Genomic DNA, 72,089 nt, shown 5'->3' with positions numbered 1-72,089 from the left:
TTGAAAACACATTCTTCGTGGAAAATAGCGATGTTAACGTCTATATCTAGCATATTGGCTGTCCACTTTTAGTGGTCAGTCCTTTAAGTTTTGTAAGTAAAAAATATTTTAATCTTCGGATTTTTTAAAATGCTAGGCCACTGGTTTTAATTGATTAATATCAATTTCTACCCTTATTCAATTTTGCGTGCGTGTGTGTGAGTGTGTGTGTATATGCGTATATATAAATAAATATATATATGTATGTATATATAAATATAAATACGCATCTATTGTTATATATATATATATATATATATATTATATATATATAGAGAGAGAGAGAGAGAGAGAGAGAGAGACAGTTAGAGATAGATAGATAGATAGATGGATAGATAGATTGATGGATAGATAGATAGATTGATAGATATACAGATAGATAATAGATAGATAGATAGATAGATAGATAGATAGATAGATAGATAGATAGATAGATAGACAGATATATGACACAATGCGACCCCCACATAATTTCTTAATAGATAGGAGAATATGTTAGAAAGGACAAATTAGCAAGAGTTACAAATATTTTAAAATATAACCCGTTAACGTTAAAACAGATAATCAAGTTACATAAAATGGCGATTGTATTCGAAAACAATGGTAATAAAAATAAACACGAGGAATATTTTACTAATAAAACTTTTTAGTATAATTTTTCCTACCGATACATTTAATGTCTCTTTCATTCTTGTTTATATATTTACGTTCTTTCAAAGCATTTCCGCAATTTGCATTTGCTGTTGTGTACAATGTTGCAATCACACATGAATGGATGGATTCTGACACAGTTTCTGTTGTATATAGCATGTTTACATTTAGCAGTTATAAACAAGTTACACATTTTCTTATTCATGTGTTGTCTGAATTAATGCAATTTTGCACTCTCTGTCCATCGAACATTTCCCCTCTGTTCGTCAGCATAATCGTTACATTACCTACATTAACATTAAGTGCAACATGCCAGTGCCTCTATAACCTTAACAATATTAAAATAAACAGGTAAGGTGTCACTATTATTAATACAAAAACAGAAATAGGCTCTAATACACACATATATCTGCGTCTTTAAGTAGTAATAAGTCCCAACCAAGAAGTCCGATCATTTTCTGCGAAATGAAGCTGAATCTAATTATTAATCACATTATATTAATTTAAGATACGTCGAATAATATGATCGTGAGCACACTATATAAAATCGAAGGAGTACTCATAGTTAGATGGCATTTGAATGTTTATCTGTACTACAGACTGCTCTTCAGCTGTACAATAATAATAGTGTGTTACAGCATTTATTACATCGTATTACCTTCACACGTGCTCACATTTACAATCGTTCTTACAGATCCTCAAGTCATCAGTTAGGCTTCATACTCAGACCCTATTTTTGGAACGTATTGCTTAGTAGCAAATCTATCAACAAACAAGCTACATCACATACCATGTGGAAACAACATTCACAAGAGCAGGTTTATTATTTCTGGTTGTTGATTTTATATTTGTATACAGTTTATAGGAGAAAAATGTCCTGATAGTTTGGTACCTGTCATTTATCAACTGATTAGTTTGACGATGAATGTAACCTGTATGGCATTATGTAAGGACACTAACATGTTAAGTAGAATGAAGTGAATCTCAGACCACAAAGCTACTTCGAATTAGGCACCATATTATACTTCACGAAAGGCGTTTGAAGGTCGTTGTATGGTGTAAGAATTTATGTTTATTATGGTTGATTAACTCTACGAACTCTAAATGAAATGCCCGTTCTACTCGTATTTCCCTGTTACAAGTTTACTACAGTTTATACAGCATATAGAATTACTGAATCAGCTTATATTTGTCGATGAATCGATTTACGTTTCGAAAACTCGATTATACACACTTATGTATCTATATACCCGTTTATAATACGCACTAGCATTGAATATACAAGAATATACCGTTTTACATGGACAATATTTAAGTGTATACATGGAAATGTTTCAGAAGTTATCGTAATACAAAATAATACACTGCAGAATGTGAATTTTCATTGCTCATGGTTATGGTAAACTGTTTTTTTCTTCACGCAGCTACTTAATAGTATTCAGTCTTCGGTCAGCAATATCTATTTATTCGTGACTGTCGAATTAGATTTCAGTAAATGTTCGTTATTCAATATTCAACATCAAAATTTGATTTAAAATAAGAAGCAATCTTGTAGAATATACTCAGGATTTCATAGGAAAAATAGTTTCATATAGATATATATATATAAACATATATATGTGTGTACATATATACATATAGGCATGTATATTTACATGTATACACACATGTATATGTACACATCCATATCTAATTATACAATGATATATAATATATATATACATATATATATTTATGTATTTATATATGTGGCTGATATATGCACATATATGTATATTTGTGCATATGTGTGTATAAAGGCATATATATATATATATATATATATATATTTGTGTGTGACTTAGTTTGTATCAGGGTGTATCTGTGTGTATGTGGTTGCTTCCGTGTAAATAAATTTCCAAATATTTCACCGCATAAATATTTCCTTCAAATCATGGATAAAAAGTTCGTTTTATTCCTTGTTGATAGTTTCTACAAATTCGTCTGGTAAAGACGTAAGTGAATTACATTATCTGGAATATTACATGTAAATTTTCAAATCTTAATAACTGAAATTTTGACTAAACATTAAGGGATATTAGCACAAGAGGAATCCAATATGCTAAGACTGAGTGCCGATATGACATTTACTTGCGAAACGGAGGGTGGCATTCTTATAATGTACTTCTATAAGAAGAAAAAGGTGAATTGTTCTTCTTAATTAGCATTTAGAATCAGCAAAACTCTCGTACACACATTGTCATTAGGAATTCACGATTTGAAGGTAATATTGATATCTCCAGAAACATCCCTGACTTAAATATGATAGTTGTACTTTAATGCACGCTTAATTTAAGCCCTATAAGTATTCCATCATATTTAGGAAAATGGCGTATCTTTTACAATAAAGATAAGGGTACAACTCCACATTTAAACGAAACACTTTCCAATGAATTTTTTTCCATCCACACTCAAACTACATGGATATATATATATATATCAGCTACAGTTCTCTGTCTCTCACCTATACATCTACTTTCTCAGTTTACATATCCCAAGTCTATTTATCATTTCACCTAGCTCCACCTATCGAAGTATATATATATAGCCCATAGTAAACCATAATTTTCCACGATCCGAGTAAAAGTAGTAGGCCAAACCCTGAAACTGCAGTTGCTCCTATTCTTGTAAAGCTATAAAAAATATGTACTCTTCAAAAATTATTGAATTAACATTGAGTTTAATGTTAAATTCTGTTTATTATCATATCACGGCCAAATCATATATCAATCCACACACACACACACACACTCACACACAACGCACACACACACACACTACGTACACACACACACACACACCACACACACACACACACACACACACACACACATATATATATATATATATATATATAAGTAAGCAAAATAAGACAAGGTAGAAAATGCTAAAATAATTTTATCTTGAAGAACATTTTAGTACCGTTTTCAATCTTTGCGACTTTTTCAACTAAGAGTAACGCAGGAAAACCAATTAAATTGTGGGAAAATTAGATGAAATGTTTTTTAAAAAATTTCCATAGTTTTCAAATGCAAGGGACATTTTCCCAAATTTTGTCAGCCTCTGTCTCTCTCTTTTACTCATGTGAGTTTGTCCTCTAAAACATCACATGCGAAATGGGATATCGGGACACATCTTTCAGTACACTTCCAGGGAATACTGCAGAAAATTACGACTGAAGAACTATACGACAAATACAACGATGACGAATCGTTAGTACGAAGTAGAAGAAACTACACACCTTCAAAAGGTAGGAACAAAATTATTGATTATTTCCGGGAATACATCACGAATTACCTATATCAACATATACTCAAACAAAAACACAAGCCAAACTTCAGCAAAAGAGAATGGGCTGAGTTGAACAAATTAAAAGATGATAAGACAATAACAATCAAAGAGGCTGATAAAGGGCGTGCAGTTGTCTTAATGGACACAGTATACTATATAACTTCAGTACTATACATATTCGAAGACACAACATATAAAAAGGTCCAAAACTACAGTCAGTAAATAACGTGAAACCTAAAATCTATGTTAAACCTACATAGATAAGGGCTCACCGACAAGGAATACGATTATGTGATCAATTTCAAAAGTAAATCCAGTCAATGCTACGGTAATCCAAAGATACACATAAGTGAGAAAATAAGTAACGCATGCGCGATAACAACAGACATAATAATCAAGGTCTCTAATCCTAATTACCTATATTAGCAGGATCTTCATGCAAAACTCACCACCTCAGTAACATTTTAGATACGCTCTTAAAACCATTCTTCAAGCATATCAAAAGCTACCTAAGGGACGACCTAGATATGCTCAATTACCTCCATAAAACAATAAACAAAAACACCCTACTAGTATCCTTCGATGTAGTCAACCTGTATTCCAACCTGCCTCACAGCCTAGGAATAGAAGCAATTCAATTCTGGTTAGAGAATTACTCCAATCTACTCCCACAATGCATCAAGAAAGAATTCGTAATAGAAGGGCTAAAATTCATCTTGGAGAATAACTACTTTGTCGTCAAAGACAACTTCTGTCGACGAAAATCGGAGACTGTGATGGGTACGAGAATTGCCCGCCCCATTGCTAATTTAGTCATGGGATATCTAGAAATCAGTCTTTGTCGTGAGATACTAGAAGAATATGGCAACTCACTCTCTCACACTACATAGAAAATAACTGGAAGAGGTATCTGGATGACTGTTTCATCATTTGGCTTGAAAGTATAAAGATACTTAAAGAATTTCACGAACTTATAAACGGACCAGACGTAAACATTCAATTTATGATGAACAATAGCCATCCTCGACATTCTCATTAAGAAATCTAACAACGAAATAGAAACAGATATATACTATAAGCGCTCTGACCCCAAGCAATATCTACCGCTCAACTCATGTCACTCCATTCACATGACAATGAATACGCCTTTCAACCTAGCAAAAATACAAGCACCGGGGACACACGACTACAGGAACTGAAGGATACACTCATCACCAGGCACTACCTACATTCACTAATTGATATAATCTTTCAATGTGCCATACAAATCAAAATCAGCGAATTCAGACATCCAACATTAAAGAAGGAATTACAACCAAAACCCTACCATAGATCTCCACTCATAGTCCTCTTAACAATGAAAATTTGAACACCATCCTACTAAACATTCCCCTGCTAAAAAGAGACCACAGAATGGATTTAATCCTCCAAACGCACCAAACCATCATAAAGAGCTAAAGACAACCCAGATATATGAAATGTCTCCTAACACAAGGCCAAACACTCTCAACAACACTGAAGCCGTCAGTGAAAAAATGCGGAAGTCCTAACTGTGGTATATGCATCAACCTAACTGAGGTATCGGAGTTCTCCTTCAAAGAAGGTCAATGTTTTAAAGTGGAAAACAACTTTACTTTAGCTTCCGAGAACATAATATATATATTATCCTGCTCTACATAAGCCAGACCAAAAATGGCACTACATAGCTGTCTGATTAAATTTCGGGAATACAAAAAGCTGGCATTCAGCGAACACATTGACATTTGCGCCAACAACAAACAACCAAGCTTCAGAATTTTTCCCCTCTATAAATTCAGGTGCGATGCAAACTATACAGCGCATCGTTATCGAGTCATATTTTATCACATATATAAACCCCTTTTGAATGCGTCCATTACAAATGACGCTATTACAAGGGCCTTAGAATAATATCCATGCAAATATTCAGAACAGTCACTACCCATGAACATTCCGAACAATTACGATCACAACTATTACAACCACAACGGGTCACTATGAGGCCACTTGACCATTTAAGAAGATTCCACCTACTGCTCTCATATCATTCCCGCATTTCTATTATTCTTTCTCTTGCTTTCCTTGTTCCTTTTCTTCTTCTTCTTCTTCTTCTTCTTCTTCTTCTTCTTCTTCTTCTTCTTCTTCTTCTTCTTCTTCTTCTTCTTCTTCTTCTTCTCCGTCGACGTCATCGTCGTCGTCGTCGTCCCCTCCTTTCTCAGCTACTACTGCTACCTAAATAATCAAAACCAAGTACTCATATTAGGACTACTACTACTTACTACTTGCTACCAAAATATCTCATGAGTAAAAGAGTCAGAGTATGGAAGAGTTTACAGACAAAAATTAGCTATGTACATTGATAAGTAGAAGAGAGAGAGAAAGAGGCAAAGAGAAAAAAGGAAAACGTCCCTTGCATTTGAAAACTATGGAAATATTTTTTAAAAACATTCCATTTAATTTTCCCACAAATCAATTGTTTTTCATAAAGTCTTAACGACTGAAAAGGGTACTAAAATGTTCTTCGTGATAAAATAATTTTATCATTTTCTACCTTGTCTTACTTTGTTTTTCAATATTCTACACACTCATACCACACACACACACACACAAGCATACACACACACACACACACATACACACACACACACACACACACACACACACACACATATATATATATATATATATATATTATATATATATATATATATATATATTACAGAGAAAGAGCGAGGCCAATAGCCTGCTGTAGAACTCAATATACGTGCGAAGTGTTAGACGAGTATCGAGCCGTAATTAGGAAATGAGACGAAAAGAAAGAGAATGGTATTTTGGACCTTTATTAGCTCACAGTTGTCTGTGCTATAACATACGCTGGACACGTAATTGAGTCCTTATTGCTTCGTCGGAGCCCTGAATATGAAATACAATTTATCTGGGAAAGAACATAACCATTTTGTGGCCGTTAAAATCCCACTTACGTGTATATATATTACAAACAAGTTAAAAATACTGGTCATTATATATAATTTCTTTATTTGAGCAAATCTGTCTTACAGCTGTTACCAGTAGTTATTATCGATACATTACGGAGATGTTTACTTACTCGGTCTATTGATAAATTGATGCAAATTCAAAAACCAAAGAAAATTAATGCTACTTTCGTCAGTGCCATTTCAGAGCTCTTCAGGAATAGTTATCTGTATTATAAATGCGGCGAGCTAGCAGAAACGTTAGCATGCTTAGCGGTATTTCATCTGCCGCTAAGTTCAGAATTCAAATTCTGACGAGGTTGACTTTGCCTTTCATCCTTTCGGGATCGATTAAATAAGTACCAGTTATGCACTGGAGTCGATGTAATCGACTTAATCCGTTTGTCTCTCCTTGCTTGTCCCTTCTTTGTTTAGTCCCTTGTGGTTAGTAAAGAAATAGAAATAGGTATTTCACCTATCTTTATATTCTGAGTTCAATTTCCGCCGAGGTTGACTTTGCCTTTCATTATTTCGGGTTCGATAAATTAAGAACCAATTGTGTACTGGGGTCAATCTAATTGGCTGCACTTCTCCCACAAAATTTCGGGATTTGTACCTAGGATAGTAGAGAACATAATACATACATGAAAAAGTAGAGTGAAAGGAACCTATTTGGTACTTACTTACAGTGCATGGCCACTCTGAAATTGACTTCAAGAAACGAAAAAATGAAATCATGAAGTATTTGACTTCAGTTCATGTTTGCTGCTTTGAATATTTAGCAGTTCGCAATGAAAATTTGTCGCGCTCGAAATATCATAAAAATGGGTAAATAAGTATCCATAAAGTGAAACAATACATTCGTAGGTAAACAAAGGTATCAACAAATAGAAGAGAGAGAAGGGAACGTAACATTTGAAGTAACTCAGAATAGGTAAAGATAAGTTTACCGAAGTTTAATATATTTTAAATATGGAGATTAAGATTGTTTGGTATTGGATATTCATCTCGTACAGTGTTTCCAGTCGATTTATTCACCGTCGCAGGTGGATAGTCTAAATAAATACACAAAATCCTTTCACTTCTAAAATGTACTCTAACCAAATAATAATACACAATTACAACATATAAATAAATGATTAATTAAAAAATATGGAAACCACTGGAAACAATTCTTTAATGCAAATATACGACCATATAGATTTTAAAAAGTATGGAAGAGTCTACTGACAAAAAAGAAAGACTATGTACATATAAAGAATTGGAGAAAAACTTGTAAGCTACCGTTTTACCAGGTTTGTTCATTTACACGGGAGCTCTGGGACATAAGTAACGTGTGTTTAATGTTTGGTGAAGATCGGTTGCGAATTGTAGAAATGTAAACGTTAGTAAATATACACACATACTGTGATTTATATATATAAAGCATATGCATATATACATACATATATGTACATACCTACATCTATATGAATATATACATGCATATATGGGTACAGGACACCCAAAAAATTGAAAAAAAATGAAAAACGAAAACATGGAAACGGACTTACTTTTCCAAACAACGATAAAACAGAGTACAAGACATACAACACAAGGAATATTCCCCTTCTTCAGTTTCCCGTGTATCGGCTACTCCGCGTTTCGAAATATATACATATATACACACACATATATATATATATATATTATATATATATATATATATATATATATATATATATATATATATATACATATATATAGATATATATATATACATTCATTCATACATACATACATGTGTAAGTGCGTGTGTATTTATTGGGCATTTTACTATTTTATTCGACTCACTAGCATTGGACAATATTAAGCTATATTATATTTTTGAGTGGTGTTTAATTTGGTGAAGTTTGGAAGAGGCACAGGTTTCAATCCAACATTTTAAACCACCATCGAAACATTAATAATTCCTTGTGATTTATAAACAAAATAATTACTGAATATAATTTTCGAAGGGTAATCAGACTATAGTATATATAATTCGTAGTCTTTATGGGTCTTTTCATTCAATCTTAGTTCCCCTAGCATGTCATTGTAAATTACTTTTTCTATAATCTATTTCATTGTAGATTGCACATTGTATTATTTTTATTATTCCGTCTGATTTGTATGTCAAACACACCCGGAAAGTACTATTGTTGGCAAATTGTAGAAATTTTTCTCTATTATTCCTACTCATTTAAGCATTTCTAGCTTTCAACATCACAAAAATTTCAAAAAACCATTTATAAAGTAACATTATTATGGAATACTAAATAGAAGTTTACGCGCCTGATGACAAACCAGTCGCTGCATTATGCATTAAATATGCTTATACTGTACATTGATATAAATTTCGATGTAGATTTCGAGTCTTCAAATGACTGTAGTATCTGACAAGTGTGCTATAATTGTTTTAAAAATGATATGCGTAATCATTCATGAAGGCATTTATCACTTACAAAGAGAACTAGCAAAGTACTTTTATTTGTAACTGAAGGTTCAGTACTGTATGTAATTGAATAATTAATAAATATGATGCTATCGTGTCAATGAAGACATATCTTTCGGATTTAATTTACTAAAGTATTCATTTCTCTCACTGTGAATCGTTGTCTCTTTCTGTTAGTCTCTTTATCTCCCTTCCCCAATCTTTCTCTGTCTGTCTGTCTGTATGCATGTATGTCTCTCTCTCTCTCTCTCTCTCTCTCTTCCTCTGCTCACGAATTCCCCCGATATTTTTCTTCTGATACTGCATACCAGTATGACAAAAAAGCTTATCGGTTATGTATTCTGATCGATACAATAAAATACATATTCACAAAATATATCGCTGTGCTTAATCGATAAGCTAGAACATGATTAATCATTGTCAGTTTGGAAGGTGGGGTTAACGCACCGGCTCTCTAGATTGGCAAAGAGATATTGGTTAAAAAATATCAAAACAATTCGCTAAAGAAAATCATTGATTGAAAGGGGGCAAATGTTAGTGTAATTTCGGAAGTGATATGCAGATGCATCTACCAATAGCCTGTTTGTTCTTTCTATCTAAACTTTTTTTTAATAGATAGATTCTAGTATATGAATTGAAAACTATATTTCAAGTAAAATTCGCATTCATTAATATGAAAACACATTTGTACCTAAATGTCAACATTTTCCTATCTTTGCGTGTATGTATGTATGATTGTCACAGCTTAATGACAAGAAAGTATTTTCAATTATATGTTATAGACCTAAAAGTGAAACTGTAAATAAAATCCCGGAATATTAAAGACGAAAAGCGAGAAAGAGAGAGAGAGACAGAAAGGGAGAGGGAGAGAAAAACAGAGAGCTTGATTTTCATTTGGTTTATCTAAAATTGTATTAATATCACATTTATAGCTGTACGTATATATCTTAGTAATATATTAAACTGACTTTAGGGGATACACAAATATTTAAACCGTAACTGTATTCCTAAATTAAATATGCTACATATATGTGACAGATGCAGACATCTCTCATGCTTACTCTACAATCGTAACGTGGATGTTCCATGAGGGATCAAGTGGACGGTGTAGTGTTTTAGTTTTTATCCTTAATCAGTTATGGAAAATATTGTATACTGTTAAAAGTTATAAAAATCTACTATGATATCAAAATACTAAAGAAGCTGAAATCTAAATTTAGCATGGAAAATAAACAATTATAATACCTTTTAATTTACGTGACTCCACCTACATTCACGTAAAAAGATAATACTCAAATCAGGCTAACTCATTTAATTATAAGCGTATTTCGACTACCATTCCATTCTTCTTTTACTATTTATTGGAAGGTTGTTTAGTAAAAATGATACTAGTTTTCATGTTTCCAACTGTCATTCATTCAGCCTGATGAGGGAGACCGGTGCATTAAATATGAGAACCAAGACCATAACGATTTCCTCAAGTGTTTTAATCCGCGCAGTACATTAACGATATAGTCACTTATTGGTAATCAATTTTGTTATTCAAAATACTTGAACAATCGCATACAGGCTACATATCTGGTTTAGGACATTTGTCGTCATTGTTAATGACTTTATTGTAATTATTAGGTTAAGTTGAGAATACTGCCTATCCACTTCTTATGTCAACTTTATGTCAACTTACTGTGAAAAACAATTGCGATTTCGTCAAGTTAATGATACTTTTGAAGTGCATGGGGCAATGTACATGACTTATTCTTTGCATAATATCAGAAATTATCTACATAGGAATACGTGATAGATGAATATTTTACAAGCAGGGATCATTTCTCTTCCATAACACAGATACTCATGGTGTGATTTTAAATAACACACTAGTCCATCATATAATATGTGCATTAGAATATTAATAATAAGTGTCAGATTGATTTCAGTTTTACAAGTTTGCAATTTGTGAATGACGTGAAGAGAGACAGGAACAAACTAGAAATAATAACAATAACTTTACAATAATTCTTTATGTGTGGATAACTCAGACTGTTAATCTACTGTTGGAAATCAATTAGTTTGTGAATCCATATGCAGATAACCGATGATATATATGAGATATACATAGCTAAAATTGGAAAGTGAGTAAATAATAGTTTAAAAAATATAATACAAGCGAAACATTTTAATGTCTTATCATTCTCGATCAGCTTTCAACAAACCATTCTTATCTATGCAGATCACTGAAAATAATGTTTCCTTCGTTCTCTCTTTTTATTTGAATCTCTGCATTCCACTTTCTCCATTAATTTCTTTGCGTATCTCGCTTTAAACAAAACGAGTAAATTACTTTTGATCGTTACTTATATTGTTCCAGTATTTACGAAATCTAAAACTTAATGGCTTTCACATTTTTGAAGTAGATATACTATCATGATAACATCATGGAGTATTTAAAAGGTTGTTTATAAAGTAACATCTAATATTACGCATAGATTTAAATTGCTCTAAATCTTGTTTAGTAAAATATATGTGTGAAAGAAAAACCGTCAGCTAATTGCTAAATATTTTATGTTATTATCCAGACCCAAGTCTAGAAAGTTTTAGGCGGCATGTGATGACTTAAATGCCTAAACGGAACAACCAGACTTCCTCACAGTTAATCCATCTGTTTTCTAGTCCGCATCTAGCTATTGCGCATCTATTACCAATAATTGCTGTGAGCACATTACGTTTTTTAAGCAATGTGTATTGGCATTCATTTGTACAAAATATTAGTTTTATTATTACGTGTGTTGATATATCCATGGTCTTGTTAGAAAATATCAGTCAAAATTCCCTGTCAAGAATGTCCATGCTAATGCCAGTTGCAACTAAAACTTTTGTTCTCTACTTACCAACGACGTCGCAATGTCTGAACATTGACAATCGATAATAGTCAATGTTCTTATTTGGAGACGATAGCAGTATATACTTACTGTGTGTATGAAAGTGCGTAAGGCGCATAACGATTAACTGTACTTTCGTTTCCGATGAGACTGTTGTGTCTATCTCGTCCGAGGAGGTAAAAATTGCACATTTTCATAGACCGCACTTGAGTCATTAATCTAATCTTGAGTAACATGTTTCGTGTAATCTTTAATATAATAATGCAATCTAAAATTTGTAAATGTATATTTTGTGTAAAGCTCGACTGGGAGATTTCTAAATTCATAACTGTCATATATTTCGTAGTCTTATGTTCTAAGTGGACAAGCTCCAAATTTGAGATTGAGAAATTAAGTTACCATATTTTTGTTGTATAAATGATATACACCAAGTTATATAAACAAACATGTATCATCTAGGGAGTTGTCATTGTTGTATATTCTATTTAATTTAGCTATTAGACTGAAGCCATGCAGAAGCACGACTCTGAAAATATTTTAGTCGAATGCTTCGACCCCACAGTATTTCTTTAAGACTGGTGCATATTCCATCTGTCATTTTGGCTGCACCACTAAGTTGCGAGGGCGTAAACACACACCGAAGATGGTTATGAAGCAATATCATATATATATCATATATATATATATATATTTATTTATTTATTTATTTATTTATACATTATCAAAAAGCGACTAAAATATCACAAAAACAGTTACTGAGAGTTTCACGTTCCCGTTCGACGGACAGCTTTGTTTAGAACATAACATTATAAACAAAATTGTCCGACGACGGGTATGTGAAACTCTGAGTAACACATTTTGTAATATTTTTGCTGCTTTTTAATAAAGTATATTACTCTACCTCTGGTATTCGAGTACTATATTTTCCACCTTGTTGCACATGTATGTGCTCACCCTGGTATATATATTTATATATATATATATATATATATATATGTGTGTGTGTGTGTATTTATATATGTGTATGTATATGTTCATATATATGTATATATGTATCATGCTTGTTGAGTGTATGTGTGTTTGTGAATACACACTACACACGTATAAATGTGTAAGTGTGTATGTACGTACAATACAAATGAAATCGAAAAACAAGAAGAAAAGTTAATAAAATACAAAGTAGTCATCGTCTTATCTAGAGCTAAGATTGCATATATCCTATAAGACATATTTAGATAAATTATGGTTATACTGGAAACAAACTGATGTATTAGATATTTAAGAAAGAAATAAAATATTGTGTTTTGTCAAAAAGTATCAAGGTTCCAGTATGACAAATGTAATAGGATAATGAGATATATAAATGGCAGAAGGAAATTTGAGAGCTGATTTGGCATGCGCTCAGATAACCTGCATTTACATTTCAAGATTTATGTAAGCATTAGATTCACTACTCCACTAATAGACCTTGGAATGGCGTGGAAGAAAGTGTCTGGTTTAGGTGGGATGGATGCGGATATGCCAGCGTTTAATCGCGGTTTTGACAAATTTATAGATTCTTAACTCTGCAATAACTCATGAACGATATCGAAATATAAACGAACAGCAATGTAAAAGAGGAAAATAAATCAAATCAAATGACTAACAAATCCCCAACAAGGATCAAGTGATGATGATGATGACCATCATTATCATGATCATCATGATCATCACAAAACTAATAATAATAATAATAATAATAATAATAATAATAATAATAATAATAATAATAATAATAGTAATAGCGATTGCTACTAATACTAATGCCGCTACCGATGCTGCTCTTGTTGCTGCTAATGGCAATAGTAATAATAATAATAATAATAATAATAATAATAATAATAATAATAATAATAATAATAATAATAATAATGTTGATGATGATAATAATAATAATAATAATAAATAATAATAATAATAATAATAATAATAATAATAATAATAATAATAATAATAAGAAGAAGAAGAAGAAGAAGAAGAAGAAGAAGAAGAAGAAAAAACACAGCAATAAAAATAATAACAATAATAATAATGATGATGATGATGATGATGATGAAAACAAAATGGATGTGCTACACCGTGTTCTCCATTCATAAATAAATCTAATCTAATAACATCGGCGGAATGGAATAAAGAATCCTGTGGAAGATTTGAAAGAGAAGGTATTTTAACGAAACTAATCATGAAAAGGAAATTTTACAACCATACAAAGTACACTGTCTCTTATGCACGATGTCTCAGTGAAACATGTGCGAAACACGCGAAATCAATAGCAGAAAGTTTACAAATTATAAAATAGAAATGGAACAAAATAGTAAGTACATAAAGTGAGCAATTACGCATACACTCGAATGTCTATACAATCATGTGTGCGTTTTAATACCCATAGGATAAATCATACATCGCAATGATTACACAACTGCGTGAAATTTACAGGACACACATACACCTGTTGAAAACACGAGTAGCAAACGAAACAAATACAGAAAACAAAACAAAATAATTTTTTTTATTTTGGGACACAGACAGAGTGAAGAAGTCGTATGTTACCCCCCCCCCCCCCGAAAAAAAAAAATTTTGCTCGGATATAAAACTATCGACAACAAAAAATAAAACAGCCATTTCTCTCTGTGCGGTCATACAAAAGAACATTCAGTAAATATTAAAACTGTACTATCTACAACTCATTTTCTTTCCTTTTGATTCTCTCTGAGTAATCAAAAATGTAAACATCCTTTTCATTGCAAAATTGCTCCTGCATTCTCCAACTGGACAGACAAACAAACATCTCAAGAAAGTTTAAAAACTTGAATATATTAACCAAATACGTAAACACAACATTTATTGCAAAAACACAATTGTATTCAGAAATTCAAAAATTCATCGACGTGAATATCAGTATATATATATACATATACTGATATTCACGTCGATGAATTTTTGAATTTCTGAATACAATTGTGTAAAAGGATAGGCAACAGTTTGCTTTGCCGCATACCGAAAGAATTACAAATAGCAGTCAGGAGGAGTAAATAAACGAAAATAATGCCTTACCGTTAATGGCGGTGCGGCATTGTTTTCGTTTATTTACTCCTCCTGTTTTGCATATGTGAATTGCAGGGTTATGTCGTATATGGAGCCCCCACTTGTAGAAAATGTAAATAAACAGTCTCTGACTGCTATTTCTAATTCTTTCAGTATGCGGCAAAGCAACCTGTTGCCTGCCCTTTTATTTATATACTATATAAACTGAACTCCACAGATTTTCCCGCCGCTAAAGGTCATATTTACATACCGAAATCTACCGGTAAATAATTGTTGGTTGTCCGAAAAACCATCGAAAATATTATTTACCCTTATATATATATATATATATATATATATATATATATATATATATATATATATATGGATAAATAGATAGATTATTGTTTTTCTCCCAGTAATTACAAATACACCGAGTTTTCAAAGCAGCGCTTTCATTGGTCACACATTTGACCTCTGCTGACCCAAAGGACGCAAAGTTTTTTGACACTAAGGTTCACCAACGCACCATCTGCAGAATCTATTTATAGACCTGTAGAATATGATCTATTCACCAAGTTGCTACCAAAATATTTCCTTCAACAAATGCATATTAATTATTATCTCAAGTACAAGACAAAGGTTGAAAATAAAGAACATTTAGTAAAATCTTTTAATAATAAATGGAAATAATAATAATAATAATAATAATAATAATAATAATAATAATAATAATAATAATAATAATAATAATAATAATGATAATAATAATAATAATATTAATAATAATAATAATAATAATAATAATAATAAAATAATAATAATAATAATAATAATAATATTAATAATAATAACAATATTAGCAGCCCGGTAGATGAAAATAGTGCTCAAATTAGGGGTTACCAACAACGTATGTATGAACATTGGAGGGAAAGGGATTGTCTCATCTCACGGAACAGCGATTATGCAATTCAAGCGAGAGCAATAAGAAAAATAGTTGGTTCACTGAAGTAGGGTTCGAAGCTAGCAAATGGTGGGTCTTGTAAAATAGCAGCAGTGATAACGATGAAAATACAGTTCTTACTAATAAGAGTAATAAAACAGTTTACTTGATGAAAGACGTATAGATAATCTAAAAAAGACGATAATACTAATGGTGACATAACAGATGAACAAAATTCATTCTACGACAATATAAAGGCAAGACTACAGGACAACAACAGTGACGTTATTTGCAATCATAAAAAGGTTGATCAATGGAAATTGAACCAAGAAACGAAAAAAACGAAATTCTGAAGTACATCAGAACCAAAATAATCACAGCAACAAATAATTTGATCAAGGTAGCAAGTTATATTGTAGAAGGAAAAACGGGTGTTGATGTCTAGAAAAAGAAACATAATAGGAGTGACAAAAGAAAAGATCCATGATGGAAAACAATACAGGCTGGGTTAGACATGCTCTCGAAGGAAATCTCTGTGTTATACCGAAAAGAGAAAGGGGAGCTTAAAAGTACAGGGTGCTGAATAGGAAGTATAATATTGAAAGAAAAGTTCAGAAAGAGAAGTAAGAAAAGTTCTGAAATTGGAACTGCAACAGCGCGTCGTTGAAAAGAAAGCAAAATGGTAACATAAAACCGAAGAATGAAGAGTTACCACCATAACAGGTGGATCTTATGGTTGTAATTGTGTTGTGTTGAATATAAGTAATACGAAAACAAGTTATTTTGTGATGTGCGAAACAATTCATTATATACGTGTCGATAATGTAAAAGTATTGTCCCAATTTACTCAGTGATTCTCAGATACTGTGTTTGGTTTGTGGCTTGCATTATTACGGTTTCATTGTGAGACTTTACTGGTACATGATCATGCATTTTCGGTATATTAGTGTCGGAATATTTTTATTTTTTACGTACTACCATTAAAACAACTACTACTACTACTACTACTACTACTACTACTACTACTACTACTACTACTACTACTACTACTACTGCTGCTGCTGCTGCTGCTGCCACTGCTGTAGTAGGCGCAGTAGTAATACTACTAGAAAGTACAGTTGAAGAGGAGGTGGGGAAGAGAGGGAGAGATGAAAAAGAAGCCAAGTAAGAAGAGATATGATTAGGAACTCGGTTTCATCTTTCATATTGGCTAAATATTCCCATGCTAGTCCATTGCTTGCACAATCATTAAATCCCTTACAGAAATTTAGTTTAAAATCTACTGATGGAATCTGGTTGCCCTCGCTGGGTTTAGTCATTCATTGTTTTGTGGAGTGTCTTCGTTACTGCATCATCGATACACTGCTTGGCTTCAGGTGAATCATCCATCCTTTCGATACGAAACATTCCGATTCCACTTTGTTTCAGACCGCATTTTCTGAGCAACTGACGACTTCGAGAGTTAGCACCTAGGAAAATTCTTGTGAGCGAAAACTGACATGTCTTTCTCTATTGAAATGAATTTTCTCAATAAATACGTTCATTCCTGATCATCTTTGGCGAGGTACATTCATAACATGATTTTCTTTATCGCCACCATAACTTCGAAAAGGAAGAAAAAACATGGCAGGGAAATAAAATTAATCAGTTGTGCTCTGTGGGTACAACTTGACATTCCATTTTTACTCTGGTGAAATTTGTGCTGCAGTCTTATTTACAGTTTTCACAAAAATGAACGGGAGTAAAAGAAAATTATTTCTGAAAAAATTCAACAAAACGTTGCCTCCACGCACACCACGTCTAAACAAAAATGATGGTGACGATAATGATGATGATGATGAAAATAATAATAATATTTAAAATAATAATAATAATGATAATAATAATAATAATATAATAATAATAATATAATAATAATAATATAATAATAATAATATAATAATAATAATAATAATAATATAATAATAATGAGAAGAAGAAGAAGAAGAAGAAGAGAAGAAGAATAAGAAGAAGAAGAAGAAGAAGAGAAAAATAAGAAGAAGAAAAAGAAGAAGAAGAAGAAGAAGAAGAAGAAGAAGAAGAAGAACAACAACAACAACAACTGCAACAACAACAAGAAAATAGGGCGTAAGCCAGTACCTAATGCATTGATTCCAAATGTAAAAATTCGTGCACGCAATGAATAAGGATGAATTCTCCTGTCGAGTTTCCGTAGTAATAATAATTCTTTATAATACATAAACATTCATCATTTCGATTTGGAAATAAATGCCAAAGATACACAAGACGTATGTATTGATAAACAATTGTTGGTATAGAACATTACATACAATTCTCTAACATTGAACATGGGAAACTATTATTGTAACTGTTGTGTTTTAAATAAATTAATTTCAGTCTCTTGAATTAAATCATGAAGAATAACTGCCGTGGGAAACCTATTCGCCTTTTGCATCAGAGACTTATCGTGTATATTATGTGAAGTTTTAATTATATTCGCATTCAGTAAATCAAGAGCCATCCTTACTTGATGCAAGATGTTGCAACTACTTGCTTTTGTTTTCAGGTCGCTTAACTGTGTGTTTCCAAATTAAATATATGCTGTCGAATATTTCTATTGTTATCTCCACTGCACGAAGCTTATTTTGAATCTGAATCTGGGAGATGTTGTTGCTTTTGTTAAATGGTTCATTAAAAATATTTCTGAGAATACTCAGAACTGAGATTTTTTGTCTCTTACTTCATTTCGCTCTATAAAATAAGCATCGATTTTGCTGCAAAATATTTTTGTTAAATATTTCTGCTTTACATCTGTAGAGAAAATTATTTCTTCATATTTTATATTCATTTGTGGTGTTTAAACACCTGCATGTTTTGGTTGTATGAATCATAAATCTAAAACAAAAATTGAATAACAACAACTTTCCGTTTCCTTTATAATCACTTATAGGAAACATCCTGATATTGATGCGGAAATTCATCAGCAATGAATTATTACTTCATGGATTTTAAGTTTATTAGAATCAAATCGTGAAAATTGAAATTCAAAAAAATAGTCAGAGGTAAATATGAACACCACACAAACAAGAGAAATATTTTTTTAGATATTATTAGTATTCTTCTTCTTCTTCTTATTATTATTATTATTTCTGTTGCTTTTCCTCCTCTTTATCTTCTACTTCTTCTTGTTCTTCTTGTTCTTCTTGTTCTTTTTCTTCTTCTTCTTCCTCTACCACCTCTACTTCCTCTTCTCCCACTACTCATTTTTATTTTCATATACACTCCAAAGTTTAGACTGTTGGAAAAGAAAATATCTTAACATCAGGCTACAGCAAGTAGCCTTAGGTGGTAAGAACCCACCTAAGTGCTTACCTGTCCCAAAACACACTCTTTCCGGCTGCTTTTACTGAACTGCTTTTTATACATACTTCCTCAATCGATCTGTTCAGACGATTATCTGTAGTTCCCAATGCATCTTTAACAACGGGAATACATTTTAATCGCACCTTCCATTGGATCTGTAATTCAATATATTTGCACTGGTACTATTATTATTATTATTATTATTATTATTATTATTATTATTATTATTATTATTATTATTATTATTATTATTATTATTATTATATTATTATTATTATTATTATTATTATTATTATTATTATTATTATCATTATTATTATTGTTATAATTATTATTATTATTAATTTTAATACTATTATTATTATTTTTAATAACAATAATAATAATAATAATAATAATAATAATAATAATAATAATAATAATAATAATAATAATAATAATCTGCAACATTGTTAGTCACTTTCCGCGAGGCACCTAGCGCCCTGGGGCGAGTGAAGGATAATAGATGTTACAATATGACTGAAAGCTTGGGGAGGGAAAGTAGTGACATATCTTCATGTAATACAACACATACATTTAAATGGATAAGCTTTTACTAAGGATGTAGGTAGAACTAGTCAGCACAACCTTTTGAATTTTTCTGAAACCTGTTTCTCATTGGATATAATCTAGATGTTTCTGACATCCCTTTTTTCATCATACCTAGGGCACCTACAACAACAGGAACATTTCTTGCTGTAAGATGCCACATATTTTGTATTTCAATTTCCAGGTCCTTATATTTACTTAGTTTGTCAAATACCTTGACAGAGGTATTTTTATCACTGGGAGCACTTACGTCTATCATTTTACAACTATGCTCTTCCCTGTCGTTACTTATTTTATCTGGTCGAGTAGCCTGGATTTTTATATCAGTGTTAACTGGGAAATACCAGAGGATAGCAACTAGACCAGGAAGATAAGAGTGCTGGTTTTGTAGTGTTATATATTTTCCATTGCAAAGACTGTCCTACACTATGATGGCGATTTTATTTTAGTTTGGTGTCAGCATACGATATCCCGAGATGAGATGGTCGACCGTTTCGTCAAATGTTTAGCAGAATCTGCATTTAGGTCAGAACCATATTGAAGAATGTTAGCCAGGTAGTTCTCTGTGCGCCATCTTTTGTCTTTGCTACCAATATGAAACCTTCAGTCTTTGTTTATAGTCCTGACCTTTTCAGCCACTGATAGGTTGTTTCATCAACAGCATAAGTTAAGTACCATTTGCGCACTGGGCTCGATCTAATCCATTGGCCCTCTCCCCAAAAATTCGGTCCTTGTGCTTAGAGTTGAAAAGAATATACTTTTAATATCGTTAAATGGAATCTTACAGAAGTCAAACTCCTGAACATGAAGACAACAATATTACTAACTTCTAAGAACATGCACCACCAAAAAGCAGATGTCGATACTTCGAAGTATACTGTCCATTCTCCATCGCTCCTCTCTTTGCTTCTGCCCATTCGTTTTTGCAGTCTGATTGATCCATATATCTTTTGTGGCAGTGGTTTCAGGTTCTTCACCTGTTTTAGTGTCAATATCAAGTTCCTTTGCGAGTTTCAAGTTTCCTTGATAATCGAATGTGACTTTTTGCTTCTTTCGTATTTGCACATAATTCGCAGCGTCATGTCCTCTATTCTAAGATAAGTATCTGTTCATTCCTCTTTGGAGGTCTTGTAGCACAATTCTATCTGCATCAATCCGCTTCCAACAGTAATTCTAGGTAGGTACAGTCGTTTTACATCTGCTTTTGGGTAGTGCATGTTCTTAGAAGTTAGTATTTTGTTTGTATTCCTGTCCAGGCTTTGGAGTTCTGTAAGATTCCAGTTAATGATGTTTAAAATATATTCGTTTCTACTCTAGGTACAAGGCCCGAACTTTTTGGGGAGGGGGACACTCGATTAGACCGACTCCAGTACGCAACTAGTATTTAATTTAACGAACCCTGAAAGAAGAAAGGCAAGGGTCGACCTCGGCTTTAGCAAATTAGTCACCCAGGTTAAACATAACCAAGGAGATATGCCCGGAAACATAGTTACCCCCACCCCCACCCCCAAAAAAGAGAGAGATGATTTGCGATTTATCAGCCTACGATATGATAAATATATCCATTCCAAGAACAATGGATAAACAGACCTGACTCTTATTGTCACTGTCAATGCCTTAATGACAAGCCAAAACTCATACCTAATCGGTCATCACCCGGGACAAGGACCGCGTTACTCAGTGGCATACAAGACTAGGATCGGAAAATCTACTGCTGGAATAAACTCTCTAAAAATCGGTCTAGTAGGCAATGAACGGTGACTGGGTAAGCCATGGCTATTGATGCGCAGACATGCTCTGAGTCTGCAGCACTGTGTTTCCCCGACGACGGTGCGCAGGTGTCGACACCGTTTGTCAGAATCTCTTTCCCACAGCTCGTCTCCTTGACTGAGTTGCAATCTTGGATCATGCGTTGACCGAGGCTGATATTGCATAGAGGGTTAGTGGTGAAAGGGTAAGTGCTTCGGAGGGCTTTCGGGCCGGAGCCTACGGATATTTTCCAGAAATCCATGGCCTGGCAGGAAGTGCCGTCTGTTGGACCTGCCCGAGATGTGCCCAGTTCTGCACGCACTCTTCCAGTGCCCGAGAATATACGATACATGTGTTGATGTCGAATACCTGCTGTCACGTATAAGGACGTGACCGCTTGACGGCTGATTCCATCATGAAGATTGCCCACTGCCTTCCTTTGGCCGGCAAGGACATACAATTTCCATCTGTCTCGTGGCTGTAGCGAAAGAGGTCGTGTGATCGTCTAGTTTGAAAGGGCTGAAAACGGACACTTTGCTCTTTGGCCTACCCCTCATCAACTTTTTCAGATACCATCTGAAAAGGAGAGGGAAGTGCAGACTTCAAGCAAATTTGCTGAAACGTGGGTGAATTTGGCGAAGATGGACCGTGTCAAAGTGCCTAATTTCAACATGCACATTTGTATTTCCAAGGCTGAGAGAAGGAGAAATATGTGGAGAGAGCTCTTGCCTTAGTGGTCGGAGCGCTTGTGAATTTTTCGTGGGGTCCCAATGTGTAGCCCTGAGATGCTTCCCTCTTTTAGGCATGTTCTTCATTATATTTTTCATTGTTATCATCTTTTTACACGGCAATTTATGTAACCCCACGTCATCCTTCATGTTTTGTAAAGTTCAAACTTACTTTTTGTAGGCTTTTTTGGCTAATAAAGGTAACGCGATTGTTATTATTATTATTATTATTATTGTTGTTGTTGTTGTTATTGTTGTTATTGCCGTCAGTCTGCAATATCATACAAGTTGATTCTCCGTAACTCGCAGGAAAATTTAATTTGGTAAGTGTATAGCTTGCATTGCCTGGATTATATGGTAAAATTGTGTGTAATTGCACACCCTTCTGGGGGTTTAATAATTGTTTTCTTTTGAATAGTTTGCGTTTTTGTGAAGACAATATCTTATTTATTTTCCACTTTTAGAACATGTCGGATTCTGGGAAAATGATAATAATCGACAAAGAGCAGCATTCTGTTGACTCAATTGTAACTCCGAATACAAACACAGCCGAAGCTGCAATTCATTTCTCGACAAAGAGAAATATATTTTCCTCTTGTTGCTGCGCTGACAGCAACAAGCACAACAATACTAGCAGCAACGATAATGAGAACGACGACTAAGCATCAGCAACAAAGAGTACAGGAGTAGCAGCGGCAGACGCACTGCCACCACTACAAACAACGGAAACAACGAAAACAACAAATGTAACACGAACAAGAAAATTGAAAACAACAACTGTGATAACTGTGTGGAAAGCAACAACAACGACGACGACAATGACAATAACAACAACAGCAGCAGCAATAATAACATAAATAACCTCTAGGAATTAACTCTTTTCTAAAGCCGTTAGCAATTTTGTTTCAGTGGATGACTTGAAAAATAAGGCACTGCAATAGAAGAGTGGCATTATGAAACCATGTGTTATGTGCCTTTGTGACGAGAGAGAGAGAAAAAAACAAAAGATAAACAATAGTTTTAAAATGTTTGTCTCGTAGGAGAGGAAAATTAAATTTCCTACACACACAGAGACCAAAAAGTGTCTTGAATATGCATGGTCTTCAGTGCTACACATACAGAAAGGTTAGCAGCATGGGATGGTAGTGGCTATATGCAGCAGTGAGCAAGAAGCCAGAAAAATCTCTACCATAACTTTCCCTCCCAGGCTTTTTTATGTATTCCCCATTACATGGGTAAAAGTTTGACTCGAATTCTGGTCAAGAAGTTCAGGCTCACCGTGATCTGGCGAGAGTTTTAGCCATTCCCGTTTCTTTCTGTTTCGGGGAATGCGAACAGATGCCAGTTTCTATAGAAGGCAAATACTGAAGTGTTTTGTGTGTTGGATTACGAACCACCTCAAAGCCCCACAGTAGAGAATGCACAAAGTTCCCCACCGTTACTACAAACTTCTCATGGTGGTTACACAACTATTACATCACATCTGCTTCCTTCCTCAGACTCATGATTCGCAAAAGCAACGTCCTCGTTGACATTGCACCAAAAGGCCTTTGTCGGAAAGAAGAGAAAAACTGAATATGAATCAGAGACCGCGGAAATTGAAAGCCTTAATACATGACCGTAAAAAACAAAATCCCTTACAGCACCAATTTAAAAACAAATCAACACAAATATCCAGACCACCCATTTTTACTAGTACATTTAAAACCACAAAAAGATAATAACAAAAAGGAACACCCGTAAAACAAGATGACCAACATTTTCACTCTCCTGCATCAATTTCACTGTTGTTCAGAAGAACGACATCGAATAGGATCAGGAAGTAATTAATAACAAAACCATAGCAACACGTGGAGAGGTTTTAGCGGAACTCCTACCGAAAACTCTATCGAAAAGGATATTAATCCAAACAGGTGCAGATAGGTATCTTGATTTGAAACAGAAATTCCCCCATGACATAGGAGAATTTAGTAAATAAAAAAAAAATTCTTCCTTAAATTTAGATGAAACAGCAAATAGTGACACAAGAAATTATGGTTTTGCACTTTGAATTCTATGTAGTCACGCCAGATTTGTTTCGAAGAAGTTCGCCGCAGCTGGCAACAAAACAGAAAAATTCCTAGTGCTATTAGTCGGTGTGTGGTGACACTGTTGAAAAAGGAGGCCGGCAATGGAGACGCACAATCCACCGCAATATCCACATTATGCGATACATCAAACAGAAGGATGGGACTAAAGCTGGCTTCGGTGGTGCACAGATAACTTTGATTGAATCGAAAGCATGGTTTCAGACCCGTTTTCAGAAGCTAGATCGTTGCAATGCACAGCTGCGCATGCTCTGTGGCCAAAGTAAATGGCATCGCATGCCCGCTGCGTCAGAGCTTCCGCTGTCAACATATCTGTACGTGCTGGCTCTCGAGCCACTGTTGCTGAAGTTGGAACAATTGTGGGGTATCCTTTTCGCAATGGGACTCGAAAAGGCAGTGTCCGCGTACGCGGACCACGTAGCTCTCATGGTGTCGGATGTCGACGAAGTGGAGACGGTTGACTTCATTCTAGTGAAATATAAATCAGTCGCATTGGAATATAAATCAATACCAAGTAGTCAACTGGCTTGCGACTAGGCATGAGGACAGATACATTCCTCTTTGGTAGAGTTCTCATTGACACTTTCAAGTTTCACTTGAAAAAGAAAATGAGGGTGGAGACAGAGGTGCTGTCCTCGAGTGAATTTATGAAACATTGGGCGAAAGTTGCGAAAGTGACTAGAGTGGATGGTACCACTCTCAGTTGAGACCTGCGAGTCGGAGGAAGGGATTTGGAAAGGGCATTTGTCTTTGGTATTGAGGGTTGTCTTGGACGGTAGGATTTCTCAATGAAACTCAGAAGTCCACCCGTATCAGGACACCACCATTACTAACACTTAGTTATTATTGCTGTATACTGTGTATACTTCATTTCTTTTAATGTATACTGTGTATATTTCTTCTTCTTCTTCTTCTTCTTCTTCTTCTTCTTCTTCTTCTTCTTCTTCTTCTTCTTCTTCTTCTTCTTCTTCTTCTTCTTCTTCTTCTTCTTCTTCCTTTCATCTTCTCATTATATGTAAGTCCCCACACTTTATGTCTGTCTTTGTATGGTACCATCCTTTGGCCCAATGGCAAATAAAAGAAATAAACATTGTTATTATTATCATCATTTTTATTATTATTATTATTATTATTATTATTATTATTATTATTATCAATATTCAGTAGTTTTATTTTTATAGTGTGCTTTCACTTCACTACCGAGCGCAGCTCTGTGTGCCTTGGGTATGTGCTGTGATTTGAGGCGGTTGGATGGAACCTACACTCGCCTCCTTATGAGAGCTCAAAATCTCTCGTGGAGGCGCCATCCAACTAAAATGCAAATATATGGGAAATTACCACCTGTGTCATCTCTTGTGAAGGGTAGGAGAGTCCAGTTTGCTGGACATTGTTGTAGAGCTGAAAAAGAAGTAATTTCTACTCTTCTCCTCTGGAAGCCATCTACTCGCAACACCAGAGGGCGCACACTCTCCTGCCCTGATGTAATCTCCAGGGATACAGGCATCCAGCAACAGGACCTCCGTAATGCTATGATGGACCGTGAAGTCTGGTGCAACATGGTAAATTCCATTGTCTCGACCACGGTCGAACAATGATGATGATGATGTGATTTGTTGTGATGCTCTGATGGTTATTGTATGGAAAGGGTTCTGCGTAGGATGTGTGCAGTGCCTAGTAGTGCAATTTTCTGTATGTTATATGTGTTTGTAAGTCCTGGTGTTTTTCTTATGTATTTGTCTGAATATTTATTTATCATGCCTAATGCACCTACTATGATAGGAATTGTTTCTGTTTTCAGTTTCCACATTCTAGTTACCTCTATTTCCAGGTCTTTCCTATTTTGAGAGTTTCTCCATTTCTTTTAGAGACACGTTGTCATCTGCCGGTATTGATACATCAATTAGAAAGCATTTTTTTCTTCATGATCTCTGACAACTATATCTGGTCTGTTAGCCTTAATTTCTCTATCTGTATGTATCGACATATCCCAGAGTATGGTTGCCTTCTCGTTTTCTGTGACCTTTTCTGGTGTGTGCCTATACCATCTTTTTTCTGTTGTTATTCCATAATGTTGGCATAGCTTCCAATGTATGTAGGTTCCAACTCTATCATGTCTGTGAATATATTCCTTCTTAGCCAGGACTGGGCAGCTAGAGATAATATGATTTATTGTTTCTTGTCCATCTCCACATATTCTGCAGTTACTTGTAATATTTCTTTTCATTACATGTTTTTGGTAATTTCTGGTGGGGAGGCTTTGGTCTTGTGCTGCAATTAAAAATCCCTCTGTTTCTGCTTTGAGTCCTGAGCTTCTCAACCATTGCTGGGATTTTTCTTTGTCTATTTCTTTTGCGTTTAGTTTAGTGCAATATTTACCATGAAGGGGCTTTTCTTGCCATCGTTTTATCATGGTTCGTTGCTGTTCTATTTTTAGTTTGGATTTCATTTGTTTTATAGCTTTTGTTGTTTCGTCATCTTCTTCTTCTTCTTCGTGTTTATTAGGTGGTATGATTTCTTGTTTATATTTGTCAGCTTCCTTAACTACTGAGAATAGTTTTTTGTTTTGCTCGTGTTTTGCTGCTATCTGGATCAGTTTTCCTTCCTTCTGAAGAAGGTATTTTTGCAGTCCTATGGTGGTTATTTTATAGTAGTTTTCCAGCTGTATAAGGCCTCTACCACCTTCTATACGTTGTATATATAGTCTTTCTGTGTCAGATTTTGGGTGATGCATCCTAGATCCTGTCAGTATTTGTCTTGTTTTCCTATCTATTTTGGACAGTTCATTTCGTGTCCAGTTAAGGATATTGTAGCTGTAACTTATAACTGGGACAGCTAAAGTGTTGATACCTATTATCTTGTTTTTAGCATTGAGCTCTGTTTTTAGTATTGATCTAACTCGTCTATAATATTCTTTTTTTATTTTCTCTTTCATTTGTGTGTGTTGTGTCTTATCTAGTTCATGGATTCCTAAGTATTTGTAAGTTTGGCTTTGGTCTAATTCTTCTATTTCATTGGTTTTTATCTAGCGTGATGTTGTTACTCTTAACTAGTTTTCCTCTTTTCATGGTTACTTTGGCACACTTTTCTAATCCAAATTTCATATCTATTTCTTTGGTAAATCCATGAACTGTCTTTAGTAGTGTTTCAAGCTGTTTGTCATTTGCAGCGTATAGTTTTAGGTCATCCATATATAAAAGGTGGCTGATCGTTTTGCCGTAACATTTATATCCGCATCCAATTCTATTTAGCATATCAGATAGAGGTGACAGTGCCAAGCAGAAAAGGAGTGGAGAGAGCGTGTCTCCCTGGTATATTCCTCTTCTAATGGAGATGTCTTTGGTTTTCATGAGTCCCTCTTTTGTTTGGAGGTGTAGGACTGTTTGCCATTTATTCATAGAGTGCTCTATGAATTTTATGATTGTTGGTGCTACTTTGTCAATGGCTAGTGTTTCGAGGATCCATGTGTGGGGGATGCTATCAAACGCCTTTTTGTAGTCAATCCAGGCCAACATAGTAGGGAGGCAGGTTATTGGTCTATAGTTTTCTGGTTTTGCTGTTTCATTTGATTTGGGAATTAAGATGGTTTTCCTCTTCGTGAGCCATTCAGGCATTGTCTCTGGCTCTGCTAGTATGCTGTTAAAGTTTTCAGCCAGCTTTTTGTGCATTCCTGTTAGATATTTCAACCAGAAGTTGGGGATCTTGTCATGCCCAGGTGCCTTCCAGTTGCTTATTTTTTGCAGTGCCTGGGTGACCTCTTCAGGTGTTATGGGGGTCCAAAATTGTTCCGATGCCGAGTTTGTTATTTTGATACTCCTTTTTTTTGGCTGTTCGTTCGCCGACCATATTTCTCTCCAGAATTCTTCCAATTCTTCTGCCGTTGGTGCTGCAGTGACTTCTATTTTATTTTTTCCCAGTTCTTGGTAGAACTTTTTGGGGTCGGAGTTGAACTTTTTGTTCTATTCAAAGAAGCGTTGGCGTTTCTCGTACCGGCGGATCCTTTGAGCTTTGGCAAGGATATCTTGCTTCAGCTTTTCTTTTATCTCCGGCAAATCTTTTTCTGTGATGTTATATTTCCGGAGCATTTTTGTTCTCTTTTTGTTGCTTAGTAGCATTGCTTGTTTGCTGATTTCATTAAGAATCGACAGGTCTTTTCTAATTTTTTTAAATTTTGTTTTGGATGTTATTTATCCACAGGGTTTGTTTGGGTGGTGGTACTCCTGTTTGGGCGGGTTCGGGTGAGTATCCAGCTTCTTTTGTGGCTGCAGTAGCTGCTGCGTATATCAAGTCATTCAGTTCAGTGATATCACTTTTTTTCTTTCAGTGGCTAGTTCAGTGACGGCTAATTTTATGCTGTTTATAATTGGTGTTTTTATTTCGTTTATTTTTATTTTTGGAAGGTATGGTCGGTGGTCCATTTTGGGCTCTGTGGTTTTCAGTTCTTTGATTATTTTATTTTTTATATTATCATAATCATTAGGCTCCCCTTCTTTGTTTACATCGTGTTTGTTGGGAATGTTGCGTTTGTCTCCGTGTTTTACAGTTTCAGTGTTTATATTATTGGGCATTGTTGTGTGGCTTCTATCTACATTTTCCTGGTGTATTTTTTCTTTTAAATGTTCTATTTCTATTTCTGATATTTTTTTGGCTTTGAGAATGTATCTTCGTACGTTAGCTAATTTATTAGGGTTCATTGCTGTATCCAAGTCTATATCTATTATTTTCCTTCCATATTTTATATGTATGTGTTGTTGTATTTTCATTTTTGGGTAGAGCATTGCTGTGAAGTATGCGTGTAAGATAGAAATATATTCCTCACGTGTCCATTTACGTCTTTTGGGTTTTATTTGCGGGACATGAGGTACAACGTCCGGCCCATTATTTTGACGGTCGTCATTTTCGTAGGGTACCGGTCCGTTTATTTCTGTTGTCACATTATTTCGCACGTGTAGTTTTTCGTACATTTTTTTGTTGTAAGTTTAATGTACGTACCGCTCGATTGTTATTCTTGGGTTGAATAGTATCGGTGGCATTTAATTTCTTCGTAGTTTCTTTGTACATGGTGTTTGAGGTCGGTGATGATCGTGATGTTCCACGGATGTTTACATGTGTTGTGTTAGATGTGGAGATAATATCGAGTCAAAATACATCATTTCGTTTCGAAAATAGTAATAAATTTCAATTAGTATTACTTACTCGGATACAGTCCAATTCTTTGTTAGTAAATCTTTGGCTCCATAGGATGTCCTTGTTTTCGATGTTTGTGGATAGATTTCGGAGCTCTGTATTTTCCTTCTTACATCTTAAACGTCCCCGGTGTTCTATCTTAAACGTCCCCCTTCTTACATCTTAAACGTCCCCCTTCTTACATCTTAAACGTCCCCCCTTCTTACATCTTAAACGGTCCCCCTTCTTACATCTTAAACGTCCCCCCTTCTTACATCATAAACGTCCCTTATTATTATTATTATTATTATTATTATTATTATTATTATTATTATTATTATTATTATTATTATCATTATTATTATTATTATTATTATTATTATCATTATCATTATTATTATTATTATCATTATTATTATTATTATGATTATGATTATGATTATCATTATCATTATTATTATCATTATAATTATTATTATCATTATTATTATTATTATTATTATTATTATTATTATTATTATTATTATTATTGTTGTTGTTGCTATTATCATTGTTGTTGCTGTAGTTGTCATCGTCGGCATCGACGTCACTGTCATCATCATCATCATCATCCTCATCATCATCATCATCATTATATCGAACGTAGCATTTTGTCGATGCCATTACTGAACCGGCTGTGCCAGTAACGTGAAATATAAAGAGGAACCTTCATTTCAAGCCTTGAGTGTTTTGCGGAGTCTCTTACACTTTCGGGTAAGGCTGTTTTCCGGATATGTTCTATTTTCATTTTTATTCCTATCATTTCCAACCAATATTGTATTTTTATACAGTACGTAGGGCACCAATAAATATTGGAGCCGCACTTACCGCTACAATCTCATTAGAACCGCAAAAATCGATGAGGCGTTCACCAAAGGGAAAATACTACTCTTCAAGCCAGTCAGCCGTGTCCTAAACAAAACCTCATCCACTAAAGCTGCTAGACATAAGAAACCTGTCTCCTTACACAACTAGGGCGATATTCATGATGGAGGCGCTAAGACATTAAATATAAAATACCAAGTTAAAAGGAAATCCGTCTATACAAACTATCTGTATGTTTGTAAATTCACATATACAGAATTTACAAACGGAGCTAAATAGTGTATATGTGAATCTGGAGTCAAGATTCAAAATCTGGCTTTAATGCCTACACACATCACAATTACAATTGACAGAATCAGTCGGCAACGCAACTGCAACTATGCAACTAATCGTAATTTGAAATATGATTATGTAAATGTAGAAACCTTTATGATTGATTATTAAATTCTCTTTTGTAACTATGATACTGTGCGTTTAGAGGAGTCTATACACTCATAGAGAAACACTAGTATGACTTGATAAAACATAAGTGGAAAAGAAATGCATTTCTAAAACAATACATGGTCTGACAGATACACATATACACACACGCACACACACATTAACACACACAAAAAATAGGTACACGCAGATAAACATATACGCTCAGAATGGTGCGTATTAAGCAGTTCAATTCAAAACTTCTGAGTGCATTGTGTGCTTATGATATCATGTATAACTTTGCAATGACCAATAAATGACCAATAAATTGCCATTATGTTGATGGAAACAGTATAGGAACCGTCAAGTGGATTGTTCTCTATTTCAGAAGGTACTATCATTGCACACATAGTGTCAAATCTCATTCTATCTCACAATGAAGCTAAAAATACCGGTATCTCTGGAATGAAAGTCTACTACCACGTTATTTCAGAAGCATGAAACCCCAAAGTGGTGGATGTAAAACTACCACGATATATAACGTGCATAACTGTATGTGCGCATGTATATATGCATGCATCTGTTATGTGTATGTTTGCGTGCATGCATATGTAAATGTGTAGATGATTAATACCTAGTAATTTGGTCCATTGAATTGAATTAGCAACAACTTAGCAAGATTTCGGTCAATTACTCAGGTTTCCGGATATGTTAAACCGCAGTTTCTATTTCACGCTGCGGCACACTTACAAAATAGCAGGTACTCTTACCACCTCCATACTGATATACGCATATACTCTGCACAGAGAAACATACTAACTCTAAAAGGCCGAATAGTAGAAACTATCAATAGGGAATTTATGTTAGGATGTGACAGTTTTACTTTTGTTTGGCAAGGTAAGAATTTATATATTGAGATTCATTCAAATTTATCTCTATCTCCCAAAATTTATGACTATATCCTTTATACTTTTCAAATTACATATTCGAATGAAATCATAAGCGCCCAAATAGTAAATATAAAATATCTCCACTAAAAAAGCATTAAATATGAATACTGTCGAATTTCTAAATACCACAGTCACAAATACGCACCTATACACACACACACGTGTGTGTGCGTGCGTGTGTATCTGTGTTTATGTGTATTTGTGCTTTATCTCATATGGCATTTGAAGAGTAAAATATGTGTAGGATCGGACAATTTTCGAGGTAGGTAATATATATTTAGAAATATCATATTCTGTATGTCTTCAATTTGCTGACACCAGCTAGATTTCTATAAACACTCCGTTCTTATTGAAATCGCTTCTTCTTTTAACTTCCAGTCTGCCAGCATTCTCTTCTTTAAACATTTCTTTATCTCTATATCCAGCTCTTTTGCTTACTATTGTGTGTTTGTTCTTTACGTCAAACACCTAAGATAAAATTTATTGCGTTTTGGCAGCTGGGAAAAATCTCTATTTATTCTAAACTGGAAGTAATGGCAAACCAATAATTTTACATTTTCGTTGGAATTGTTCTGTCGATTTATTTGAATTTTTCTTTAATAGCCACCATCATTTTGCTTTTCTTTTTTCTTTTCCATTCCTTTCCCTCGTACATTCATTTATTTCTTACTGCCTTACATCTTGTTTACTCATCTTTTCTTTCTCTAGTATTTATCGCTTTCTTTATTGTTTCTCAACTTTATTATCTCTATCAACCTCTCTCCCCCGAAGTTATATATATATATATATATATATATATATATATATATATATATATATGCATGTATGTTTGTGTTTGCGTGTGTCAGTCTGTGTCTGTGTGTGAATACATAAGTGACACACACACACACATACACACACACACACACACACACATATATATATATATATATATATATATATACAAACGTAGATGCATACAAACGTAGGTGCATATATATATATATATATATATATATATATATATATATATATTTCTTTACTACCCTCATGGGGCTAAACATAGAGGGGACAAACAAGGACAGACAAAGGGATTAAGTCGACCTCGGCGGAATTTGAACTCAGAACGCAACTGCAGACGAAATACCGCTAAGCATTTCGTCCGGCGCGCTAACGTTTCTGCTAGGTCGTATATGAATAATAACAGACGATAGATTGAAGTCAGCTCATTACAGCTGTTTCTTGCGCCTTTTTAAATAGAAAAATGAGAACATTACTCCATTACAACATCACAAAAAAAAGTGATCATCAGCTGAAATATAATTTTACAAACAGAGAAAATATGCCAAGAATACTGCAGGAACGTGATTAAAATCAATCTCGACATACTTCACGCATGTCCCCGCTTTATTCGTGGGATATTATTTTGTTTGTAAAATTAGCTTTCATCTGATGATTACGATGTTTTGCAAGGGAGTAACATTCACATTTTTCTTTCAAAATTACATAAACTGATATTTATCAATCGTCTGTTATTATTCATTTGATTATAATACACCAAAGGGGTTTGTGATATATCGGACAGCCTAGAGTATAACAATAACTTAAACTTCAACGTAAAATGTGCTCTGGACCAGCCCCTAGTCGCTAAATGCACATAGGATTGGTTTTCTTTGTGTACACAACCGGAGTATCAAGTTTGATACTTACTAGCCATAGGCCAGAACCACTGGTTTATCCAACCTTACTCGGTACATATCTTGTCAAGTACCTGATTCTATCTGAATCTTTATTTTACTATATGTATGTATGGATATGTATGAGAGTATATATAATAATATTAGGGAAGATGATTCCAAACTTACAGGGAAAAACTCAATTTTGTAATACAAATTTATATATATATACTATATATATACATATATACGCCTGAAGAGATACAGACTTGTGTCCAAACGCATTTTTTGATTCGTGCGATTGTGCTTTATATTGTTTCATTCCTTCAGTGATTTTTGTAGATTTGTTAACTTTTAAGAGATCCTGCTTTAACGGGGGAATAGAGCTGTGACATTTTTAGGTGAACGACCATAACTTTGTTTATTAATTACAGAATTGATCGCCCTTTTCTCAAGAAATACTTTCAGATGACTAGATATGTGCCGAGATTTGCAAGTGAGTACCTGTCGAAATCAGGTCATACGAGATGGCAGAGCGAGATGCTGTTTAAACAAATGAATTGAGTTTGTGTTACTGACAGGTTCGGACAAATTTATAAGTAACATAAACTGCGGACACACCAGGAAAGTAAACAATCGTCTTATATAGAAAAGCGTGGTGAGTTAGTAGAGAAAGAAATTTATGCATTTAATAGATGACCTCGAAATCACTTCGGTTGGGAGTTATCGCCTATCTCTGTCCTAGGGGTCATCTGATCAGATTGGAGTGTATATCATTTTGTTCTCTGATAACGGAACAATTGTAGTTAATCAGGATTTCCATATAGTGTTAACACTCAGTACGAGAGTTCTACAAGTTTCTTGTAAAGACTGAATGCCATTAACAGTTGCATTGTTCTTCGGGCGACAATTTTTTACGCTGCTTGTACATCAGAAACATGTACACGATGGATTAAGCGCACAGCGAAAGTAGGTAACTGTTACTTGCTGTATGCTAAATAAAAGGTACCAGGATTGATCGTCTAATTTATGCGGTGACCAATAAAGGCTGGCATAGCAACATAGTGTCACGAAATTATTCGGCATGCTAACCGGTGTTCATTGACTGCTTATTGAAACGCTTGAGTTTGGGTCGGGCGGATGCTACTACTTACAAGAACAATGCAATTATCAACTGAGGATATCAACGCCTTAATTTCAAAATATAGTGACTATTTTTTTATCATTGTCTTACCTGCGATGCAAGACGTTTTGTGAAGCTCGTTGTCATAAGCTTCTTCAAGTGAAGTTTGAAATGCAACCTGAGAATAATGAAGAATGTGTTGATTTCCTATCAATTTACTTGTAAATATTTTCTTGTCTTTGCGTTTGTGGAAGAGATTACACACAGAAGCAAATATAGACAAGCTGTTACACATATTCATAAAGCGGGTGAACTTAAAATCTATTAAATTCATATTCTAAAAATATACGAATTATTGGAAGGGAACATTTTGACCCATTGTACAGAATCCTACTGTTGCTGATGGGGTTGTCAAAACATCAAAGAAAATCACCAGCAGAGACCCACACAAACACACACGCACACACACATATACACATACACACGCTATGCATACCACACACACTCACATTCACACACAACTCACACGCACACATATATACACACACTACATCACACTGATATACACGCAAAGTTTTCGATTTGATAGAAATTTGGAAACTTCTGCTTTTGCTAAATATAATTCCTATCTGATATTGTGCGTTCATGGACATTTTAGAAGAAAGAACTCTTGTACGACAACATTTTGTGAGGAAGATACGCTTTTGTAACGTAATTCACCATGCCGATGCGTCAGATTTTTGAAATAATCAACATGAACATGAAGAACTTAAGCCGAAAATATTTAAAATATGGCTTTATGGTACTCAGATTTTGGCAAATGCTAGTAATTCCGGACTTTCGAACAACATGAATTTTACAGTAAAAACAAGGAAAATTTTGAATGAAATATGTTTCTAAGTAAAGCTCTCACACAATTCTGACAGATGAAATGTGTTTATCAAATACAACACCCAGCAACCACTGTTCTGTTTTCTTTTCTCGGAGAGCACACGAAGGCATTATACTGCGTTTCTGTGTTCTCAGTAAAAAGAAAAGAGAGGAAAACGGACACTCCTGGCCGTCGATGATGATGAAGTGAGACCAGTAGGCATTGTTTAAACTCAGAACGGAGAGAAAATCAATGTAAACCATTTAGTGCGTTATGCATCTACAAATACACTAACCCTGTTGTATGCGACATTCACAATGCTGCAGTCATTTTCTCCTTTTAATGGACATATGAAAAATAGAGACACTATAGTAGATTACTATTCTACTGCATATAACCGATATCGCTTCAGCGTTAGAAGATACCCCGCTAACTCTCACGATATAACTAATGCTTATAGGCAAATGATGTCTGTAATCTGTTATTGCGTTCCTCATACCGCTCATTATGATATTACGAAAAGTTAAAATTGCTTACGATTTGGGAAAGGAAATGGTCAGTTCAATCATCTCCTTTTCATGGATGATATAAAGGTTTATGCGAAAAAAAAAAGAAACAGCTTGAAAGACTTGTATATACTCTCCGTATACTCATATTTTCTCCGATGTTATAGGTATAGGTATGGGATATAGCAAAGAAAAGGGCGCTGTATTAAATATGAAGAGACAAAAATTTTAAAGAAACCGGCAAACTGAAAAGCCAAATGGGCAAACAATGAGCGCAATTCAGAAAGGACAGAAGTATAAGCACTTCAGAATACAGGAAGCAGACGAAATTAAAACAAATGAAGAAATGAAACAAATTACTAGTAAGGAGTACACACAGAGTGTAAGAAAATGATCGTAGCCAAAGCTGAAATCTAAAAATCTTATTGGAGCAATAAATTCAAGAACAGTGGCTGTAATCAGATATGAAGTTGGACTTATAGACTTGACCATAGACGTTATAAAGAAACATGACAGAAAAACTAAAAAGCTGCTAACAATCTATGGAGTCCACCATCCAAAATCTGATATCAACCGGCTTTACTTGAGGAAAGACAAAGGCGGAAGAGGCTTAATGGAAGTGAGAGAATGTATACAGTTGGCAAGAAGAAGCCTAGTAGAGTATTTGCAGAACAGCACACAAAATCTACTAAGGACAAACAATAAATGAAGAACAGGTGATGAAGTGCATAATAGGAGAAAAGAACAAGAATAAAATATAAAGAGAGCACGGCAAACAGATTGACTGGATACCCCTGGATAGCCTGAAGGCGTATGTGGAACAAACGCCTGGGCTGGGTTAAAAGATCGGCAATTAAAAAAAGAAACAGAGAGCCTAATTGAATCAGCCAAAGATCAAGAGATGAAAATAATCAACTTGACAAAAAATGAATACGGAGATAATATGTAAAAAACTATAGGGCATGTGGAAATTGGAACGAGAAAGAGGCATCAATTGTACAGAATGTCCCACGTTGGCACAGGAGGAAGAAAAGAAATGGAAGCCCGGCCAGGTTGTACATGGAAACTGCGCCAGAAATTGGGATTTGATGCTGGAAACACGTGGTAAAATCACCGAGTCGACAGACTACTGGAGTCAGAGCAATGTAAGCTTTTGTAGGGCTTACTTATACAAAGGGAGAAGTTATAAAATAATAGTCTTCATTTAACAGTTATAGATAAAGAAAAGCGACATCATGCCCGATTGATTCTAGGATCGTAAAGAAAGAAGACGGAAAACATCAGAACTGTAAAGGTCGTGCCTCTAATAATTGGTGCATTAGGAACAGTAAGCAAAGACATAGACAGATGGCGCAAGGAATTTGGAATATTACACTCTGTAGAGCCCCTACAGAAATTCGGTTGCTTTGGGCAGCAAGGATTATCAGGATCGTTCTAAACACTAGAAATACAGGAGAAAGTTTGTGGACACCAAAAGGTGTTTAAAGGTAAGGAAAGTAACCCACTTACCAGGTTTAAACCGAACCTGAATCTACACAAAATAATAAAGATGATGATGATGACGGTGAAGACGACGACGACGAGGCGATAGTGATGAGGATGATTATGATATTAATAATAATAATAATAATAATAATAATAATAATAATAATAATTGCCGGAGCAAAAACAAAAACCTGAGTATGGCATGGATAGACTACAGGAAAGCGTATGACAGTGTCCCACATAAATGGATACTCAAGGCCCTTGAGATTTACAAGATCTCTCCTGTCGTCTCAAAATTCTTAGAGAATAGCATGACCATGTGGAACACACGTCTCTTTATAAGCCATAGTAATGGGATGAGCCAGTCCAACAGCATCAACATCAAACGAGGCATCTTTCAAGGTGACTCCCTCTCTCCATTACTTTTTTGCATGGCACTGATCCCACTCTCAAACGAATTGGATAGTACCAGATATGGTACAAAGTTTTCAGTAAGTTAATAAACCACCTTTTCTATATGGACGACCTGAAGCTGTTTGCCAGGAATGACCAAGAGCTAGAAGGGCTGCTAACAACTGTTAAAGAGTTTAGCAATGATATCGGAATGGATTTTGGCCTTGATAAGTGTGCTAAAGCAACTTTTGTAAGAGGCAAGCTCAGGCAAACAGCTTCTGTTAAATTAGATATTGACACTACCATCAAGGAACTTGACCCACAAGAAAGTTACAAATACCTAGGAATCAACGAAGGAGATGGTATACATCATGCTACTATGAAGGAAAAAATAAGAAAGGAATACTATAGGAGAATAAGGCTTGTACTGAAGACTGAACTCAACTCCAAAAATTGCATTGATGCCATTAACACCCTGGCACTTCCAGTAGTCCAGTACTGTTTTAACATCATTAACTGGAACCTTACGGAACTCCAACGCTTGGACAGGAAGACAAGAAAGTTACTGACATCCAAGAGCATGCACCACCCTAAGGCAGATGTAGACCGCTTGTACCTACCTAGAAGCAGCGGGTGGAGAGGAATGATGCAATTAGAGCTGTGCTATAAGACCTCTACTGTAGGAATGAACAGGTACCTATCTAGTACAAAGGACTGGATGCTGCGACGTGTGTGCGAACACGAAAGCAGCAAAAAGCTGCATTCTATTGTCAAGGAAGCTTATAAGTTCGAAAGGGAACTAGACATTAACCTTGAATCAGATGAAGAGCCGTAAACCACTGCTACCAAGCAAGCAAAGCGAATCAAGCAGACTGCAAAAAAGAACGGGCAGAATCAAATTGAGAGGCGGTGGAGCCAGAAGCCCCTGCATAGACAATACATTCTCCGAAGCCAAAATGCTGATGTAGACCAAGCAACAACCCATCAGTGGCTGAAGAGCTCTGGATTGAAAGCAGAGACTGAAGGTTTCATAATGGCAGCACAAGATCAAAGCTTGTTTGCCAGAAATTACCAGGCTAACGTTCTCCGAAACGGTACTGACCCTAAATGCAGATTCTGTGACACATTTGACGAAACGATAGACCATCTCGTTTCGGGATGTCCTGTGCTGACACCAAACGAATACAAAAATCGCCGCGATAGGGTAGGACAGTATATACATTGGAAGATATGTAAACACTACAAATCCGACACTCCTGCTAACTGGTATGAACACCATCCTCAGCCAGTTGTTGAAGGTAAAGATGTCACCATCCTCTGGGATTTTCCAGTCAACACTGACAGAACGATCAAGGCTAATCGACCAGACATAATTGTTAAAGACAGGGAAGAAAATACCTGCAGACTAATAGAAGTAAGCGTCCCCACTGATAAAAATGTATCTGTCAAGGAATTTGACAAACTTAGTAAATATAAGGACCTGGAAATCGAAATACAGAGGATGTGGAATCTTAAAACAAAAACTGTTCCTGTTATTGTAGGTGCCCTAGGTATGATAAAAAAGGGATGTCAGAAACACCTAGACAATATCCCTGGAGAACCATGTCTCAAGGAAATCCAAAAGATTGTGCTAACAAGTACTGCCCACATCCTTAGAAAAACCCTATCAATGTAAATGTTTGTGTTTGCATTGCATGGAGATATATCTCTACTTCCCCTCCCCAAGTTTCAGCTATATTTCAACAACTCTTAACCTTCACTTGCCCTAGGGCGCTGGGTGTGCCCCGGCAGGTGATTGCATCAAACATGCAGATTAAAAGTAAATGACAATGATAATAATAATAATAATAATAATAATAATAATAATAATAATAATAATAATAATAAGAAGAAGAAGAAGAAGAAGAAGAAGAAGAAGAAGAAGAAGAAGAAGAAGAAGAAGAAGAAGAAGAAGAAGAAGAAGAAGAAGAAGAACAAGAAGAACAAGAAGAAGAAGAACAAGAACAAGAACAAGAACAAGAACAAGAAGAACAAGAAGAACAAGAAAAACAAGAAGAGGAAAAACAACGGATCAACCAGACTGCAAAAAAGAACGGGCAGAAACAAATCGAGAAGCGGTGGAGCCAGTATCCTCTACATGAACAGCCAATACTTTGAAGTCGAAATACTGATGTAGACCAAGCAACAACCCATTAGAGGCTGAAACGTTCAGAACTGAACGCAGAGACTGAACGTTTAATATTGGCGATACGAGTTCAAAGCTTGTTTACAAAAAACTACCTGGTTAATGTTCTATAAAACTCTTCTGACCCTAAATGCAGATCTTGCGACACATTTGTTGAAAGAATAGAGCACTTCGTCTCGAGATCTCTTGTGCCGATGCCAAACGAAGACAACAATCACCAAGATAATGTTCCCACAGTATTTACGTTGGAAAATAAGTAAGCCCTACAAAATCAGCACTCTTGCTTAGTGGTGTGAACATTATTGTGAGCCAGTCATTGAAGGTAAAAATGTTACTATTCGTTGTGATTTTCCAGTCAACACCGACAGAGTGATCCGGTCTAGTTGAGAAGACATAGTCATTAAATGCCGAGGAAAAATAATAGTAGACTAATAGATGTTAATGTTCCCACTGATAAGCATATATCTGTAAAGGTACTTGAGTTAACTGTAAAGGAATTTGAGAAACTTATTAAATATAACAACCTGGAAATTGAAATGCAAAAGATTTGTTATCTCAAATGGATAGCTCTTCCTGTTATTGTGGGAGCCCTACGTGTGATAAGAAAAGGGATGTCAGAAACATCTAGATAATATCCCAGGCGAACCATGTCTCAGAGAAATCCAAAAGATTTTGCTGACAATTATTACCCACATAATTAGAAATAACCCTATCCGTTTAAATGTCTATGTTGCATTACGTAGAAATATTTTGCTACTACCCTTGCCACTTCCCCTCCCCAAGCATTCAATCATACTGTAACATGTCTTACCCTTCACTCGCCCTCATTGGGTGTGTCTCGGCGAGTGATAGTAACAAACATGCAGATTAAAAGTAAATAATAATAATAATAATAATAATAATCATAATAATAATAATAATAATAATAATAAAAATAATAATAATAATAATAATAATAATAATAATCACACTAGATAAAACCAATGAAATAAAAGAATTAGACCAAAGCCAAACTTACAAATACTTAGGAATCCATGAACTAGATAAGACACAACACACACAAATGAAAGAGAAAATAAAAAAAGAATATTATAGACGAGTTAGATCAATACTAAAAACAGAGCTCAATGCTAAAAACAAGATAATAGGTATCAACACTTTAGCTGTCCCAGTTATAAGTTACAGCTACAATATCCTTAACTGGACACGAAATGAACTGTCCAAAATAGATAGGAAAACAAGAAAAATACTAGCATGATCTAGGATGCATCACACAAAATCTGACATAGAAAGACTATATATACAACGTATAGAAGGTGGTAGAGGCCTTATACAGCTGGAAAACTACTATAAAATAACCACCATAGGACTGCAAAAATACCTTCTTCAGAAGGAATGAAAACTGATCCAGATAGCAGCAAAACACGAGCAAAACAAAAAACTGTTCTCAGTATTTAAGGAAGCTGACAAATACAAACAAAAAATCATACCACCTAATAAACACAAAGAAGAAGAAGAAGACGATGACGAAACAACAAAAGCTATAAAACAAATGAAATCCAAACTAAAAATAGAACAGCAACGAGCCATGATAAAACGATGGCAAGAAAAGCCCCTTCATGGTAAATACTGCACTAAACTAAACGCAAAAGAAATAGACAAAGAAAAATCCCAGCAATGGTTGAGAAGCTCAGGACTCAAAGCAGAAACAGAGGGATTTTTAATTGCAGCACAAGACCAAAGCCTCCCCACCAGAAATTACCAAAAACATGTAATGAAAAGAAATATTACAAGTAACTGCAGAATATGTGGAGATGGACAAGAAACAATAAATCATATTATCTCTAGCTGCCCACTCCTGGCTAAGAAGGAATATATTCACAGACATAACAGAGTTGGAACCTACTTACATTGGAAGCTATGCCAACATTATGGAATAACAACAGAAAAAAGATGGTATAGGCACACACCAGAAATGGTCACAGAAAACGAGAAAGCAACCATACTCTGGGATATGCCGATACACACAGATAGAGAAATTAAGGCCAACAGACCAGATATAGTTGTCAGAGATCATGAAGGAAAAAAATGCTTTCTAATTGATGTATCAATACCGGCAGATGACAACGTGTCTCTAAAAGAAATGGAGAAACTCTCAAAATACAAAGACCTGGAAATAGAGATAACTAGAATGTGGAACCTGAAAACAGAAACAATTCCTATCATAGTAGGTGCATTAGGCATGATAAAAAAATATTCAGACAAATACATAAGAAAAACACCAGGACTTACAAACACATATAACATACAGAAAATTGCACTACTAGGCACTGCACACATCCTACGCAGAACACTTTCCATACAATAACCATCAGAGCATCACAACAAATCACAGCATATACCCAAGGCACACAGCTGCGCTCGGTAGTGAAGTGAAAGCACGCTATAAAAATAAAACTACTGAATAATAATAATAATAAAAATAATAATAATAATAATAATAAGTCATCCACATTAAAAGAGATATATTCCAGGAAGTTTTTCTTCACTCCTTTTCTGCTGAGCTCAGGCACCTTTATCTGACATGCTAATGAGAAGAGAATGTGGATATAACTTTTACGGCAAAGCAACGGACCTCCTTTGTATATGGATGATCGAAACTGTACGCTGCAAATGAGAAACAGATGGAAATATTACTACAGGCATTACATGGGTTTCAAGAAATAAACATGAAATTTGGCATACTAATATGTGCCAAAGAAACCTTGAAAAGAGGAAAACTGATTAAGAGTAGCATCATCAAACTAGACAAGGCAAATGAAAGGAGAGAATTAGACTGTAGCCAGACATACAAATACTTCGGAATCAATGAACTAGATACTATACAACACACACAGACGAAAGATAATACTATAGATGAGTTACATTAATATCGAAAACAAAGCTCGATACGAAACGCAACATATTAGTATCAATAATCTAGCTACAATTTTCTTAACCGGACTCTAAATCAACTAACGAAAATAGACAGGAAAAGAAGAAAAATAGGATTTCCGATGCATCTCCTAAAATCTGACATAGATAGGTTATATATATAATGTATGGAAGGTGGTAGAGGCCTTATACAGCTAGAAAACTATTACAATATAAGAATCATTGGACTACAATAACACCTAATTTAAAAGCAAGGAAAGTTAATAGCTATTTAGCTACAAAACATGAACAAAACAAAACAACTGCTTCAGTCTCTGAGGAAGCTGACAAATACAAAAACGAAACCACAGTACCTAACGACTATGAAGAAAAAGAAGACAAAACGAAAGCTGTAAATCATCTAAAGTCCAAACTAAAATAGGAACAGGAACCGATCATGATAAAACGATGGCAAGAACAGCCTTTTTATGCCAAATACTGGGTTATATTAACAGAAAGAAATAGACAAAGCAAAATACTAACAATAGCCGACAAGCTCAAGTCTCACAGCAGATACTGAAGGGTTTTACATTTCAGTACAAGATCAAAGCCTCCCCACTAGAAACTACCAAAAACATGTAATGACAAAATACCAGTATCTGCAATATGTTTTGTAATAGGGGAGAAACTATAAATCACATTTTCTATTGCTGCCGAACCCTGGCAAAGAAAGAATATATTCACAGAGACGACAGCGTTGGGACGTATATAAATTGGAAACTATGCCAAGCTATGGAATAATAACAGATCAAAGTGGTATAAGCACTCCCCAGAAAAGGTCACAGAAAATGAGAAAGCAACCATACTATCGGATATGTAAATACACACAGATAGACAACATAAAGCCAAAAAAGTCGGACATAGTTGTAAGAGATCATCAAGAAAAAATGCTTTCTAATCGACGTATCAATACCAACAGCTGACAATATTTCTCGAAAACAAACGGAAAAACTTTTAAAATACAAAGATCTGGATATACAGGTAACTCGAATGTGTAGTCTAAAAACAGAAACAATTTCTAACATAGTAGGCGCATTATGTATAAAATAATACTCAGACAAATGCATAACAAAAACACCATGACTAACAAATATATATTTATATATATAACATACAGAAAATAGCACTACCCGGCACCGCACACATCCTACGCAAAATACTTTTAATACACTAAGAATAAGACCTTCACAAAAAACCACAGCACATACCCAAGACACACAGAGCGGTGTTCTGCAGTGAATGCAGATTACAAATAAGGCTACTGAATGATAATAAAATTAATAATAATAATAATAATAATAATAATAATAATAATAATAATAATAATAATAATAATAATAATAATAAAAATAATAATAATAATAATAACAATTAACTGGTACATCACACGTATTAATTAACTGGTACATCACACGTATAATTAACTGGTACATCACACGTATTGAGAAGAGCATTGTCGATGTGAGAACTGTTGCTGCTCATGTATTTTAATTTAACTTTAAAAAAAATGAACGAACTACTGAGTTTGGTTTAATGGCCTACCAATGTATACTATGAGTTTCTTTGCCCTAGGAGTCGGGAAGACACTCAGCAAGAAATGGAAGCAAATTTGAAAGAAGAAAAAAAGTAATAATAATAATAATAATAATAATAATAATAATAATAATAATATTATTATTATTATTATTATTACCCTTATCATTATTATTATTTTTATTATTATTATTATTATTATTATTATTATTATTGTTATTGTTATTATTATTATTACTATTATTATTATTATTGAGCGAGAGTGCAGTGCATGTCATCAAAGTGACACTGGGGTAAAATACACGAAGCCCAGTATACCCATCATGACTACCCGTCTGATAAGGGTACACTAGGCACATGCATAACGACCATATATGCGCGACAATGTGATCTCATATCAAGATAAACAGCGCATGACCTTGCAGGTGTGTGTGTGTGTGGGGTAGTGAGAAATTTCTTCTGGTCCAGAAACCTATCCCGTTCAAAAGTTCCTTGAAAAAGTGTTGTTTAAGGATGTTGAATGAAACCTCTGTGTTTCCAGAGGTGAATTATTCAAACCCTAAAGGATCCCTCTCAACACATGGCTATGTATCCCCACTACCTCTGCACGTGATCAGAGATGCACATCAACCACTAAGGGACATGCTCAACTAGTTAAGATCAAACAACTGACAAGCAAATCTGTGGTATTGAGCAGAATATTTGCTGTACCCCAACTTTTATACCAAGACAAAACAATGTACATGATAACACTTCCAATCAGTTAAGATCAGAAGCCACGAAAGCCCCTGCCTGTTACGGCATCAGAGCATTTATTATTATTATTATTATTATCATTATTATTCGTACCTCGCTCATGTACCATGACACCAAAAATGGGCTGATCCCTACCTAGCTCAGGTACCAGGAAACTCCAAAATAGCAGAAATTCAAAACATATTGCTCATGGGAATTGCCCAAATCCTACGTAAATAATAATGTCTATGTAATCTGAAATTTTAAAACACTCACAATTTTCTTATGTTTTTTCCCAAAAAATATTCTCTAGAACAATGCTATGTGCAAAATAAAATATTCGACAGCAACATGAACTTGTCTCTTGAGGTTTCTGGGTAAGACTTGGTGTCAACTTGGACAAATACAAAGGAAGAGACAAACATAATAATAATAATAATAATAACAATAATAATAATAATAATAATAATAATAATAATAATAATAATAATGAGAAGAAGATCAACAACAACAACAACAAGATAATGATGATGATGATGACGATACTGCTGCTGGTGATGATGATGATGTTGATGATGATGATGATGATGATGATGATGATGATGATGATGATGATGATGAAGAATATGGTATTTGACATCTTCACGACTACCAGGCAGTACTGCTTTGTTCATTTGTTTGCACTCATGTTAGAACACAAATTTGTAAAGAGTATTTTGAAAGTTTGGTTTGAAAGTCTTTACCAAATAATGGTGATAAATATCTTAGGTAGCTGAATTTAGGGTGCAACTAAAGAGAAGTTTATACGTGTGTTGCAGCACATTTCAGAAATCCTCGCCTTCACTCTTCATGTGGAAGAGAATAACAATTTTCAGTTCCAACGTCCACTCTCCTTATGGCAAACATCAAAAATCAGTAACAATCACAAAAATGCAATAACGAAACACAACTGTCAGAAGTAATATTTTTGAAGATGAAGTACTACACGTTGATGGGGAGAAGAAAATATCATCGTTGAATAGTCACGGTTCAAGCTTTACAGAATGTGACTATCGCAGCGACAACAGTAAAGGTAGCAGTAGTAGCAACACCATAGGAAACAACAACAACCGAAGTAGCGACAGCAGCAGAAACAGCTGCAGCATCGATGGAAACAACAACAGATGCATTAAAAGCAACAGTGACAATGAAGACCATAACGAGGACGACGACGACAATGAGATTGGCAATATCAGCGGGCGAAGAATCAATACAAACAAGGGGATCAGCATAAATAATGTAGATCATAAAGAAAACAATAATAGAAGAAAAACTATCAATAAACCTTCTGTTGTGATGGCATCAAAATCAACACAATTTTTCCCGCTGTCACTAAGTGATAAATAGAAAAGGTGAGAGAATCAGACGACCTTGCAAAGTGGAAGATAGCAGAGCAAAATTTCCTGTCCCAGCTGAGATCTTGACAGCAACTTTCTAAATGTGGGTGGCATGCGTCTGTGCTTCAGTTAAAACCCGACGCTTGTAATCGAAAACACGTGTCCAGGTGGAAAGAACTCTGAAAGATGGGCGCACATAGCTCATGTGTCGACGGCTACACATTTTCATAAAATAAATGTCCAATTGGAGGTGAATCCTTATATTGAAGTACTCCATAGCTCCCATACATGAAAAGGACTTCTGTCTCTACACCACCTATTCAAAGAGAAGGACATTCGGCCTAGATTGGGTACCTGGTTGTTGCTCTTGTGTGTGTCGCGAGGGAAACTAGAGGAAAATGTAGCAGAAACGGAGAATTGGTTACGGACCACACTAAACATTCTCTTCCAGAACAAACCGGAGGAAGCGGAAAATATTCCAGACGTAATCTACCTGACCAATGGATTGGCTTTTTGATTAGCTTTTAATGGCAAAATGCATCAAACATTCTGCCCTGAGCAAAAATCAGGTGAGAAGAGCTCCTCCCCTGTACTGCCGACACTTCAGTCTCAAACAAAGCAGCATGCAACAATAGCATACTGCAGTAGCATCAATAAGTGCAAAATAAAACAGCAGCAGCACCAACGCCAACAAGAGTAGCAGCTGCAATACATGAAGCAATAACAATGCATGCAATGATATCAGGAGACAGCAACAGGGACAATTTAAAACCCAACACACTGTCTTCTAATCTTCCTTCTGAACCCTCCATCAAACACACTCATTTGGACACATAAAGTTACATCTCTCTTCACCCCCACTTCAGAACTACAGATAAGGACAAAAGAAATATAGAGTAATTTGGTGCCGCATGATCACAACAATATCAACGAAATTTTACGACAAAATCACAGAGATGTGCAAAGTAACAACTCTACTACAATCAAAAGCAACAAAAACCACCACTTCAACAAAAAGAAAATACACGCAGGAGCAATACCAAAAGACAGGCACCGACAAAACACGAATACCCAAGCTTTTTCAAATAAGAAATACAAACAATAAACTGTCGGCCATCCTTGCAGAGAAAGAGAACATGGAAACTGAAAGAGAAATCCTCATGGCCAGCACTTTCAAAATGCCACCTAACTTGCAAACAGTAACACCGGACATGGATATATATAAAAAATTAAGCAAAATTTTCCTAACTATTTTGAAAATTAGAGTGTGAGAACCATCAGTAGGTTTTTAAAGGATTTGCCAAAGGTAACTCAAAACTCCATCGATAGCGAGTCAGCAACATTCGGGATCCTCCAATTGCTAACGTTTCTATTTTCATTTGTTTTCCCACCTATAGGGCGAATGAACAAAAATTAAAACTGCGTCTCACGTACCGTCGAACACGCTACGCGAGCTTTTGTTATAAGCTTAACCATTTTATGTGTTAAATGCTGTTTCAAATTTCCTAAGTACACCAAGAATCTCTTGGTTGGTGCTCCGTGGTTGTTTTTGACACGTAAGTGGCAATATATTGCCTTCATAAAACGCCCGTCTAATTAAAAAAAAAAACTGATATACGTGTGGCGTCAGGAACTGCCATCGTGGATACATCGACGGGGAGAACTTTCTCCCATCAGCCCTCCCATTGACTTAACTCTTCTTCCGTCACTCACGCTCCTAAAATAATAATAATAAAAATAACAAAAATAACCTGAAAAAGCACGAGAAGCATGGAATATCGCTGGTAAAATCAGCAGTGACAACATCCTCAACACGACCATCATCGCAGCCACTACAATAATAATAAACAGCAATCAAAGAAAAAGTGACACGATGAACAACAAAAGCAACGCAGAGAACACCAAAGAAAAAAGTCACATTATCAAGAACAACAAGAACAATAATAAAACGAGTGGCAAAAATACGACACCAACGACAGAAATAGCAACAAATGAAAAAACGTTTTTCCGACGTGGCTAGACCCCCCCCCCCAAAAAAAAAATATATATGATTCCACTAGCCGTAGATAGAGCAAAAATAGAACTGGCTCAAACCGGAAAAAAAATTACATGTGAGGGAGATAAGGCAGGGCAGTGGCACTTGTGCCACTTGAAATACTGAAAAGAGAAGCGTTTATAACAGATGTGTACCACAAAAAAACAGGTGAGCCGGACTAGTCAAGTGAAGAAAGTCCTGAAGGATATTATGGAAGATGTGGGTCACATGCAAAGAGGAAGACAGTTTTCCATCATCAAGGTTCTCTTGAAAAGTGATGACCATGCAGGTAAATATTTGGTTACATGCCGTTTTAGTGAGGAGTGTGTCCTGCATCTGACATAATTCTCAAGAATAAGTTTCAATATCAGGTGTTCTCCTAGAATGATCATCTGGTGCAAACAAAGCAGCCGGGAGAACTGGTCTGGGACAAACATGGAAAAGTATCCCCATCACAGCTACCCTACCGGCTCGAACTATAATTTGTACAAGGTAGAGAGCCTCAATGGGAAATGTGTAGGGACACACGCCCCATTGGGGCCTTCTGCCCCCAAAGATAGGGGACACGATTCCACCACAATATCTTATAAGGTACACCCAACAACAGCACATTTATCATCTTCAATAACAATAGAAACAGTCAGAACACAAGAATTACCGTCACCTAGAGCCACAATAGCAATACCAACAATTAGCTTCTGAATCAACATGATCACCAGATGCAACCAAACAAGCCGAGACAACAGCCCAGCAACTCATGCGTCACCATCACCTCTAAAAGAAACAAGAAAAACAATGAAAAGATCATCTAATGTACCTCTGAAACCAGCTGTCACTTGCCCTCTATCTAAAACACACACACATACAGAAACACACAGAATAAACACATGATCTCAAACCAACACACGCATGAGATAACATAGGAAACATATCACATAAAACAAAGACACATCAAATCAACACCAACCCAGCACCACAGTCAACACAATCCCCACTACCACCACTACCACCACCAACGCTATCACAACTCCAATTCGCTCTCAATAGAAAACTCACAAAGCTGCATTTAACTATATTGGGACCAAACTTCGTGAATGCGAGAAGAGCTAACCATGAATTGATGAGATGTATGGCACGAAACAAAGATGTAGAGAGTGGGGGTGCAATTAATGACACCAACACTTTTAATGAGACACATTACTTAATGATAATGCGAATGCCACTTAACACATAGATTAGCTTTAGGGATGCTTTCTCCTACGACGTGGGAACCCTGAATATAAATTCCACGAACAGATATTTAAAGGGGTCTTCATGGAAGCAAGGTTGCTTGTTCAGTAACCTCAGGTCACAAACTATGGATTTGATAGCCAGCAATGAGAGCACGTACTCTGTCGCCTGCACACTAGCTTACACTTTGAACGACTTTGATATCTATGCATCTTCTACTTGGCTGCAATGCGGTGGGGAGGCATTGCTGGTTAGGAAGCGCCTGGATCTCGAGGTCTGGACGATGTTCCTGGACGCTCTTAGTAATTTGAGGGTCCTGTATATGAGCAATACGAAAAGCAGTGCTTTTAAACTAATCGCTATCTTCGCTCCAGCAGCTGAATTTCTTCAGACTTTTGGAGGTTCTCCTTGGGATGCCTCGCTCTTTAGTGCTACTAGACGATTACAACGCCGTCTTTAATGCACATATTGATAGAGCGGGTAGCTGATTGAGAGGAGCGTTAAAGCCTCACAAACCTGCTGAACAATTTCCAACTAGTCGATAGGTAATGACGGTTTTCCCGATTGCGCCAATATGACAAGCATCAAATCTTCCAGATATTATTAGACAGAATACGTTGTAGGTTATTAGATATAAGTAGCATAAGTTGTAAACATTTCAATTTCTTCGTGTACATATACCACAAATTTGTGATCTGTATGGTCGACCAAGATAGAATCCGTAAGCATTGTCCCAAATACTACAAGCTAAACGCGTCTTTCCAGGTGTGTTAAGCTTTTAAAGACTTGGTTAACCAGTTAATTCAACGGTTGTTGTCGGTTTCAATCCTCAACTGCTGGCAGTACATAGCCTTGTAACGGGTTATTTGAGCAGAGGCGTTAGGGTTTAATAAAGAATTAGCGTTAGAAGAATCCGAAATAAAGGGAGAATTATTAAGGAAAGTAGAAATACATAGTAAAGGCCTAGCGACCAATATATTGGGACGAGTTTGGTTCTTGACCAATTCTTCAAAGTCATTATAACTATTATACACAGAATCTTACCTCATTTATTTATGCCTAATCTGTGCACGAATATAAACATACGTTTTGTTGGTAATTGATATAAGAGATAGTAGATCTTTTGTAATATTAGTTGCATATGACATTCATTAACTAATGTAAAAGATAACATTTTATTTCAATTTGATTTCATAGTATGATGGTAATATGCTTGTGCGTTACATATCTGCAAAATGATCATTAATTACGATTTCAACGGAAGCTTTTGTTATTGTCATGACATATTATCATTGAACTGTTGCGTATTATTTTGGTTATTTTAGAAAAAAGTGGCATTCTTACACTAATATGTTTTCTGAACGGCACATGACTCCGTTTCGGGTGAGATATATCTATTTCTTGCTCACAACATTCATCAAACTAATATAGAAGATATGGTGTTGCAGTAAAAACAATCAGTTGAACCTCTAAACCGAAGAAATGCCTGAAAATTGTGTATATCTTTCTTATTTTGACTACTTCAATATTCTTATTGAAAAAAAATCTTAATGTTTTACTTAGAATCTCATTTTTATTAAATCCTCTTTTTAGCACCTGCGTTACCATATAACTGCAGACTGGGTTGTTAATTTAGGACACTTTAACTACATTATAGAATATATCTTATTATAGAAACAGTTGAAATCACAGGCAAATTGATAACTAATGACTACCTTTGTTATATAAATTTGATTGTCTTTGTTTTTCATTTTCAAATTACTTTAAGTATTTCAAGTCTATCTTTGTCTTTCATCAGTTCACTTGCATTCCTATTTATGCAAGAGCGGTTTATTTCACTTTTGATTACTTAGCCTCGTGGGTAATAATATGTTCGAAAATTATACTCTTGCAAAATTATCATAAATAAATTATGATTTCCACGGAGACTATTGTTAATGGCGTAGTGGTTAAGAGCGCGGGCTACTAACCCCAAGATTGCGGGTTCGATTCCAAGCAGTGACTTGAACACTAACAACAATAACATCGAAAAATTACCTTACGAATGAGAACCAAGGATCGAAATTTCTCCAAGATACCTGATGAAGGCTGGAGGGTATACGAACGGTAACATTATGTTAACAACGAAGAAGATTAAGACAAATATCCGTCGAATGTAAATAAAGAATGTAGACATTATTATTGGACCGATACGTATTTTAATATTTTTTATCAATTAAGAAGAAATGGCATTCTTATACTGTTTTCTGAACTGCGCGTGAATCCGTTTCGGAGTAAATCTTTTGATTTTGCGCTTATATTTTTCGCTGAATACACGTGTACTCTCAAAGATGAAATGATGTACTAACTTATCTGTGCATATGCAAATAAAGATTTTATAGTGGTTGAGAGTCATGGAAAAAAAACATTGTTAGTTCATAATTTAAACTTTGCTGGTAAGTTATAATTTGAACGCATATAATTTTGAAAAGCTTTTGCTCAACATTACAGTACTTAAAATGAATTTGAAAGTAAATTAGAAATATATCAACTACAATGGACTATCTAATGAGAAGTTTGTGAAAATAGCTGAGCATACTTAGTATTGAAACTACTAAATGTATAACCTGATTTTTAAAGGAATGCACGTTTCATGTAATTTGCTTCCTAAGATTTTCTCCTATTTTCATAGTTAAATCTATCTGATTGATGTAAACACAGTCGTTAATAAGATTTATGCCAACAGGGCACTTTATTTGTGTTTTAAAACATACTTGAATAGTGCCTTTATACGCTATAGCTCCACAAAATTCTGTAATCAAATCAATATTTGAATATACAATAATCATAAATGAAACAAGACTCTTCCCTAAAACTGTAATGAAAATAACGTTTTCATTATTACCCATGAAACTATTGCTGGTGTCACTATAACAGTAATACTCCAATGCAGGTAACGACTTATGGTTTATAACTGATTTATTTAATGTTTTATTTTACGGGAGCGTTGATATGAAGATATTGTGAAGTAAAATACACACACTCAGTCACACACGTAGAAACATACACAAATGCACAAACAGGTATACACACATATTTCCATGAATTTCAGCCTCTGCGCATATATTATGTATTTGAGTATTTCTATGTCTATATGTTTTATCTTTATACTCTTTGTTGCTTTTTATTTCAGTGAATGGCGTCGTTTTCAGAAGTTTTAGAACAAAACGATCCGAGTTATGATCGTCTAAAACCACGTAATTATACCATAGATCTATTCTTTAGTTGACCTGTTAAGTTAGAGTTAAGTAAGCAAAGAAACAGCGATTGTTCAGTAAATATCATAAATGAATATGGTACTTAATTTAGAGGCACCATAATTTGATATGGTATTATCCATATAAACCAAATGGGGTGATTATAATCAAAATAAGCAACAAGGATATCCAAAGGTAGTGTGGTACGATCGTTTCATGATACTTCATTTTATTAAACAACGTAACTATTACATCAGCCACATATGGAATTCTTAAAATTGCATTGACAATATTCAGTTTTATACTTATTCCATTTTCCAACGTTACACAGAAGGTAGGTATATAGACAAAAAGGTGAATCTCATCAATAGAAACATGTTAGTAAATGTTCTTTACTCATGGGTAGATTTCTTATCACTGAATTTAGTTTGTTATTTAGATTTATTATTGGAGAGGTTTTTTTAATTTTATTGAGATCAGTGGAGACAACGAATTTATCTATTTATAGATAGAGGAAGAGGCAGTTTAAGTAGCCATAAATCAAACTCTTTTTTAAAGAATCCAACTCTGGTACCAGCTTAATGTATTTTAACTAAAGTTAGCAGGATGAAGCTAATGGGGTAAGGAGAATAGAAACTTCCAATACCCTTAATTATACCCTTAACAGCCATAATCCTACTTGTGATTTGAGATAAATATCCTCTAGATAGTTTTTCTTCCAAAGGATTCTAGTAAATTTTAGTATCTTATATAGGGATTGAGAGTATAGAAAAACTGATGTAATAGTTACATTGTTTAATTAAATGAAGTATCATGAAACGATTATACTGCACTACCTTTGGATATCCTTGTTGATTATTTTGCGTATATATATATATATATACTCAAAATAAGCAACAAGGATATCCAAGGTAGTGGATATATATATATATATATATATATATATATATATATATATATATATATATATATATATATATATATTTATTATATAGAAGGAGCTTCTACAGGACTAGAACTGTTTCATTCAAGAAAAATCTTCAGGAAGATTTCTCTTGAATGAAACAGTTCTAGTCCTGTAGAAGCTCCTTCTATATAATAAATTAATTTTACTCTACTATGTATTGAGTACCTTATTTACTGTGGTTAACCCCGAATCAACCCGGGACCTACATATATATATATATATATATATATATATATATTATATATATATATATATACATATATATATATATATATAATATATAATATATATATATATATATAATATATATATATATATATATATATATATATATATAAATAGATATACTGATATAGATAAATGTATTTGATATAGAGAAAATCTTGTATTAAACAATTCAATAGGGAAAGACGCTATTCACACCTTATAGAAAAAGGAAAAATATACTATAGAAAACATTATTCTAAAACTCAATAGAGTACATGAACAATAATTAGTAAATAGACTACACGCGTTACGTGGCTATATTTACAAAAAGATAATGATAATAATAACAATTAGATTAAAACTAAATCCATCTAAAATTAATTCTATTGAAAAATATAGTCATGCCTGAGGTCTACAATAATAATAACAATAATAATAATAATAATAATAATAATAATAATAATAATAATATAATAATAATAATAATAACAATAATAAAAATAAAAATAATAATAATAATAGTAATAATAATAATAATAATAATATAATAATAATAATAAAAATAATAATATTAATAAAATAATAATTATAATATTAATAATAATAATAATTATTATCATTATTATTATTAATATTATTATTATTACTCAGTAGTTTTATTTTTATAGCGTGCTTTCACTTCACTACCGAGCGCAGCTCTGTGTGCCTTGGGTATGTGCTGTGATTTGTTGTGATGCTCTGATGGTTATTGTATGGAAAGGGTTCTGCGTAGGGATGTGCAGTGCCTAGTAGTGCAATTTTCTGTATGTTATATGTGTTTGTAAGTCCTGGTGTTTTTGTTATGTATTTGTCTGAATATTTTTTTATCATGCCTAATGCACCTACTATGATAGGAATTGTTTCTGTTTTCAGGTTCCACATTCTAGTTATCTCTATTTCCAAGTCTTTGTATTTTGAGAGTTTCTCCATTTCTTTTAGAGACACGTTGATTACTATATTATTATTATTATTATCATTATTATTATTATTATTATTATTATGATAAAACAATATAAATAATATAATAAATGTACTATCTTAACTTATAAATTAACTAATATAGAAAAAATACGTGTTTTAACATTAAATAATAGAATAAAATTTAACAGTATTACTTAAAATAAAAACTTACCTTATCTCCTCGAAGAAATTCTAAATAAAATTTTAAACGTAATATGTTGCACTTAATCGCTTATAAGAAATTTATCGCGTATAAACATGACGTAAGTAAAAATTATTGAAAAAATTGATAGATAGATAGAAAAATGTATTTAAGCTGTTAAGAAGACAAAATCGAATTGTTTAATAGAGTTTTTTCTCTAAATTTTATACAAATAGTATATATTGTGAAATTTGATTTAAAATTGATAAATCGAATGTTTCCCCCTAAGTTTTGAATTATATTATATTATACATATATATATATATATATATATATATATGTATGTGTGTGTGTATGTATGTGTGTGTGTATGTATTTATATATATATGTATGACGTGGTATCATAGCATTCCTGGACTAGTTCTGTAGCGCATAACCGATGGCAGCACATTGTTAGGTGCGCAGTGAGAGCTAGCAGTGATCTCCATGAGGCAGTGTGCCAAGGGATATCACTCTGTTCACTTTGCAAGTTATAAAATTGCTGTGATCATATGTATGCTGCAGTTTGCAATTTTGCCATGAATATGTACAAATATTCAATGTAGAATTGTGTTTTAAACTTGACAAATTTGCCTCAGAGACATTGAACATGCCCTAGCAAGATTACGATGAGAGGTAATCAGTTCCGCGCAATTTTATGAGTGTCACATGCATTTCAAATCCCAAAGATAGTCCCCGAAAGACAATGAGCAATCACGAAGTTTTGCACACGTGTCAACAACCAGAATCTGGTACTGTCGGTCGGGAATTCGCCTCACCCACCACACGATTACAAGGTCAGAGAGTCAATCGAGTATTTCCCTGTGGCAATTTAAAGCGTTTAAGAGAAGACATTCGGCTTAAGAGGCTGGATCTGTGGAGCACGAAGAATTCGAATTTTTAAGACGACAATACCCTGTGTCACAGAGCTCTCTTCATTTATATGACTTCCGTGCCCATCTTATTCACCATATTTAGTAGTTGCGGACTTCAATTCCTCCCCCAAAATGAAAATGCAGACCTGGACTCGCAGTTTTAGCACCATTTAACACCAGTAAGAATGACAGGTCTTCGATTCGCTTACGTAAAAGGGATTCCACGCCAGATGCTCAAAACAGCAGAAACTCTGAGACCGGTACATTGCCACGCAAAATAGCTATTTCGAAGTAATGATGTTAAAACTTAGGTAAATAAGTTATTTATTTATGAAACATGACCAGTCTCTATGATGCACCTATCTATCTATCTATCTATCTATCTATCTATCTATCTATCTATCTATCTATCTATCTATCTATCTATATATCTATCTCTCTCTATATATATGTGTGTGGGGGAATGTGTATGTATATATGTATATATATATAGATTTATATATATCATATTAAATTAGAGATAAAACCACTATTAGGCAAATCGAACAATGAAAAACATAAGCCAATACATAAAATTAATTAATTTATATTATTTTAAATATATATCAAAAGTATTAAAATTTTAATAAAAGATAAAGAGTAAAACACTACGATTGTTTCATGGCTGTACAATTCGTAAAAATTCGAGTTATGGTTACAGTCAATCTTCAGGTTAATTGAAATATCTAAAATATAATCAGAAATATTTAAACAATATTTTTAAGATTTACATAATATAATAATTTTACTTATAATACACTCTATTATCAAACTAGAAACATAAAACTTAACAATTATGATTATATCAAAATCGAATATAATGTTAAATAGTAATTTTAATTTATAAGGTAGGAAACCCACCAATAATCTAATATCGGTATACATATATCTAATTACATAAATATCTAATTACATAAATATTTAAAAATGAATAATATATATAAATTATCAATGAAAATATATAAATGTATATAAATATTAAGATCTAAAATAATCTCTATAAATAAATATATATGCACATATAATAAAAACCTAATAAATTAAGTTTTGATATTTAAAGATGAAATAGCTAATTTCAAAATACAAATAAACAAACTTAAAAGAACTTTCGGAAATCTTACGTAAAATACTTATTGAAATAATCAATTCGTAGTAATATAGTATCGAATAAATACTATAAATACTATAAATATAATTATCAATGGGAATAACTAGCGAATATCAATTTAAAGAAATAACTAAGTTATGCTATTAAATTAGACATGGCCTGTAACCATGTTTAGTCGAAACATATCTAAGTTTATCAAGGTTTATCTAATTTAATTGTAAATTTAAAACTACAATTAATACTATTAAAACATGTATATACAAAAGCCTAACTTAATACACCTCGTATGCTTGCTATCAAATAACAAATCTATCGCTAAGTAGTATCTTACGAATATACTTAAATTTAATATCTAATAATATAGAAAATTACGATAATTATATCATTACATAAAAAACGATATTTACATAAGGAAAATATTATTACACCAAAGACTTATACATTATTAAAATTACAATTTGAAGATCTTAAATATAAATAAATTCTTAAAACAAATTAAAAGTACCTGTTTATACTCATGCTCTAGCAGCCATGCATAAATAGGTACCACTGCCTACATTTACTCTTACTACAAAAATTCATCCTTAGAACGACCACCCAAATTCTATCTAACAATCCCTACAGAATACTGAAGAGATGGAGCTGGCATGGAGTATGTCATGGCCTCTTGGCAGAAACGGCCGTAAGGAAAGTATTAAGGATTTAGAAAGTATATATATATATTATATATATAATATATATATATATATATATATATATATATATATATATGTGTGTACATATATATGTATATATATACGTATATACGTATATTTATATATATATATATATACGCATATATATGTATGTGTATATATATATATATATGTATATATATATACATATATATATATATATATATATTATATATATATATATAATATATATATATATATATATATATATATATATATATATATATATCTATATATATATATGTTTATACATATATATATTATATATATTATATATATATATAATAATATATATATATATATATATATATTATATATATATATATAACAAACTGAAGTTATAAGGTACTGCACGAGTGGAAATATATATGAAAGAAGGTTTGAAAATGCAATTTTTAAAGATGTTTATTCACCAAACCGTTTTCACTTTAAGAAAATGTTAAATACCGTTTACAAGGATAATTTTGAGAAAATATTAAAACGTTGAAGTATATTAGGATTTAATAAAAAGTCATGTTTGTTTGGAAGTATCTATCTTCCTAACTATTTGCCTATCTATCTATCTATCTATCTATCTATCTATCTATCTATCTATCTATCTATCTATCTATCTATCTATCTATCTATCTATCTATTTATCTATCTATCTATCTATCTATCTATCTATCTAACCATCTATATATATATATATATATATATATATATATATGCAGACGGTATGATCCAACTTACTGAATGAATCCGATCTTGTTTGTTCAGATATGTACTTTATATAAATATACTTTCTAAATCCTTCTACACTGCAGATTCCAGTGTAAGTGAGTGAAATTTAAATGAGCAACAAAGATGTGTATCAATTCATTACGGCTGTTTCGAGAGACTCCTTTAATTTATCAATGAAATTATCGCATCATTACTAAGAAAGTTGCTCTCATCAGGTAACCGCATAGACCTACTTTCAAGCACTACACAATGAAATGGGAAGTTTTGTGTTTTTGAAACATCGTTGGCAACTGTCTTCAAATTTGTTTTAACTGCGCCTCGTTTTGTGCTTGGCATTTACGAGCAGCTCTATACAAGCGCCCGCCTTTATGAGCAATATAGCTAAGATTGAATGATGCTTTTTTTAAATCATAAATATATATATTAACTATCCTGTCATGTACCTCATTTGTCTGACATATATACTTCTGATTGACGCGATATATCTCCAGATAATTTACATTTCTTAAAAATCAGTAATTTTCATCCTAAAATTCACGCGTTGATAATTTTGTGATTAATCGACAACTCAATTCTTGCTCATATATTCGATAAACCTGAGGAGTCGAGAATTGCATATCGTGTTATACAGGCTTATGTATGTACTACATACAGCCCACTTCAGTGAAATAGTTTTGCGACACAAATATGGCCTGTAATTAGATATTTGTAGAGGTACATGATAACCAATTATTCTGTTCATATAAAGTATTTATGCTATGCTTAAAGTTCCTTTAATCATTGGGTATGTTTTGATGCTGTTCGAGTTGCGGTGAATTTTCCTTCATCAATGCTTTCGGTACTATGATGATAGACCACATACTTTTCTACACCAGGCACAGGCCCTCAATTTCTTGGGAGGGGGCCAGTCGATTAGATCGATCCCAGTATGACCCTCAAAGGATGAACTGTAAAGTCGACCTCGACGGAATTGGAACTTAAAACGTAAAGGGGCTAAACACAGAGAGGACAAACAAGGACAGAGAAACGGATTAAGTCGATTATATCGACCCCAGTGCGTAACTGGTTCTTTTTTATCGACCCCGGAAGGATGAAAGGCAAAGTCGACCTCGGCGGAATTTGAACTCACAACGTAACGGCAGACGAAATACCGCTAGGCTTTTCGCCCGGCGCGCTAACGTTTCTGCCATCTCGCCGCCTTTCATGACAGACTACATAAGTTTCTCATATGCATCATTAACTCTTTACAACTATTGGAGTGTGCTTTCTCTTGGCATATCTCGATCAATTATGCATCCCCTTTAATCAAATTTATCTATCTACCTATCGATCTATCACTCTCTCTTCCTCCTCCTTCTTCTTCTGTCCATCTGATTGTCTGTATATATATATATATATATATATTATATATATATATATATTATATATATATATATATATATGTGTGTGTGTGTGTGTGTGTGTGTGTGTGTGTGCATTTCCGTGAGGGTTAGTCGTTAGGAAGCCAACCAACTAAGGCATAGTACCTATCCAATACACTGCTGGTAGTGTGCCCAATTGTTAATACCCAAGTGCCAAGTGCTGGTTATTGCCTGGCAATTTCGTGATCAAGTGTCATATATGGGCGGGGGGGAAAAGTTGTTTACGGCGAAAAAGTAGAGGAGATACAAAAATTACATATATCATCAGGTAGACATTCTATAATGTCTATTTAATGCAAAACAAAAGTGAGTATTATAAGAATAGTTACACATGCAAAGACTGTGTGGTACACAAGTATATATTAGTAATAGTAATAATAGTAATACATAAAAGAGTAAAAGATTAAAAGATCAGTTCCTCACGGCCGTTTCTGCCAAGAGGCCATGACATACTCTATGCCAGCTCCATCTCTTCAGTATTCTGTAGATAGAATTTGGGTGGTCGTTCTAAGGATGAATTTTTGTAGGAAGAGTAAATTTAGGCAGTGGTACCTATTTATGCATGGCTGCTAGAGCATGAGTATAGACAGGTACAGATAATAATACCCCATCGTTCTGGTCTTCAAATGGTATGTTACCCCATACTCCAACTAGTATATACTTGTGTAGCACACAGTCATTGCATGTGTATCTATTCTTATAATATTCCCTTTTGTGTTGCATTAGATATACATAATAGAATGTCTACCGGCTGATGTATGTTACGGATGCCGGGGCTGAAGTCTGGTCTGGCCGAGTATGTATATATATATATATACATATATGTGTGTGTACGTGGACGTTTGTGTATATGTGTGCATATGCGGATTCTATGAACGCAATTTTACAGCTTATTGGATTGTTTCCACATGCCTATTGGAGTTAGTTTTTTAAAATGACCCTTAATAGATATAACGTCAAAAGCAATTTATAAAAAGAGAATGAGCAGAGAGAAAGGAATTGGAAGAAAACTACAAGTGGACAAATATAGTGCGATCGGTGAATATGATTACAGCTTAAAGTCGTGGAAATAGATATATTTAGTTGAAGTGAATTGTAAGAAGATACTTAAAGGTCAAATTTTATAGACTGGTAGAAATTACTTATAGGAACTAACGGTATGTATTTGCCAATATTTGCAACGATAAATGCGTTCTTTAAACGTGTATATAAGATGATTCTCTGAGAACAGGATGAAATAAAGTTCATCGTTACAAAGCAAACAAAAAGGTTTAACCTTATCATAAGGAAAGTATCTTGATAGCATATTCCATTCCAAATCAAATTGTTTATTATGTTCTTTTAGAGACCATATTAATTTACTAAGACGAGTATTGATGCGTTTTTTGGTTAGATGCTGATTTAGAACTTACCATCGTGACATCAAAACTTTCCTACAACTTGCTATCAAATTTAATAATAGATATTCTGGCGGCTAACACGACATGAATTTCATCTCTGGTCAGACATATATACATGAATCTACGACAGTCTTATTTCAGTTTCCGTCAAGGAAATCCACTCACAAGACTTTTATTAGCCCGATGCAATAATGAAAGGCACTCGGTCAAGTTCCCACGCAGTGGGACTCAACCCGGAACCATGTTGTAGTGAAGCAAGAGTCTTACTACACAGCTGCGAATGCACATCCATCTCTTTGTCTCTCTCCCTCCCCCTCTCTCTCTCTCTCTTCCTCCTCCTCTGTCTCTGTATGTCTCTCTCTCTGTCTCTCTCACTCTCTCTCTCTCTATATATATATATATATATATATATATATATATATATATATATATATATATACACTCAGAGGGAGAGAGAGATACATGTAAACACACACTTATGAGACAAGTTTTTCTCCGTTTCCGTGTTCCAGGCCTATTCACAAGATTAAAGGACATGATGAGTCGCGATGCACGAATCTCGCCCCTTGAAATTTGCTACCCAGCCATATGCTTCTTGATTCAGTCCCGCTGCATGACTCCAGTTTATAGACTGAAAAATGACAATAAATATGTATATATATACATACATATATACATACCTACATACATACATATATATATATATATATATATATGCAGGGGTGAGACAGAATAAAGGAAACACCTTAAAATTTCAAGCAAATTATTTTAATATGGGGAGGACTGACTTTGGTAATAGGTACAACTTGAATACTGTGAGGTTTGGATTGTTTCCATTCGTCAGCCAAAACAGTCTCCAGTTCTTGTAGTGATGATTGTGGAGGATAAGTTTCCTTACATGTTTTTCTAAAATGCACCACAAACGTTCAATAATATTGAGATCTGGAGACTATGGTGGGCAGATAAGATGTTCACCTTCAGTAGAATGTTCCTCGGGCATTCAGTAACAAATTTAGCTGTGTGTATTGGTGTACTTTCATCCTGAAAGATTGCATTTGCCTCCTGAAACAGCTTCGCAGCCACAGGATGTATTTGATGAGATAAAATGCTTAAACAGTGTTGATTATTCATTCTGCTATGAAGGGGAACCATTAGGCTGGCCGATTTCCAAGTTATAGCCCCCACCAGATCAGCGCAGATCCTCCTTGTTTAAAATTTGGAAGAAGGCAGTCCGGGTCAAATGCTTCTTTTGTCTGTCTCCACATGTATAATCGGCTGGTGGATGGAAATAACGTAAAGGATGACTCATGCGAGAAAATAAAATTTTCCCACTGTTCTAGGGATTAATTTTGTGGGTTCTTACTCCACTCTAAAAGCTTTGCAACGTTTGTTTTTGAAAATAGTGGATTTCTAACTGCAGCCCTGCCATGAAATCCAACATTGTGCAGTTCCTGGCGAACAGATTTTGTGGAGACTGAGTTCTCGAGGTGGTCATTAAGCTCTGCAGTAATGTTGGGGGCTGTACGTTTGTGATCATTTCTAACAATTCGCGTAAGTGTCCGATGGTACTTATCTAAATTTTTGGCTGTCTTCCGGAGTTTTGTTTCGACGAGGAGGTTTTTCCCTATTCCCCAAAGGCTGGCTTTACTTCCGAGACAGTACGTCTTGATACACAAAACATTTCAGCTGTTTTCGTTACGCTAGTGCCTGTCATGCGAGTACCAACCTTTTGACATTTATCTGTTATTTTAATGAATTTTAATAACATTTTTCGGATCATATCTAAAAGAAAATAGCAATTTTAGTAAGACATATTAAGCTACACTAATAATAAATAACAAACGTAAAAATTAACGCGCTTTTGACGGTTTTATGGATATTTCAAAATTATGATGATATGATGCTAAGTGTTTCCATTATTTTGTCAAACATGAGTATATATATATATATATATGTACATATATATATATATATATATATATATATATATATATATATATATATATATATATATATGTTGTGTGTGTGTGTATATTATATATATATATATATATATATATATATTATATTAAATTAGAGATAAAACCACTATTAGGCAAATCATACAATGAAAAACTTAAGCCAATACATAAGATTAATTAATTTATATTATTTAAATATATATCAAAATTATTAAAAAAGATAATTAATATAACACTACGATCGTTTCATAGCTGTTCAATTCTTAAAATTTTCGAGTTACAGTCATTCTTCAGGTGGTTTAAATATTTAACTTGGCGAGGTTTAATCAATTGATTAAACCTCGCCAAGTTAAATATTTAAACCACCTGAAGAATGACTGTAACTCGAAAATTTTAAGAATTGAACAGCTATGAAACGATCGTAGTGTTATATTAATTATCTTTTTTAATAAGTTTGATATATATTTAAATAATATAAATTAATTAATCTTATGTATTGGCTTAAGTTTTTCATTGTATGATTTGCCTAATAGTGGTTTTATCTCTAATTTAATATAATATATTATTTTGCTATAAAATTGGATTCAATCCTAAATCTGATTTTTCCCTGTAAGTTTGGATTTATTTCCTAATATTTTATTATATATATATATATACAGACATACATACATACACACACACACACCACACACACACACAACACACACACACCACATATATAATATATATTATATTATATATATAATATATATATATATATATATATACAGCTGGCAGTAAGATGAAAGGATTTTCGCGAGATATTTCCAGAGGAATAATAGTAATGCTCGTAAAAATATCAAGTTTAATTTGGCTATTTTCCAACGCAATGCTTCAAATTTAGAAGACAATTAAAGCATATTCTATGTGTATACTTACGCATTTGCTGGAACACACGCACACACACGTACACACTCATGCATATTTATATATATATATACATATATCTATATATATATATATATATATATACAGAGAGAGAGAGAGAGAGAGAGATAAAGAGAGAGAGAGAGACTGTGATATTTCCCAGTAGGAGTTTAATTAATTCCAAGACCAATTTCGTTTAACGAAGTACTCGTTCAACAAATCTATTTTCCCACATTGAAATTAACTAATATATTGAACAGCCATGAAATATATAAACCAATCAAAAATAATTTATTTCTATGGGTTTTAAAACAGAAAAATATATCAGGTCATCCCATAAGTTCTGTCCGAATTTTGAAAAACGAACACAAGTGATCAAATGTTATATTAATTTAAATTTAATCATCAATGTACTTTCCCTCATTATCTATGACTTCTTTCCATCTATTTACAAGCTTTTTAATCCCATCAGCATCAAACTATTTTGGTTTCAAAGCAAAAAACTCTGAAATGTGAAATTTCTGTCCCCCAAATGACTCTGTAAACTATGAAACAAATGTCAGTCTTAAGGAGCAACGTTGGAAGAATAATGTGGATGAGAAATTTTTTCGTAACCAAGCTCTTCGATCTTCCGTGATGTGATCTTAGCAGTGTGGGGTCGCGCATTGTCCCGATGAAGCATCAATCCTTTTCAATTCACTAGAGCGGGTCTTTTTCTTCAAAGATTTGTTCAAACGCTCTAATTGCAGACAGTAGACTTGATCATTTATTGTTATATTAGGTGGTAACAATTCAAAAGAATTATTCCTTTGCAATCCAACCAGATAGAGAGAAGAATCTTCTTTCCCATGAAGTTCCCTTCTCATTTGTGGTTGAGCTTTTTCCCTTTTGCCAAACCAATGTTTACGACGTTTTACATTTCGATAGAAGATCCATCATTCGTCACCAGTCACAAGTCTATCAAAAAAGGGTGAAATGAGTTCGCCAAAATCGGGAAAAAGGCAGATGTAAACAAAGTTTAGGAACCTTTCTGAGTTGTTGAAGATGAAGATGAACAGTTGTATGGTTTGAACTTATCTTTATTGCCAATTCTTCAACTGATAATGCAGGATTTTCTCCAATTAATACCTGAAGGAGCTTATCAACAAACTCAACTGGACATCTTGTTCGATCTTCGTATTCAACGAAGTTACTTTGAAGACTAAAAATTCAATCCATCATTAGAACTGTAAGAATCTGTAAAACTTCCCAGAAGTTTATCATTTAAATATATATGAGCATGTCTAGATATGCAACTATATTCATGAGAATACCTACATAAAACAAAACATACAAATATGCCCATATATATATATGTATATATACATATATGCACACATACAAGAATATATACCCTGTTGCTGATGTTGAAATTCTAGGTTAAACAATCTAGGTAAAAAACCGGTTCTTTCTCTATTGGCAAGAAATCTTGAAATAAAAACTGAACAATACAGTACATATATACATACTTAAAGAAATTATAGTCGGATACACTGTAAATAACAAAAACTAGATGACAATGAATTTTATATAATGATAGGTATCATCACTGTACCAGGAATTATTACCCTTTTACATTTAAACAGAAACAGAATGCGATAAATCTATATCAGATATTGGTTAACACATTGATACGTAGACTGCACTGGAATTGAAAGTAGTTTAAGTAAAAGAAATGGCCAAAAGGAGAAAATAGATAAACCGACCCCTATCTTTAGGATTGATTACAAATTGCAATTCGCATTCCAATAATGGGAGAGCCACTTCATAGTTGTGAATGCATAATTTTCCAACTCCCAGTAATAAGCATTAGCTGGGATATTAATGGGAATGTGCATTTTCATTCACTTATCCCAACTATTAAAGAGATAGAAATTCAGAAAGATGCACAGGTAATCATATTCGTACAACTACCAACATATACATAAGATTGCGTAAGACTATAATTAAGAATGCATAGATTTCATTATTCTTGTTTGTCTATAGTGACTACATTCATGCCTGTAGACCAAATGAGAGACAAAAAGACAGAGGAACATACGTCAGGAATATGTATGCGCTTGAGGATATTTGAAATAATCAGCAGAATAAAATATTCATCAAAAATTCACTTGTTTATTCATTTATTTCGCGAGAATAATCTGTTTACATTAAGCCTTTAGTGGAATCACTAATATGGATATAGTGGAAATGCATGATGGAAGATATTCTATTTCAAAATTGGACAGGAAAGCTTTGTTAATTTATATTGGCTGTCATATAAAAAGTTGAATGCATGCGAATATCCACTTTCGATACTCGTTGTGATCTTTTATTCATTCGGGGACGTATACGGAGGGATTCATATCAACGATTTTAATACGCGTTCTGCATAGTTTAACATCACGAAAATACGAGCATGAACTGGCAGAAACGTTAGCGCGCCGGGCAAATATTTAGCGGTATTTTGTCTGTCTTTATGTTCTGAGTTCAAATTCCGCCGGGATCGACTTTGCTCTTAATTATTTCGGGGTCGATAGCTTCAGTACCAGTTGTGTACTGGAGGTCAATCTTATCGACTGGCCACCTCCCACAAAACTTTCGGACATATAATGAAAAGAATAATATATTATTCCCATATTAAGACTGAATTGTTTTATATCCTTACGCATAGCCCAAATATTTCGACAGGGAATGTATTATCAGTTACCTATATTTTTGATCCGCCTATGGTATACATGTATAGATTCATATTTTTGCAAAGGCACACATACTTTTTAATCTTTTACTTCTTTTGGTCATTAGACTGCGGCCATGCTGAGGCACCTCTTGAATTTTTAGTCGAATGAATCAGCCACAGTAATTATTTAAGCCAAGTACTTATTATATCGGACTCTTGGGCCGAACCGCTATTTACGGGGAGGGAAACACACCAATACTGCTTTTTAAGTGGTGACGGGGGGACGAACACAGACATAAAGACATACACTTATAGATACACATACATATATACATAAATACACACACGCTTATATATTGGGTGATCCCATTAATTATGTATCTTTTTATAATTGTTTTATATTGCAAAATTAACATAAAGTTTTTAAAATCTAAAGTATACTCTCCTTCATTTTCTGCAATGCCTTTCCATCTATCTAGTAGGTTTCCGAGGTCCCTATTCCAAAATTCACTTTTCCATGACGAAAATTATTCCTCCATTACTCTTCTGACCACCTCTTCAGATTTCATATTTCTTCCGTTCAAATGAACTCTGCAGAAGAAAAGGATGTAACAAAAGATAATTGCCCGAGGTGCCACCCAGTTGGACTGAACCCAGAACAATGTAGTTGGAAGGAGGTTTCTCAACACACAGCCAGGCCTGCGCCTGTATATATGTATACATCTAAATATGGCTGACCCATATGGGACGATGCAACTGTAGTTTATAATCCCAGGAAAACATCTCCTCTAGCTAGCTAATGACACTTTCTTTGCACGGAACCGGGTCCTGGGTATTAACCCGTCATCAGCGCGTGTCAATCACCGGGATAGAATGAGAAGAGATCTGACCAATGCAAATATGTATGCTTTTGCCAGTGACAAAACGTCACTGAACGCGATATATAAGTATGTATGTATGTATGTATGTATGTATGTATGTATATATATATATATATTATATATATATATGTATATATATATGTATATATGTATATGTATATATGTATATATGTATATATATATATATATAATATATATATATATATATATATATATATATATATATATATATATATATTATATATATATATATATATATATATATTATACATATATATATATGTATATATGTATATACACATATACTAGCTGAAGGTGACCCGCTCTACGCGCGCGTAAGAGTGTGGTTGTTACTTTCTGTTGCTTCCTTTCAGCACGTAAAAAGCACCATCCGAACGTGCCCGATTGCAGCGCCGCCATGACTGGCTTCTGTGCCGGTGGCACGAAAAAAGCACCCGCTACGCTCACAGAGTGGTTGGCGTTAGGAAGGGCATCCACCTGTAGAAACACTGCAAGATCAGACTGAGGCTTGGTGCAGCCTCCTGGCTTCCCAGTCCCCGGTCAAACTGTCCAACACGTGCTAGCACGGAAAACGGACGTTAAACGACGATGATGATGATGATGATGATGATGATTCTCCCTCTTTGTTTCTCCCTCCTTTCTCTCTCACTTTCCCCACTCTCTTACTCTTCCTTTCTCTCGGACTCTCCCACGCTTTCTCTTACTCTCTATCTTTATCTCTCTCTCTCCCATTTATAAACAACAAAAGATCTTGTGTAAGTTGAGAAATAAAATATTTAGAAAGATGAATCATAAATATCAGGCAGTAACAACGGAAAGGTCTGCTTCAAGGCAGACAGCAAAACACTAACATTTAATAGGGACAGACGAACTTGCGAGCTGAATAAAAATAATAAAATATTGGAAACCATAGTTTGAAGGGATAGAATCTGAGGATAGTAGAGTCACCATGGCTGACATTTCTTAACGACGGACAGCAACATTTTGACAGTTTAAAATTTTGAACTTGATGTAAAAGAAAATTCGTAAACACCAAGTTTTTAAGTGATTCTTTCACACGACAGTAGACTCACCATGGCAAGCATTCAAAACTTCTTCATCATGGACGGCAACACATTGACGATTAAAAGGCTGGCGCAATTTTTTTAGCTTGATGTAACAGAGAATCCCTAAACACCCGCTCTTTTAAATTTTAATCCCCTTCCAGCCCCATTTAGACCCCTTTTCACATTTTGGCTAATATAACCTGATTTCATTCGGGTGTACTGGGGCCACATTTTATAAGATGAGGAATTTTGTCCTAGAGGTCACGCGTTTCATTTGAGGAAAAAAAATAGTTGTCATGCAAACTTGCCCTTACTTTTAACATAGTTGTGCATATTTTCAGCTCAAGCGACCACACAATGCACACATTATATATATATATATATATATGGCAATCTTACGGTTTTAGTATACTTTTCCGTCGATTTCCGTAAAAAGTTTTTTATTTTTTTACACATGGGCTTGCGGCAACTTTTGAAGTAATGAGAGCGAAAGAGACTAAGAGAAAGCGATTGTATGACGAGGGAAGTTCTTTTGAAGTTACCGTGCATGGGAGCATTGATGTATATGTGTGTGTGCGTTCGTGTGTGTGTGTGTATCTATGCATGTGTGTGTTTGTGTGTGTATGTATGTGTATGTATGTGTGTGTATGTATGTGTGTATGTGTGTGTATGTATGCGTGTGTGTGTATGTATGTATTTCCATTGAGTCAACCTCATTATTTTCTACATAGCAGACCGTTACATAAACAGGCAAAGGGACATACATACATACACACTCACACATACATACACACACATACACACATACATACACACATACATACACATACCTACACACACACATACATAGATACATACACACATACATGCATATATACATATACACATACATGCATACACACGCACGCATTACAAAATCCGAGTAAAAAATTTCAGTTATCTCTCTCTTTCACACACACAGATACATAGAAGAAGGCCGTTTGAGGAAGTGAAAGTAACGGGAATGTATGAAATAGAGTGAGTGACAAAATGCTGGGAAGAGAGGAAATAGCGAGAGTGAGTTGAGGAAGACAGATACATTAAAGAACCGGAGTGGATTTGTCAAAGCGGGTTTTTGGCCCTAGCAACAACACCTTATAAGATAGGGATTTCTAAGGGAGCCCACGGGAATCTACACCTCATTTTACATGTCCCTGTAAATTTTGGAGTGAATCCGAGGGGAGGTAGTGACCTTTAAAGCGATCCAAGCGGTAAAAACGCATTTCAGTATTATATTTATAGATATACATATATTATACATATATATGTATTATATGTATATATATATATATATATATATATACATATATATATATATATATATGTGTGTGTGTGTGTATATATGTATATATGTATGTGTTTGAATATATGTATGTATTTTCATACGTATGTGTGTATACATAGTGACACAAATTGGCTATATTTCAACAAAAGCTGTTTCAGCCGTGTTCTTCATTGATGAAGAAATCATTTACATCAAGTAAAAAAAGAATCATTTTCCTTAGGTCAATTGAAATTAAAATTAAATTTACCTTTTGATTTTTTTCACACACGCGCAGAAGTGGGTGTGTGGTAAGTAGCTTGTTTACCAACCATATGGTTCCGGGTCCAGTGCTACTGCGTGGCACCTTCTGCAAGTGTATCCTACTATAGCAAGTGTATTTTACTATAGCCAATGCCTTGTGAGTGGATTTAGTAGACGGAAACTGAAAAGACGCCCGTCGTGTATATGTATATATATATGCGTGTGTGTGTTTGTGTGTCTGTGTTTGCCCCTCTAGCATTGCTTGACGACCGATGCTGGTGTGTTTATGTCCCCGTTACTTAGCGGTCCGGCAAAAGAGACCGATAGAACAAGTACTGGGCTTACAAAAAGAATAAGTCCCGGGGTCGAGTTGCTCGATTAAAGGCGGTGCTCCAGCATGGCCGCAGTCAAATGACTGAAACAATTAAAAGAGTAAAAGAGTAAAAGAGTACGTTATATATGTATGTATTTATGCATGTATTTATATATGTATGTAGATAGATAGAATAGATAGATAGATAGATAGATAGATAGATAGATAGATAGATAGATAGATAGATAGATAGATAGATAGATAGATGGACTCTACCATCGAAGACAGCCTAAAAGTTTTCAGCTTTAGCTGAACGACCTGCAAATTTGATTCGTTTTTCTTGATCAAATGTTCGTGCTGTACAATAGCTCACTTTCTCTATCCAATCAACTTTGTCTGAACAGGTGCACTACGTACCACGCCTCAGATATC

At 34.2% G+C, this 72,089-nt stretch overlaps 1 long non-coding RNA gene across 1 annotated transcript; it reads left to right on the top strand.

The window, feature by feature from the left end:
* Positions 1-13,225: 13,225 nt before the first annotated feature.
* Positions 13,226-33,065, top strand: LOC118765525. The gene is made up of 2 exons (XR_005001388.1): positions 13,226-13,355; positions 33,049-33,065. It is a non-coding gene; the product is annotated as an uncharacterized LOC118765525 (long non-coding RNA).
* Positions 33,066-72,089: the final 39,024 nt, after the last annotated feature.

Source organism: Octopus sinensis, linkage group LG12 (genome assembly GCF_006345805.1).
Source record: "Octopus sinensis linkage group LG12, ASM634580v1, whole genome shotgun sequence".
Taxonomy (NCBI): domain Eukaryota; kingdom Metazoa; phylum Mollusca; class Cephalopoda; order Octopoda; family Octopodidae; genus Octopus; species Octopus sinensis.
Note: the sequence above shows the minus strand (reverse complement) of the source record. Positions and strands in the feature narration are given on the sequence as shown.